The sequence below is a fragment of the Trachypithecus francoisi genome, unplaced genomic scaffold, assembly GCF_009764315.1.
Source record: "Trachypithecus francoisi isolate TF-2019V2 unplaced genomic scaffold, Tfra_2.0 Lachesis_group21, whole genome shotgun sequence".
Classification (NCBI taxonomy): domain Eukaryota; kingdom Metazoa; phylum Chordata; class Mammalia; order Primates; family Cercopithecidae; genus Trachypithecus; species Trachypithecus francoisi.
Genome location: NW_022681467.1, coordinates 33,134,842 through 33,204,860, shown reverse-complemented (window position 1 = coordinate 33,204,860; position 70,019 = coordinate 33,134,842). Strand labels below are relative to the sequence as shown.

The 70,019-nt window shown below is 47.2% G+C and overlaps 3 protein-coding genes across 9 annotated transcripts; 1 reads left to right on the top strand and 2 right to left on the bottom strand.

The window, feature by feature from the left end:
• Positions 1 to 35,934: 35,934 nt before the first annotated feature.
• Positions 35,935 to 38,502, bottom strand: LOC117068750 (peptidyl-prolyl cis-trans isomerase A-like). Its single transcript, XM_033186377.1, has one exon. It carries the CDS (start codon positions 36,641 to 36,643, stop codon positions 36,161 to 36,163), a length of 483 nt encoding a protein of 160 aa, XP_033042268.1. The 5' UTR covers positions 36,644 to 38,502; the 3' UTR covers positions 35,935 to 36,160.
• A 131-nt stretch (positions 38,503 to 38,633) lies between these two features.
• On the top strand, positions 38,634 to 66,503 carry BLCAP (BLCAP apoptosis inducing factor). Of its 5 annotated transcripts, XM_033186383.1 has the most exons (4): positions 38,634 to 38,958; positions 55,979 to 56,106; positions 58,325 to 58,383; positions 66,331 to 66,503. In XM_033186383.1, the coding sequence occupies exons 1-3, from the start codon at positions 38,823 to 38,825 to the stop codon at positions 58,364 to 58,366; spliced, it is 306 nt and encodes a 101-aa protein (XP_033042274.1). In that variant the 5' UTR covers positions 38,634 to 38,822; the 3' UTR covers positions 58,367 to 58,383; positions 66,331 to 66,503. The 5 variants fall into 5 exon arrangements, 4 of the variants coding, with proteins under 4 accessions (XP_033042274.1, XP_033042273.1, XP_033042275.1 ...); XM_033186382.1 differs by lacking the exon at positions 55,979 to 56,106 and having other exon boundaries at positions 38,736 to 38,958; positions 65,070 to 66,503; XR_004431226.1 differs by lacking the exons at positions 38,634 to 38,958; positions 55,979 to 56,106 and adding an exon at positions 57,357 to 58,253 and having other exon boundaries at positions 65,070 to 66,503.
• NNAT (neuronatin) lies at positions 43,058 to 46,354 on the bottom strand. Of its 3 annotated transcripts, none has more exons than XM_033186379.1 (3): positions 45,348 to 46,354; positions 44,312 to 44,392; positions 43,058 to 44,083 (listed from the first exon to the last, which is right to left on the bottom strand). In XM_033186379.1, the coding sequence occupies exons 1-3, from the start codon at positions 45,417 to 45,419 to the stop codon at positions 43,991 to 43,993; spliced, it is 246 nt and encodes an 81-aa protein (XP_033042270.1). In that variant the 5' UTR covers positions 45,420 to 46,354; the 3' UTR covers positions 43,058 to 43,990. The 3 variants fall into 3 exon arrangements, with proteins under 3 accessions (XP_033042270.1, XP_033042269.1, XP_033042272.1); XM_033186378.1 differs by having other exon boundaries at positions 44,317 to 44,392; XM_033186381.1 differs by lacking the exon at positions 44,312 to 44,392.
• Positions 66,504 to 70,019: the final 3,516 nt, after the last annotated feature.

Here is a 70,019-nt window from a genome sequence, read left to right as displayed (position 1 = left end):
GGGGATATGACCCAGTAATGGGGAGCGAGGGAGGCCTTCCCTGGAGAAGTGATGCTTGTGGGGAGACCTACAGGATAACCTCCAGGTGAAGAAGGCTGGTAAGAGAATGTTCCATGAACCTCCCAAGGCTGTCAAGGCAAGGGACACATTTTGGCCATTTGAGCCCCTCTTGTGGGATGGGTTCAGAATGAACTGGACTGCCAGCAGCTGCCTGACTTATCTTAGCGTGATCCCAGGGGCCTGAGGGTCCCTCAGAGTCCCAGCCCTCCCCACCTTTGCCACTGCAAGTATTCCGTGCAAGGACTTCAGCCTCTGGGTCTGGTTTTGCTTGCCAGTTTCTCTTGATGCTCCCCCCAGCCACTTCCCAGGAGGCAAATTAATATATTCCTTGGTAACTGCGATCATTTAGAAATGAGGTCAAAATTAAAAGGTGGCTTGTTTTTCCCTGGCATTTCTCAGCATCTCTGACTCTCCAGCAGCCTCTGCTCATGTGTGTCTCTAGGGGCTCCCTCCAAACTCTCCCGCCACTGCCTCTTCCCTCACCTGGGTCTGGCCACCTAGAAGAGGAGGACAGGGGTCACCACAGTCCTAGTGGGAAAACAACTACTGGGCTCTGGGGCAGAGACTCCCACATAGGGGCCACCTCAGGGCTTCTGCGTCAGAAGATGCAGGACCTGGGAATCATATTGACCAAAACTCCCAGGCAATACTGAGGCTGGGCCAAGTTTGGAAGCCTTAATCCTTGAGTTCAGAACCACAACCCACCTGCAAAGGCAGGGAATACGTAGGGAGGGCTGGACTCCATCCTGGGACCCCTTACAGCCCATCCTGCATTTCACACACCTGTCCCCACCTTGGAAAAGGCCACTTCCAACTACTCAAGGCTTCAAGGCGATTTGATTTGATTTGATTTGATAAATAAAGAAACCCTATTTTTATTTTTATTTTTATTTTTTTTTGAGACACAGTTTCACTCTTGCCCAGGCTGGAGTACAGCGGCACGATCCTGGCTCACTGCAACCTCTGCCTCCTGGGTTCAAGTGATTCTCCTGCCTCAGCCTCCCGAGTAGCTGGGATTACAGATGTGCGCCACGAAGCCTGGATAATTTTTGTGTTTTTAGTAGAGACAGGGTTTCGCCATGTTGGCCAAGCTGATCTCGAATTCCTAACCTCAGCTGATCCACCCACCTCAGCCTCCCAAAGTGCTGGGATTACAGGCATGAGTCACGATGCCCAGCCAATCCTATTTTAAAATACATCCAGAATCCACCACCTCCATGGCCACCACCTTGGCCTGAGCCACCAGCACCTGTCCCCTGATTCATAGCAACAGCATCCTCTCTGGCCTTCTGACTTCCCTTCACGCCCTGCGCCGGCCCACTCTCCACCCAGCAGCCAGAGGATCTTTTAAAAGGAAGAGTCTGATTGTTTTCCTTGCCCTAGTTCACCCTTTCCACTGGCCTCGCCTCTGCATGGCTGACTCCAACTCATCTTTCAGCTCCTGGTTTAAATGCTGCCTCATTAGAGGGACCTCCCCTGACAGTTCCAGCTGAGAGCCGCCTCCCCCTCCTCAGTCATCCTTTCTATCTGCCCTTTCTTGGTTTCCTTCACAGGACTTTGTAATTGTCTGTTGGCTTGTTGTTTACTTGCTTGGCACGCTGCTTCCTCTCTGGATGGTGGAGTCTCTGGAGACAGAGCCTCACTTTCCTGTTTACTGCGGTCTCCCCAGCACCCAGCACAAGGCCAGCATACAATGGGTGTCCGTATACATTTCTAGAAGAACAGCAGGGCAATAACTGATTGGTCCAATTCATCGTTTTGAGTCGGGTTGCTTCGGTAAGGATGCTGTAGGAGCGATGACCATCCCATGGTCCAGTAGGCAGATCTGGGAATGAGCAGGGTCTGGAGGTGGTCGTGTCTGGAGAGCGCAAGGATGGGATCCCCAGGACCCTGGCCCAGCCTCCCCTTAAGCCTCTGACCTGAGCTAGGATGAAGCCGAAAGCAAGGGGGAGAACTGAACGTGCCTGTTCCCTACACGTCCATTTTACAGATGAATAAATGGGTCCTCAGCCTAGGGCTCACAGTAAGCAACTTCCAGAGGGCCAAGTCCCCCCAGCCCTGCCCTCCAGAGCTCATCCCTGAGCTGGCGGACCTCCCCGCAGCTGGCGAGGGTCTCTGAGGGGACTGAGAGGTCATTGAGTCCAATCCCCCACCTCTGAGCCAGCCTGTGCTGCCCAGGTAAAGAACAGCACTCCCACTGCATTTCTGAAGTCTAGAGACAGGCTTGGTGCTGTGGAATTTGGGACTGGAATGTAGGAGGTCTGAGTAGCCTCCCTTCTCCTTCCTGGGCCTCAGTTTCCCTTTCCTGGGGGCTCTGGGCGTCAGGTGGCCCGAGCGTGGTCTCTGGGGCCGCAGCCGCTCTCCGCGGAGCGCCCGCGCCCCCTGCGGGAGCGGGACGGGAAAAGCAGGCCGGGCTCTCGCCGCCGCCGCGATTTTTCTACCATCTCCTCCCAGGCGCCGGGAGGCGGCGGGCGCTGCCTGAAGGCGGAGGGCGGCCTCTTGGGGTCTGCGGCGCCACCGGGCCTGGAACCACAGACGCGACAGATTCACAGACACACAGAGACACAAACACCCACTGACCTCAAAGACTCCAGACCCCTAAACCAGGCACACAGGTCCACCCACCCTTTACCCAGGCAACCCCGGCCCCTTCCCGCGGCCCCAAGAGCCCCGAAGAGCAAGGGGCAGCTGTTGACAGAAGGTGTGGACAGAGCTCGGACACACGGGCCGGGTGTCCACACGCGAGTGCGTCCTGGAGGCCGCTCAGAGGGTAGGAAGGAGAAAGGGAGAGGCTGGGCCTGCGTAAGCCTCCCATACAAGAGACAGCCTGGGTCCCCATGTAACCACTCCGTGGGATCACCTTGCCCGCTGCCCAAATACAGCCAGATTTCTCAGAGCTGGCTGGACACGGGAGTTTTATTTTTACTCAAATCGGCCTCCCTGAAGATTCTGAGGCTAGGGTTTTTCAAGGATAGTTTGGCGGGCCAGGAAATGGGTGCTGCTGTTTGGCTGGGGATGCAATCACAGGGGTGTGGAAAATTGTCCTGGGGTGCTGAGTCCGCTTCCGGGTGGGGCCACAGGACTGGGGTGCCACTCGCACCCCCACGCCCCAGCTATTGGTAGTAAGAAATGCCAAAAAACCTGAAAAATTATCTCAAAAAGTCAATCTTAGACTCTACAAGAGGGATGTTATCTGCAGGAGTAACCGGGGAAGTTGCGAATCTTGTGACCTCCGGAATAGTGGCTGATAACCGGTTACAGCTCCACCTTAGCAGAATTTAGGCTCTTCTCATCCTCCTAACCTAGTGCTCTTTCATTAGCTTTACAAAGGCGGTTTAGTTTGGGAGATGGGCTATTATTGTTTAAACTATAAACTAAACGTCTGCCAAAATTAGCTTGGCCCAAGCCCCGGAATGTCTAAGGGCAGTTTAGAGGTGAAAAGCAAGATAAGGGTTGGTTAGGTGGGTCTCTTTCACTGTCCTAATTTTCTCGCTGTTACAACTTCTGCAAAGGCAGTTTCTTCAAAGCAGAAGAGTGGGGCCGGGGACACAGCTGCCCCATCTCAGCATCACAGGAAGCCCTAAGGGAAATTCCTGGTGTGGGATAAAGACCCCTGGCATGACCGTGGTGACCCCTCTCCTTTGTCAACCTCAATAGGGTTCACAAAAGCATCCAGGCCCCCTCCCCCAACTCCCCTCCCTTCCCAGACCCCACACCTGCCAGGAACTCCAGCAGGAGCCTGTGGACGGGGAGGAGGCAGAACAACAAATTCCTGGGTGTAGCCCTTATGTTTGGAAATCAGGCTGGCCGGCTTTTTATTCATTCAGGTGGACTTGCAGCACTGGCTACGTGCCATGTGTGTGCTGGGCACGATGTACATCCTGTAATGAGCAAAGTCCCTGTCCTCCCGGAGCTTATAATACCTCGTATTATATGGGTAATATAATGCCAGTATAATACCTCGTATTATATGGGTAATATAATGCCAGTTGGTAATCCAGCAATTCCACTGTTAGGTATACCCAAGAGACATGAAAACATCCAGCTATGCCCCTATATGAGCAGTGTGTAAACCAGAGCGACTCCATCTTGAATGGGGCTAAGCAAAATGAGGCTGAGACCTACTGCTCTGCATTCCCAGATGGTTAAGGCACTCTAAGTCATAGGATCACATAGAAGGTCAGCACAAGATTCAGGTCATAAAGACCTTGCTGATAATAGAGGTTGCAGTAAAGAAGCTGGTCAAAACCTACCAAAACCAAGATGGTGACGAGAGTGACCTCTGCTGGTCCTCACTGCTACACTACCACCAGCGCCATGACAGTTTACAAATGCCATGGTAACGTCAGGAAGTTACCCTACCTGGTCTAAAAAGGAGAGGCATGAATAAACCACCCCTTTGTTTAGCATATCAAGAAATAGCCATAAAAATGGGCAACCCGCAGCCCTCAGGGCTGTTCTGTCTATGGAGTAGTCATTCTTTTATTCCTTTACTTTCCTAATAAACTTGCTTTCACTTTACTCTGAGGACTTGCCCTGAATTCTTCCTTGTGCATGATCCAAGAACTTATCTTGGGGTCTGGATGGGGAACCCTTTCCTGGAACACCTATGTTTGCACAAAGACTTGCATGCAAGTGTTGATAGCTGCTTTCTTTCTTTCTTTTTTTTTGTTTAGACGGAGTCTCACTCTGTCACCCAGGCTGGAGTGCAGTGGCGTGATCTCCGCTCACTGAAACCTCCACCTCCCGGGTTCAAGCAATTCTCCTGCTTCAGCCTCCCAAGTAGCTGAGGTTACAGGTGCGTGCCACCTTGCCTGGCTAATTTTTTGTATTTTTGGTAGAGACATGGTTTCACCATGCTGGCCAGGCTGGTCTCGAACTCCTGACTTCATGATCCGCCCACCTCGGCCTCCCAAAGTGCTAGGATTACAGGCATGAGCCACCGCACGCAAAATGCTCCCTTATTTCTAATAGTGGAAAACTGGAAACAGCCCAACAGTCCATCATCAACAGGAGAGTGGATAAGCAATCCGGTGCATTTGGACGATGAGATACAGCTTGGCGATAAAACAGAATGAACCCCTGGTACACGCAACAACATGCATGAACCTCAAAAACACCATGCTGAGCAAAGGAAATCACACACAAAAGAGGACATGCCAAATTATTCCATGGGTGTGAAATTCTAGAAAAGTAAAGCTAAGCTATAGTGACCCAACGCAGAGCAGTGAGTGCCTGTGTTACAGGAAAGGTGTCCCGATCTAGACCCCAAGAGAGGGTTTTTGGATCTTGTGCAAGAAAGAATTTAGGGCTAGTCCACAGTGCAAAGCAAAAATAACTTTATTAAGAAAGTAAAGTGGTGACAGTACAGCTACCCCACAGACAGAGTAAGACGTTCCCGAAAGTAAGAGGAGGAAGCTGGGAGCGGTGGCTCACGCCTGTAATCCCAGCACTTTGGGAGGCTGAGGTGGGCAGATCACGAGGTAAAGAGATTGAGACCATCCTGGTAAACATGGTGAAATCCTGTCTCTACTAAAAATACAAAAATTAGCGGGCATGGTGGCTGTAATCCCAGCTACCCGGGAGGCTGAGGCAGGAGAATCACTTAAACCCGAGAGGCAGAGATTGCAGTGAGCCGAAACCGTGCCACTGCACTCCAGCCTGGGTGACAGAGCAAGACTGTCTCAAAAACAAAACAAAACAAAACAAAAAAGTAAGTGGAAGAACGCATCCACCCTAGGTACAATGGTCATATATATGGGGATATGTGCTCTGCTACAAGGGTTTGTGATAAATAATTTTCTTAATTACTATATTTCTCAATAATCAATATTATCTTTACAGCAAAATTAGAAATGCCTTTGTTCAGCCGGGCGCGGTGCCTCACGCCTGTAAACCCAGCACTTTGGGAGGCTGAGGCAGGCAGATCATGAGGTCAGGAGATCGGGACCATCCTGGCTAACATGGTGAAACCCTGTCTCTACTAAAAACACAAAAAATTAGGCAGGTATGGTGGTGGGCGCCTATAATCCCAGCTACTTGGAGGCTGAGGCGGGAGAATCACTGGAACCCAGAAGGTGGAGGTTGCAGTGAGTCGAGATCACGCCACTGCACTCCAGCCTGGGCAACAGAGCAAGACGCCATCACAAAAAAAAAAAAGAAAAAGAAAAAGAAAAGAAAAAAGAAATGCCTTTGTTCTCCAGATATTGGGATATCTGGACACTCCCAATCTGGGTCTGTTTAGTGAACATTATTAATTTGTTCCCTTAACCATAAACCTGTAGAAGCTAGGAATGCCTGACTTTCTGGGAATGCAGCCCAGCAAGTCTCAGCCTCATTTTCCCAGCCCTCACTCAAAATGGAGTCACTCCGGTTCAAATACCTCTGACACCTGGGGCAGGGAGGGAGCCTTCTAACTGAACCTTTTGGGGTGATGGAAATGTTGATTGGATGGTGGTTACCAGGGCGTACGTATTTGTCAAAACTCCAAACTGTACACTTCAAGTGAATGTATTTTATTGTGTGTGAATTATTCCTCAATGAAGTTGATTTTTACAAAGATATAATGCCGGGAGCTATAACGACAATAGGATGAAAGAGAAAGGGGTATATTTAAGATGATGTGGTCAGAGAGGCCTCTCTGAGGAGATGCTATTTGAGCCCGAATGAAGTGAGGGATCTGGACTTAGGGCTATCTTAGGCGGAAACATTCCAGGCAGCAAAATCAGCAGTTGCAAAGGCCCTGAGGCAGACAGCCTCTTCCTCCATGCCCCAAATAACTGAAACAAAGGTTATGCTGGTGTCCCCAGAAAGGGGTCCCAATCCAGACCCTAAAAAAAGGGTTCTTGGATCTCGTGGTGAATTCATAAAGTGAAAGCAAGTTTCTTAAGAAAGTAAAGGAATAGGACAGACATGGTATGGTGGCTCACGCCTGTAATCCCAGCCCTTTGGGAGGCCAAAGAGGGTGGATCATTTGAGGTCAGAAGTTTAAAACCAGCCTGGGCAACATAGTGAAACCCTGTCTCTACCAAAAATACAAAAAATTAACCTGGCATGGTGGAGCACATCTGTGGTCCCAGCTGCTCTGGAGGCTGAGGCAGGAGGATCACCTGAATCTGGGAGGTGGAGGTTGCAGTGAGCTGAGATTGCACCACTGCACTCCAGCCTGGGCGACAGAGCCAGACCCAAAAAAACAAAGTAAAGGAGGCCGGGCGCGGTGGCTCAAGCCTGTAATCCCAGCACTTTGGGAGGCCGAGACGGGCGGACCACGAGGTCAGGAGATCGAGACCATCCTGGCTAACACGGTGAAACCCTGTCTCTACTAAAAAATACAAAAAACTAGCCGGGCGAGGTGGCGGGCGCCTGTAGTCCCAGCTATTTGGGAGGCTGAGGCAGGAGAATGGCATAAACCCAGGAGGCGGAGCTTGCAGTGAGCTGAGATCTGGCCACTGCACTCCAGCCTGGGCGACAGAGCCAGACTCTGTCTCAAAAAAAAAAAAAAAAAAAAAAAAGTAAAGGAATAAAAGAATGATTACTCCATAAGCAGAACAACCCTGAGAGCTACCGGGTGGTTACTTTTTGGTTATTTCTTCATCATATGCTAAACATGGATTATTCATGAGTGTTCCAGGACAGGGGTGTGCAGTTCCTGGCACTGAGAGTTCCTCCCCCTTTTAGACCATATAGGGTAACTTTTGGACATTGTCATGGCATTTGTAAACTATCATGGCGCTGGTGGGCATGTTGTTTAGCATGCTGATACATTATAATTAGTGTATAATGAGCAGTGAGGACGACCAAAGGGCACTTTCATCGCCATCTTGGTTTTGGTGAATCTGGCCGCCTTCTTTACCGCATCCTGTTTTATCAGCAGGGTCTTTGTGACCTGTATCTTGTGCTGACCTCCTGTCTCATCCTGTGTCTAAGACTGCCTGACCTCCCGAGAATGCAGCCCAGCAGGTCTCAGCCTCATTTCACCGAGCCCCTATTCAAGATGGAGTTGCTCTGGTTCAAACACCTCTGACTCTGGCATGTACCCAAGGGCTGCCAATTGTTGACTTAATTAAAACAATTAAAAAGGGGGCCTGCTCCCCTCTCACCCCGATAGTGGGCCTCAGGTTGTGTCCACAAAGACGGCTGCATGTGGTGGGCTGTGAGGGCCCACATCAGCTGGAAAAATGACACCTGCACCTCCAGAGGAGGCTGGGGAAGTAGGAGTCACCCTAACGTTTCTTGCTTGATTTGCTTTGAGATTCCCATGAGAGCAAACACTGTGGCAAAAATTTGAGTACAGGAGGTTTCTTTAGGAGGTGGTACCAGGAAGCACAATTTGAGTCGCAAAGCCATCCAGGGAAGGGAAGGAAGCCAGTAGAGGGTGATCATGAATGGGTTCCTGCTGTGGACAGCTGGGGCTCAATTTGGCTGCGGTCCCTCTGGGAGACTGTAGACCACACCTCAGAGCTGTGCCACTGAGAGGAGAGGCTGGGCTGTTTACCCAGCTCCCATCTTCTGCTGGACCATGGCGAGTCTAGGACTTGTGTAGGCTGAGCTGGCCCTGGCCAGAGAATGCCTTTGGACAGAGAGACACAGAAAGCTGTTGGTGAGCATGGTATTGTCTGCATGTCAATTCCAAGATGGGTCAAGGGAAGGGTGTGGACAGGGTGCCAACCATGTCTGCTACAGCATTTGACTGGCGACACAGGAAGGAACACTTTTGTCACACAGAGGTCTGCAAATTTTGTTTCATTGCAGTGAGTAAGAATCCAAGTCTTAGAAAAAGAGGTTCTGCAACATGCCCAACTGTGACACCTCCTGTTAGAAGCAGCCTGGTACCTTCGAGCCCCAAACCAGGGCTTCCCTCAACTGCTGGCCCACTTCATTCCCACACCAATCAGTCTCCCAGGCCTGCGGGTTCTCACTTCCTCCCGGTCCCACAGGCCCTGGCCTCATGCCTTCCAGCCTAGTGCATGTTCCCCAGTCCATCCAGTTGGACCTTTAACTCCAACCCCACCACACTCTTCCCTCACTCTGTCCTTGCTGTGGCTCCCACCATCCGCAGCAGCATTTGCCAAATGTCTGACCCAGTTTCACCTGTATTTATTATTTACTTAATATATTTCTTCAAGAATATATTTCTTCAATATATTCTTCAAATATATTTCTTTTCTTCAAAAAGACCTGCCTTTTTGATTTATCTACATTTCTCTTTAAAAGGAAACTGTTAAAATGATTTACTATTTTAAAATCCTTCCAAAATTATGAGTTCGGCTGAGCATGATGGCTCACACCTGTAATCCCAGTACTTCGGGAGGCCAACTTAGGAAGATCACTTGAGCCCAAGAGTGTGAGATCAGCCTGGGCAACAGAGTGAGACCCTGTCTCAAAAGAAAAAAAAGAAAAGAAAGAATGATGAGTTCCACATCGAATCACCCAGATAGGCACCACCTCCCCTCTCCAGTGAAACTGACTTCACACTAAGAAAACTGCTAGAAGTTAGAATCAGTCTTTAGCTGGGTGTTAAAAAATATTTTATTTAATTTTATTTTTATTTATTTATTTATTTTCGAGACAGGGTATCACTCTGTTGCCCAGGCTGGAGTGCAGTGGCACAGTTGCAGCTCACTGCAACCTCAACCTCCCAGGCTCAAGTGATCCTCCTGCCTCAGCCTCCCAAGTAGCTGAGACTACAGGTGCCACCATGCTCAGCTGATTTTTCATTTTTTGGGTAGAAACGGGGTCTCGCCATGTTGCCCAGGCTGGTCTCAAACTCCTGGGCTCAAGTGATCTCCCTGCCTTGGCCTCCCAAAGTGCTGGGATTACAGGCATGAGCCACCATGCCTGGCCTTAAAAACCTTTTGTGTCCAGGGTTCCACCTGCATCTCCAGATTCATATCGTACCACCCTACACACACACACACACACATACACATTCACACTCACGCACATATGCACACACACACACCCACACAGCCAGATGCTGTGGCTCTTATCTATTCCAAACTCTTCTCTATGCTCTTACCTCTGCCTGAGATTCTCTTCCCATGTCCTTATGTACGCAGCGCTCTCCTATTCATCCTTCAAAACCCAATTCACATTGCACTTGCTCTCTAGATTTTCTTCCCTCTCTGAGCTCCCAAAATTAATTCCTGCCTCATTTAGCTTCCTGCACTCCTCTGCTCACCTGCCCATCATAGCACAGACCACCTGGTGCCACAGGTGCCTGCCTCAGTGCCTCCCTCCCCGACTTAGGAGTGCTTGTTTAGGGGAGCAGGGCCAGGGGTGTCTATTCATAAAGCACCTGACAAGCATTTATTGAGCACCACCTATGTGCCAGGCACAGAGAAGGGTATGCTGGATACAGCCACAAACAAAACAGACCCAGTCACTCTCTCCTAAATCTCACTGCCTGGTAGGGAAGACAGACACCAAATACTTAGAAAAACAAATGAGTACACACTTTCCAAATGGAGATAAGTGCTATTAAGAAAATATTCTGGGTGTTATGAGAGAGAATAATGGAGAACATTTTGGGACAGGGCAGGAAGAGAGCCCTCTGTGAGGAGGTGACATTCGAGCTGAGTCCTGAAGGACGGGATCGGAAGCCCGTGGGGACAGTGCTTCAGGGAGGAGAAACAGCCTGTGTGAGGACCCCAGGGTGGGAAAGTGGTGTATTCCTCGAAAGAGAACCAAGGCCAGGAGAAGAAGAGGGAAGAGAGCGGTAGCCAGATGACACCAAATGTGGCAGACACTGACAATGCCACAGACATCACTGGCCACGCAGCCTGATGGCTTCTTGTGTCTTAGCCCAAGGGAGTCACCTGCCCACATTCCTGAGCTTGGATGGATACAGAGGGCAAGGCAGGAGAGTTAAACCCCAGAATCAGAATTTAGAGGATAAATACCCCCATCTCCCTCCAGGGCTAGGACTAGGGTATAGCAGGGAGGTACAAGGGCACAAAACATGAGGCTGTCACCCTCAGGCTCTGCAAGGGCAAAAGCAGCACCTGATGGTGGGGGCCCTCTTAAATGTTTGTTGTTGTTGTTGTGTTTGTTTGTTTTGAGATGAGTCTCACTCTGTCGCCCAGGCTGGAGTGTAGTGGCATGCTCTCGGCTCACTTCAACCTCTGCCTTCTGGGTTCGTGTGATTCTCCTGCCTCAGCCTCCCAAGTAGCTGGGATTACAGGTGTGCACCACCACACCTGGCTAATTTTTGTATTTTTAGTATAGACAGGGCTTTACCATGTTGGCCAGGCTGGTCTTGAGCTCCTGACCTCAAGCGATCCACCCACCTCAGCCTCCCAAAGTGCTGGGATTACAGGCGTGAACCTCTATGCCCCGCTTAAATGTTTTTATAACGACTTTATTGAGATATAATTCACATACCCCAAAGTTCGCCCTTTAAAGTATACAATGCAGTGATTTTGAGTATATTCACAAAGTTTTGACTTTCTATATAAATTTTAGAACAAGCTTGTCTATGTCTACAAAAACCTTTCTGGGGTGTTTACATGAATTGCATTCAATATATAAACCAATTTAGGGAAAACTGACATCTTTACTATATTAAGTGATCCAATCCATGAACACGATGTCTCTCTCTTTATTGATGTCTTCTTTGAATTTGTTCATCAGCATTTTGTAATTTTCAGCATACAGATCCTGTATGTGTTTTGTAAGTTTGTACCTTAGTATTTCATTTTATTTGAAGATACTTTAAATGGTACTGTTGTAATCTGGGGCTTTCATTTTCCATGAAGATACTTTAAATGGTACCATTGTAATTTTGGGCTTTCACGTGTTTGTTGTTAGTATATAGAAACAAAACAAAGTTACTTGATCTTAGAAAAATTGTCATATGAGATTCCATTTCTGCTTAGGATATAGAAAGCTGCAAGAGAAGGCCAGCCACGGTGGCTCATGCCTGCAATCCAGCACTTTGGGAGGCTGAGGTGGGCCGATCACTCGAGATCGGGAGCTCGAGACCAGCCTGGCCAACATGGCAAAACCCATCTCTACTAAATATACAAAAATTAGCCAGGCATGGTGGTGCGTGCCTGTAGCCCCAGCTAGTCCGGAGGCTGAGGCAGGAGAATCACTTGAACCCAGAAGGCAGAGGTTGCAGTGAGACGAGATTGCACCACTGCACTCCAGCCTGGGCAACAGAGCAAGAAACTGTCTCAAAAAAAAAAAAAAAAAAAAAAAGAACTGCAAGAGATGGTCCACTCATCCTAAAAAAGAGAAAAAGACAATTTATTTATAAAATCATAATTTTTCTTAAGCTCATCAGAGAACTGAGGTCACAATGTGAGCGGTGGTGAATCTGTAGGGGTCTGGAGCAACCTCAATTCTTGCCTCCTCAGAGGAAAGAATTAAACTGAGGGCCATAAGACAGAGCGGGAGACCAAGGCAAGTTTTAGAGCAGAAGTAAACGTTTATTAAAAAGCTTTAGAACAGGAACGAAAGGAAGTAAACTACACTTGGAAGAGGGCCAAGCTGGCGACTTGAGAGTCAAGTGCGTGGTTTGACCTTTGACTCGGGGTCTTATACGTTGGCATGCTTCTGGAATGGCATTACTTCTCCCCGATTCTTCCCTTCCGATGGGCTGTCTGCATGCACAGGGGCCTGCCCGCACTTGGGAGGGGCCGCATGCGCAGTGTGTTTACTGGAGTTGTACATTCGAGTGTTCCTAGAAGGCCACAAACCAGTAAACTCCACCATTTTGCCTTTTAGTGCGCATGCTTGAGCGCAGTCGCCCAGCTCCTGAGATCTTATCGGGAAGCTGATCACCCATTTCAGGTGTTTTTATCTGTTGGGAGACTGCCTTTCCCTGGCGCCGGCTGCAACCAATTCTTATTTTAAAGAGACAGTTTTAACAACTGTCTGACCATCACCTGATGGTTGCCTGACATTCCTGGGTTTGGTGGCCCTCTCCTGCCCTGCTTATGTCTGAGTAGCTACCTACTTACCTGCTATAACAACAAGGTGACCAAATGAATTGAGTTCTAAAGAGTAATAATCTCCTTGAGGAAGAGACAGGACCTGCTGTAAAGCAGGTTCACTGTGCACTGGTTACCACCTCAGCACCTTGCATCTTAGTCTGCGCTTTGTTGCTTGCTCAAGACTATTGAGGCAGAATGCTCACACACACAAGTTACATGAAGATTTATTACTTACAGATAGCAGCAAGGAACAGTAGAAGCCTAGGATTCATGATGAGCTGGTCCTCCAAGGTTCAGGAGAGCTGCCCAAGGCAGGTGGAGTCTCACAGCCCAAGCCCAAAACATTTCATCCAACTACTGAAGAATATACATTCTACTCATCTGCACGTGGAACGTTCTTCAGGACAGGCCAATTTTAGACCACAAAACAAGTCTCAACCAATTTTTAAACATTTGAATTATATCAAGCATCTTTTCTGACAATAATGGAATGACACTAGAAATAAATAACAAGAGGAACTTTTGAAATTGTACAAATACATGGAAATTAAACAACATGTCCAGGAATTTGTCCATTTCTTCTAGGTTTTCCAATTTGTTGGTATCCAGCTGTTCATAATACCCTGTAATGATCCTTTGAATTTCTGTGCTATCTGTTGTAAGGACTCCCTTTTCATCTCTGATTTTATTTATGTAGGTCTTCTCTTTATTTTATTGGTTAGTCTAGATAAAGGTTGGTTAATTTTGTTTGTATTTTCAAGAAACCAACTTTTTGTTTCGTTGAGCTTTTGTATTTTTTTCATTTCAACTTCATTTATTTCTGTTTTTATCAGTGTTATTTCTTTCCTTCTAGTAACATTGGGTTTGGTTTGTTCTTGCTTTCCTAGTTCTTTAAGGTACATCATTAAGTTGTTTATTTAAAGTCTTTCTACTTTTTCTTTTTTTTTTTGAGACTGGATCTTGCTTTGTCACCTAGGCTTGAATACAGTAGCACAATCACAGATCACTGCAACCCCAACTTCCTGGGTTCAAGGAACCCTTCCACCTCAGCCTCCCAAGTAACTAGAACCACAGGCACGGGCTACCATACCAAGCTGATTTATTTTTTATTTTTTGTAGAAACAAGGTCTCACTATGTTGCCCAGGCTAGTCTCAAACTCCTGGGCTCAAGTGATCCTCCTGTCTTGGCCTCCCAAAGTACTGGGATTATAGGTGTGAGACAGTGCACCTAGCCCTTTCTACTTTTTTGGATATGGGTGCTTATTGCTATAAACCTCCCTTTTTATACACTATTTTGCTGTATCCCATAGATTTGGGGATGTTGTGTTTCTATTTTCATTTGTTTCAAAACATTTTTAAATTTTCTTCTTAATTTTTTTATTGACACATTGGTTGTTCAGGAGCAACCAATGTTTTATTGGTTTTATTAGTTTAAAAATTGGTTTTGTTATTTTTTAACTAATAAAAAAGAGAGAAGACCCATCTAAATAAAAGCAGAAATGAAAAAGGAGGCCTTACAACTGATACCACAGAAATTCAAAGGCTCATTAGAGAGTATTATGAACAACTGTACACCAACAAATTGGAACACTTAGAAGAAATGGACAAATTCCTGGACGTGTACAATCTACCAGTGTTGAACCATGAAGCAATACAAAACCTCAACAGAACAATAACAAATAGCAAAATCAAATCAGTAACAAATAGTCTCCCATCAAACAAAAGCCTAGGAACTGACTGACTTCACTGCTGAATTCCACAAAACATTTAAAGAATACCACTTCTACTCAAACTATTTCAAAAAATTGAAGAGGGAATACTTCCAAACTTATTCTGTGAGGCCAGAATTACCTTGATACCAAAACCAGACAAGGACAAAACAAGAAAATAAAACCACAGCCAATATCCCTATGAACACAGATGCAAAAATACTCAATGAAATACTAGCAATCAAATCCAACAACACATTAAAGGCATCACTCACCATTATCAAGTGGGATTCATTCCAGGGATACAAGGATGAGTCAACATATGCAAATCGAAAGACACGACACATCACATTAACAGATTCAAGAACAAAAGCCTTGTGATCATTTTAATAGATGCTGAAAAAGCATTTGATAAAATTCAGCATCTCTTTACAATTAAAACTCTCAACAGTTTTTCTAGAAGGAACATACCTCAAAACAATAAAGGCTACATATGACAAACTCAAAGTTAACATCATACTGAACAGGGAAAATGTGAAAATATTTCCGCTAAGATCTGGAACAAGGTAAAGATTCTCACTTGAGGGCTCAGCCAGAGCAGTTAGGCAAGAGAAATGAATTAAGGGTATCCAAATTGGAAAGAAAGAAGTCAAATTTTCCTTGTTTGCAGACAACATGCTCTTATATTTAGAAAATGTAAAGATACCAAAAAATTTTTAGAACTGATAAGGAAATTCAGTAAAGTTGCAGGATACAAAATCAACATGCAAGAATCAGAAGCATTTATATATGCCAACAACAAATAATCTGAAAAAAAAATCAAGAAAGTGATTCTATTTATAATAGCCACAAAAAACACCTAGGAATAAATTTAACCAAAGAAGTAAAAGATTTTTACAATGAAAACTATAAAACACTGATGAAAGAAATTGAAGAGGAAGGGCTCAGTACAATGCCTGTAATCCCAGCATTTGGGGAAGCCAAGGCAGGAGGATCACTGGAGCCCAGGAGATCAAAGTTAGCCTGGGCAACATAGGGAGACACCATCTCTACAAAAAATAAAAAATTAGCTGGGTGTGGTGGTGCATGCCTATAATCCCAGCTACTCAGGAGGCTGAGGCAGGAGAATCACTTGAACCCGGAAGGAGGAGGCTGTGGTGAGCCAAGATCGTCCCATTGCACTCCAGCCCGGGCAACAAGAGCGAAACTCCATGTCAAAAAAAAAAAAAAAAAAGTATAAGGAACCACAAAAGACCCCAAATAACCAAAGAAATCCTGAGCAAATAAAACAGTTGGTAGTATCACACTACCTGACTTCAAAATATACTACAAAGTTAACAAAAATAGCATGGTACTGGCATAAAAACAGACGCTTAGACCAATGGAACAGAATAGAGAACCCACAAATAAATCCATGCCTTTACAGCCAACTCATTTTTGACAAAGGCACCAAAAAATACATTGGAGAAATATTAATAATAGTCTCTTCATTAAATAGTGCTGGGAAAACTGAATATTCATATGCTGAAGAATGAAACTAGACAACTTTATATTTTTTACCATACATAAAAACCAAATTGAAATAGCTTAAAGGCTTAAATAAAAGACCTGAAACTATGAAACTACTAGAAGAAAACATTGGGGAAATTCTTCAGGACATTGGTCTGGGCGAAGATATTTTAAGTAAGACTTCAAAAGCACAGGCAACAAAAGTAAAAGTAGACAAGTGGGATTTCATCAAGCTAAAAAGCTTCTGCACAACAAAGGAACAAAGAATCAACAAAGTTAAGAGAAAACATACAGAATGAGAGGGAATATTTGCAAGCTATCCATCCAACAAGGGACTAATAACCAGAAATAAAAGATATTCAGACAACTTAACAGCAAAAAAAAAATCAAATTATCAGTTTCAAAAATGGATAAAATATCTGAATAGTCATTTCTATGTCTTCAAAAGAAGACATACGAATGGCTAACAGGTATATGAAAAAGCCCTTAACAGCACTAATCATCAGGGGAATCCAAATCAAAACCACAATGAGATATCATCTCACCCCAGTAAAAATGGCTATTACCAAAATGACAGAATAACAGATGCTGGCAAGGAGGCAGAGAAAGGGGAATGCTCATACACTGTTAGTGGGAATTAAAATTAGTACAGACGCTATGGAAAACAGTATGGAGGCTTCTTTAAAAAAACTAAAAATAGGCCAGGCGTGGGGGCACACCTGTAATCCCAGCACTTTGGGAGGCCGAGGCAGGCGGATCACGAGATCAGGAGTTCAAGACCAGCCTGGCCTGCATGGTGAAACCCTGTCTCCACTAAAAATACAAAAAAAAAAAAAAAAAATTAGCAATTAGCTGGGCATGGTGGCATGAACCTGTAGTCCCAGCTACTCCATCTTGGGGACGGAGCCTTCAACCTGTGTGATCTGACACTGTCTCTGTGTAGACAGTGTCGGAACTGAATTAGAGGACACCCAGCTGGTGTCTGCTGCTTGGTGTGTGGGGACAAAACCCTACACATTTGGTCACAGGAGTCTTCTGCGTTGATGACTGTTGCGGTGTGAGAGCAGAGGAAAAACGCAGTCAGAGAGTTTTCCCTTCACAAAATGTCTTGGACATCTTTTGTGAAATTCATTCCTAAATATTTTATTTTTTGATGCCAGTGTAAATGGAAGTTTTAAAAATTCATTTGCAATTATTTGCTGCTAGTAGATAGGAATGTATTTATTTATTCATGTATCTTTTATATAATTTTTTAATTTAAGAGTACAGCATGTGAGTGCATAAGCTTCTCAGTAAGGAGAAAGCAATGTTTATGATCAATCAGAATAAGGCTGTCAGTGCTGCTTAGTTTTGGATGAAGATGAAGTTCTAAGCCAAAGTAATTGGATGATTTTAGTTTTTAGATTTTTTAAAAAATCCAGGAGTAAGAATCCCTCCTCAAATGTATATCCACTCAGAAAGTACTCAGATTCATTCAACAAATACTCACTGAGCACCTACACTATTTCACCAGGTACTATGCGATAAAGAAAGAGTTACATCAGTGAATGCAACAGGCAAACATCCCTGCCCACGTGGAACTTTCATTGCAGGGGAGGAGACAGGTGATAAACACTAACCATAGCCGGGAGCAGTGGCTTACACCTGTAATCCTAGCACTTTGGGAGGCTGAGGCAGGCGGATAACTTGAGGTCAGGAGTTCAAGACCAGCCTAGGCAACATGGTGAAACCCAGTCTCTAACAAAAATACAAAAATTAGCTGGGTGTGGTGGTGTGGGCCTGTGGTCCCAGCTACTCAGGAGGTTGAGGTGGGAGAATCACTTAAGCCTAGGAGGCATAGGCTGCAGTGAGCCACGATCGTGGTACTGCACTCCAGTCTAGGTGACAGAGCGAAGTCCTGTCTCAAAATAAAAACAAAACAATAAGCATACTAAATAAAAATTATGTAATATGTTACCAGGCCATCAGTGCTATGGGGAAAAACATAGAGCAGGGTGAGAGGGATTCGAGGGTGGGGCTAGGTTGCAGTTTCAGAAAGGATGGTCAGGGTCAGCCTCATTATAGGACATACTTTAGTAAAGACTTACAGGACGTGGGCTTGGCACGGTGGCTCATGCCTGTAATCCCAGCACTTTGGGAGGCTGAGGTGGGCAAATCACGAGGTCAGGAGTTCGAGACCAGCCTGGCCAACATGGTGAAACCCCGTCTCTACTAAAAATACAAAAAATTAGCTGGTCGTGGTGACGGGGGCCTGTAATCCCAACTACTCCAGAGGCTGAGGCAGGAGAATCGCTTGAACCCGGGAGGTGGAGGTTGCAGTAAGCCAAGATTGCACCACTGCACTCCAACCCAGGCAACAGTGTAAGACTCCATCTCAACCACAACAAACAAAACCTTACAGGATGTGAAGGAGTGAGTCATGAAAATATCTGGGAAGAGCATTCCAGCAGAGGCAATGGCCAGTGCAAGTTTGTAAGTGGGGAGCATGTCTGCAGTCTTCAAGGAATGACAACGGGGCTGGAGTGGTGTGAAGATGAGGTCAGAGGGACAGCAGAGAGCCAGTTCGCAGAGAGTCTTACAGGATTTAGGATTTAATTCTGGAAGAGATAGAGGGACAGCGAGGATTTTGAGTACAGTATTGACATAATCTGATTTTTGGTTTTGTTTTTGCTTCGAGACAAGGTCTCGCTCTATCACCCAAGCTGGAGCGCAGTAGGTTGATCCTGGCTCAAGCGATCCTCCCACCTTAGCCTCCCGAGCAGCTGGGACTACAGGTGTGTGCCACCACACCTGTCTAGTATTGATATAATCTAATTTATTTTTAACAAAATTACTCTGGCTGCTTTGTCTTGACTATAGCAGAGCAAGGCTAGAAACACGAAGGGCACGAAGGAGGCATTTGCAATAATTCAGGTAAAAGACGATCATACATTGGACCAGGGTATTAGTCATAGAAATGGTGAAATGTAGTTGGATTCTGCAGATATTTCAAAGGTAGAGTCACAGAGATTGACCAGATGTAGAGAAAGAAGAGTAAAGGATCCTTTGAAGGTGTTTCGCCTGAAAAAAATGGAAGGATAGCATTGCCATCAATGAGACAGGACCACAGTTAGAGCAGTTTGGGATCAAAAAACAAGGGTCAAGATTTCTGTTTTGGGCATGTTGGATTTGAGATGCCTGTTAGACATCCAAGTGAAGGTAACCAGTAGACAGTTGAACATACAAACTTGGAATCCAGAAGAATGATATTAACCCCCTTCTCTGATAGAGGTGGACACTGATAATTCATTCCTTATCAAAATGATATAATGACTTTTGTACAACCTTTTGCTTCTGGAAGTCATCTGAAGCAATCTCCAGAGTCTGTCTTTCCATAGAGTGTGTCAAGTTATTCACTGATGTCCACAAAACAATGGGAGAAGGGTTCTTATCTACTCACAGCTGCTTTCCAACTTGGGAAAGTACTTACGAAGACCTTTTAATTCAATCGTTTAAATGTCTCTTCATCATGTTCAAAATACTTTCATCAAGTTCTTCAGCTGAGTTTATAACCTGATCATTGAGACCACAAAAAGGTTTTCAGCATTTGTCTTACGGTTGACAAATGTGTGAGAATAGAGATCTCCTTCACAGGACCCAGAGGGTTGCATGGGGTCCCAGGGGTTGCAAGGGCAGCTGCTACTTCCTGGGTGTTCTCTGTATGCCATGTCCTGTGCCAAGAACTGCATCTGCATAAACGCATTGAACATCACAACCATCCCAGGAGAACAGTGTTATGATTAGACCCGTACAGCTGAGGAATCTGATGCTCCAAGAGGTAAAGTGACTTGCCCAAGGTCACACAGGGCATGAATGTTGCAGGCAGGACTGAAATACTCTGAGGCGTCCTTGAGTTCAAGCTGCTAAGCTCTGATGGCTTAGTGCAGGGGGAGCTGATTCAGGGTCAGAGGTGTTGGAGGCTCTAGCTTCCCTCTCTGAGCCTTGGCTGAGAGAACACCTAGGAGCTGGAGCCATTCTGGCCTCCTGGGCCTGGCCTCAATATCCATGTCCCTGCTAGTCTGTAGTCCCCATGGAGGGGCCGTGGGGACAGGACAACCACTGCTAGGTGTGCGTGGGAAAGCACTAAGGATCAAGAAGAGTCCCTCAGAGCCCCTGCTCTCATTTCCCCTTCTTTTTAGACCTCTTTCCTTGCACCACCTAGAATGCTCCCGCATCTACTTCTTAAAAACAGGTAGGGTGTTGAGGGCAGAGAGGGTTATTAATCACTTTTTCTGAAAAATCAGTTTGTCCCTGATTATCAGCCCGATAATCCTTGAGATCCCCCTCCATCCTCCTCCCATCACCACCAGCCCCATTCCTAGGAGATGGACAGACAGGGAAGGAGGAGGTCAAGGTGATCATGAAATCGGAGCGAGGCCCAGGAAAGCTGGCAGTGGGGAGTGGTGGCAGGGAGGGTGGCATTCTGATGGGGACCTTTCTGTTGAGTGTGAGGTGCCCCTCAGACTTGGGGGATGGGTGATGCAACCAATCATAGTCCTCTTACCTATTTGTGTTTGGGCCTGGAAATCAGTGTCTAGCGTGCCATGGGCAGTTGAGTGGGAAGTATATTGCACAAGCACATTCAGCCAAGGAAGGACAAAAATCTAGCTTTGTTCCCTCACTGTGGAGTTGTATCCAGCCAGAAGAGGGAGTGACTGTTTCTGATTCACACAAAAATTCACACAAACACGCTATATGGGCTGGCAGTCAGGGAATTTTTTTTAAAGTCTTAAAATGCTAGATACAAAGCCTGAGTGTTTTATTTTAACTTAAAACATACAAATGTGTATTCATTCTCCAGTCTTTTGAAATGGGGCTAAGGCTTTTCTCTGAGGAGTCCACTGATCAGAATTCCAGTTCATTATTACATCTATGATTTCCAGTTTTGGCGTCTTTAAAATGGAACAAGAACTCAAGACTTGTAAAGTGACCTGCACGCAGACTTGAAAATTTCTCTCTCACAGTTGCCTTGCTCAGGTCTTACTAGAAAGCAGTATTCTAACAACTCGACAATATTGGGACTTTTGCTTGTTTTTTTCTCCAACATTTTAAATGAAACATTTCAAACTTACAGAAAACATTAAATAATTTTACAGTTAATACCCACGTATATCCCACCTAGATTCGACACGTAACATTTTCTTATATTTGCTTTATCAAATATTGACTTCTCTGTCCATCCATTAATCTTAGTATTATTATTACTATTATTATTTAGACAGGTTATCACTTCGTTGCCCAAGCTGAAGTGCAATGGCACAATCTCAGCTCACTGCAGCCTCAACCTCCTGGGCTCAAGTAATTCTTCTGTCTCTGCCTCTTAAGTAGCTGGGACTACTGGCATACGCTGACATCTGGCTAATTTTTAATTTTTTTTTTTTTTTGAGACGGAGTCTCGCTCTGTCGCCCAGGCTGGAGTGCAGTGGCGCGATCTCGGCTCACTGCAAGCTCCGCCTCCCGGGTTCACGCCATTCTCCTGCCTCAGCCTCCCAAGTAGCTGGAACTACAGGTGCCCGCCACCACGCCCGGCTAATTTTTTTTTTTTTTTTTTGTATTTTAGTAGAGACGGGGTTTCACCATGTTACCCAGGATGGTCTCGATCTCCTGACCTCGTGATCTGCCCATCTCGGCCTCCCAAAGTGCTGGGATTACAGGCGTGAGCCACCGCACCCGGCCTTTTAATTTTTTTTGTAGGTGGGGCCGTCTCACTATGTTGCCCAGACTGGCCTCGAACTTGAACTGCTGGGCTCCTGCTTCTGCCTCCCAAAGTATTGGGATTACAGGCATGAACCTCCATGCCTGGCCATCTTACTTTTTGATACATTTCAAAGCAAGTTGCAAATATCAGTACACTCCTTTCTAAACACTTCAACATCTCTCTCTCTCTCTCTCTCTCTCTCTCTCTATATATATATATATTTTTTTTTTTTTTTTTTTTTTTTTTTTGGAGGCAAAGTCTTTCTCTGTTCCCCAGGCTGGAGTGCAGTGGTGCAATCTTGGCTCACTGCAACTTCTGCCTCCTGGGTTCAAGAAATTCTCCTTTGTCAGCCTCCTGAGTAGCTGGGATTACAGGCAGGCACCACCATGCCCGGCTAATTTTTGTATTTTTAGTAAAGACAGGGTTTCACCATCTTGGCCAGGATGGTCTCAAAATCCTGACCTCAGGTGATCCGCCTGCCTTGGACTCCCAAAGTGCTGGAATTACAGGCATAAGTCACCACACCTGGCCTCAACATCTGTATCATTAACCAGAGTTCAATATTTGCTTATGAAAAAGTTACATGTGGTGGAATACACAAATCTTAAGCAGATCATTCTGAGCTTTGGCAAATTCACACACCTGTGTAACCCGAACGTGTATGAATGTAGAAAAATAGCCTGTTGCATGGCAAGAGGGACGCCATCTTGCAGTGAAACCATGATGACCGATGTTTGACTCCTGCATACCAACGTGTTCCTGTAGCATAGACAATCCCTCATAAACAAACAATGCCTATAGCACAGATCACCCCTCATAAAGATGTTTATCTAACCTCCACAGTGGTCATGAGTTTCAAAAGAAAGTCTGAGACGTGACCAGCTGCACAAGCTTTACTCTAAAAGCTTGCTGTAAAAAGAGTATTTTCAGGAGGGAAGGTGCAGGGAGCCACCATCTTGAGGCTGCCCAAGGCATTGCTTTTGCTTGTAAGTCCCTATTAAATGTTTCTGAGAAACTAGATTTGTCTGCCTGTTTCTTGGGTCTCTCAGCTCCCTTGCCCTTCCTGCTCACAGAGGAACAATGAAGATGTAAAACAAGGCCATCAATCCAGAAAGTTCCCTCATGCCCCTTCCCAGCAATCCCTGACCCCCCAACCATCGTTCTGATGTTCCACCATGGATTCGTTTTGCCTGTTCTAAAACTTCATATGAATGGAATCAGATGGCATGGACTCTTTTCTGTCTAGCTTCTTTCACTCAATATAAATGTTTTTGAGATTCATCTATAATCTATAATTTTGTGGTCTGTTTCTTATATTTTGTCAGTTTGCATTTTATTTATTTATTTATTTATTTATTTATCTATTTATTTATTTATTTTGAGACAGAGTCTTACTCTCTCGCCCAGGCTGGAGTACAGTGGTGCAATCTTGGCTCACTGCAACCTTGGCCTTCCCAGATTCAAGCAATTCTCCTGCCTCAGCCTCCCAAGTAGCTGGGGTTAAGGGCACGCACCATGACGCCTGGCTAATGTTTGTAATTTTAGTAGAGATGGGGTTTCACCACGTTGGCCAGGCTGGTCCCAAACTCCTGACCTCAGGTGATCCACTCGCCTTGGCCTCCCAAAGTGCTGGGATTACAGGCGTGAGCACCATGCCGGGCTTGCATATTAAATTAAATTGGATGGTTACAATGATTCGATCAACAGCCATAAACAGATTTGCAAACAAACACAGCTGACTCTTGGTGAACTTGGAGTTGTCTGGGTGGGGCAGGGGCTCCTGCACATGCCACAGTGCACCAGATGCTCAGAAGGGCACAGTCCCTGTTGCTGTGTTTTACAGGGGACTAGACAGCACGGGGTAAGTAGAAGTTGGTTTAAAGGAGCTTATAGTAGTTTGTTTTTTATCTCTTTGGGGAAGTATAATTGACATACAAGAAACTGTACATATTTAAAAAACAGAGTTTGGTAAGTTTTGACATGTGCATACATATACCTATGAAATTGTCACCACAATCATGATAATTAATGTATTCATTACCCCAAAAGTTTTCTACTAGTTTTTTAGCCAGCATGTTTAAAGCATTTACTATGTGTCAGCTTAATGCTAAAGATTTTTCATGCATTTTGTGATTTGTACTCACAGCCACACTAAGAATTATCAGCCCCATTATACAGATGAGAAAACTGAGGCATAGGGAGGCAAAATGATTTGCCTCACTTTCTGATCACACCCTTTCATGTGTACACAGTTGTTTATTCTTTCTTTCTTTCTTTTTTTTTTTTTTTTTTTTTTGAGACAGAGTCTTGCTCTGTCACCCAGGCAGTAGCGCAACCTCAGCTCACTGCAACCTCTGCCTCCTGGGTTCAAGCCATTCTCCTGCCTCAGCCTCCTGAGTAGCTGGGACTACAGGCATGAACCACCCCACACCTGGCTAATTTTGTTTTCTTTTGTTTTCTGATAGAGATGGGGTTTTGCCACGTGGGCCAGGCTGGTCTCAAATTCCTGACCTCCGCCGGGCGCGGTGGCTCAAGCCTGTAATCCCAGCACTTTGGGAGGCCGAGACGGGCGGATCACGAGGTCAGGAGATCGAGACCATCCTGGCTAACAGGGTGAAAACCCGTCTCTACTAAAAATACAAAAAACTAGCCGGGCGAGGTGGCGGGCGCCTGTAGTCCCAGCTACTCCGGAGGCTGAGGCAGGAGAATGGCGTAAAACCCGGGAGGCGGAGCTTGCAGTGAGCTGAGATCCGGCCACTGCACTCCAGCCCGGGCGAAAGAGCAAGACTCCGTCTCAAAAAAAAAAAAAAATTCCTGACCTCGGGTGATCTGCCCACCTCAGCTTCCCAAAGTGCTGGGATTACAGGACTGAGTCACTGCACCCGGCCATGTGTATTCAGTTCTGACAGTTTTTTTTTTTTTTGACATTGCTAAAATTGGAATCTTGATGAAATATAGACTAGAGAAGCCATGATTTTTTTATTTTAATTTCTTGTTAACCCAAACTGACAGAAACATGATTTTTAAATGTATTGTGGCCGGGCGCGGTGGCTCAAGCCTGTAATCCCAGCACTTGGGAGGCCGAGACGGGCGGATCACAAGGTCAGGAGATCGAGACCATCCTGCTCACACGGTGAAACCCCGTCTCTACTAAAAGATACAAAAAACCTAGCCGGGCGAGGTGGCGGGCGCCTGTAGTCCCAGCTACTCCGGAGGCTGAGGCAGGAGAATGGCGTAAACCCGGGAGGCGGAGCTTGCAGTGAGCTGAGATCCGGCCACTGCACTCCAGTCCGGGCGACAGAGCGAGACTCCGTCTCAAAAAAAAAAAAAAAAAATGTATTGTTTTGTAAGTTTTTAACTTTTTTTCTGAAATAATTTCCAACTTAACACAAACAGTTATGAGAATAGCACAAAGATTTCCCATATACCCTTCACCTCAAATCACATATTGCTAACATTTTGCCACATCTATTTTAAAATTCTGTCTCTCAGATAAATAGATAGTGTAAATGAGAAATAAAATTCTAAGTCCCCCCTCAACCATCTGAATGGATTTCCTCCTCAGCCAGGGCTCTTCAAATTTAACTTGAGAGACTCTTTTGGGACGTGATGGGAAGTGGGAGTCGAACATGCCTCCTTATACCTCCCCAACATTAATATCAACACAGACTTTAAGTCTGATAAGAAACATTTTACAACCTGTTCTCTCTGAAGCCTGCTTCCTGAAGACTTCCTCTGCAAAAACTTTGGTCTCCACAATATCTTAACCCAGACATTCATTTCTATTGATCCCAGGTCTTTAGATAAACTCAACCAATTGCCAACCAGAAAATGTTTAAATCTACCTATAAGCTGGAACACCCCCCTCCCCCGACCTCTGTTTCAAGTTGTTCCGCGTTTCTGGACCAAACCAATGTATTTTTTTTTCTTTTTCTTTTTTTTTTTTTTTTGAGAGGGAGTCTCGCTCTGTCCCCCAGGCTGCAGTGCAGTGGCGCCATCTCAGCTCACTGCAAGCTCCGCCTCTCGGGTTCACGCCATTCTCCTGCCTCAGCCTCCCGAGTAGCTGGGACTACAGGCACCTGCCACCTCGCCCGGCTAGTTTTTTGTATTTTTTTTAGTAGAGACAGGGTTTCACCGGATTAACCAGGATGGTCTTGATCTCCTGACCTCGTGAACCGCCCATCTCGGCCTCCCAAAGTGCTGGGATTACAGGCTTGAGCCACCGCGCCCGGCCTGTATTTCTTAAATGTATTTGATTGAAGTCTCATGCCTCCCTAAAATGTACAAAACCAAGCTGTACCCTGACCACCTGGGGCACATGTTCTCAGGACCTCCTGAGGGCTGTGTCATGGGCCCTGGTCACTCATATTTGGCTCAGAATAAATTTCTTCAAATATTTTACAGTGTGACTCTTTTCATCCACGACAGATAGATAGATAGATAGATAGATAGATAGATAGATAGATAGATAGATAGATAGATCTGAATCATTTGAAAATAAGTTGCAGGCATCGTGCCTCTATTTTTCTAAAGATTTCAGATGAACAAGGATCTAGTCTTTTGTAACTGTAGTATAATTATTAAAATCAGGAAATAAATAATATACTATTATCTAGTTTATCATCCATGTTCAAGTTTTGCCAACTTTTCCAATAATGTCCTTATAGCAAATCTTTTCCAGTGCAGTATTTAGTTCAAAATTACATGTTTCATTTAGTTATTATATATCTTTTGTCTCCTTTAAACTGGAATAGCTCTTTTCTTTTTCTATCTTAAAAAAGGCATTTTTAAAGAGACAGGCCAGTTATTTTGTAGACTGTCCCCAAACTTCAATTTGTCTAATTGTTTTCGCATGGCTAGATTATGTACTTTTGGGGGGAATACCAGAGAAGTGTGGTTTGTCCTGTTATTCGTGATGTTAACTTTGATCACTCAGTTAAGGTGCAGTGTGTCAGGTTTCTCCACTATATTGTCATTTTTTTTCCTTTGTAATTGATAAGCTGTTTGGCATTCAACTTGTAAGGAAGAGCTCTCCTTTGCTCCCATTTATTTCTTTATTAACAGCATAGACTCATGGATTCTTATTTTATTCAGTGTATAATAATGTATTACTATCATTATGCTGATGTTTCAGTGTCACAAAGAGGCAGGATTTGAACCCAGGTATTTCTGATTCCAAAGCCTATGTTCTTAATGTCTGTATTAGTCCGTTTTCACACTGCTATAAAGAACTACCTGAGACTGGGTAATTTATGAAGCAAACAGGCTTAATTGACTCACAGTTCTACAGGCTTAACGGGAAACCTGACTGGGAGGCCTCAGGAAACTTACAAGTAATGGAGGAAGGTGAAGGGGAAGCAAGGACCTTCTTTACATGGTAGCAAGAAAGAGAGAAAGAGTGCAGAAGTGCCACACCCTTTTAAACCATCAGATCTCAAGAGAACTCACTCACTATCACAAGAAAAGCAAGGGGGAGATCTGCCCCCATGATCCAATCACCTCCCACCAGGTACCCCCACAACACTGAGAATTACAATTCGATGTGACATTTATGTAGGGACACAGACCAAATCATATTAATATCTGTGCTACTTGCAGCTGTATTACCTTGAGCAAATCACTTAACCTCTCTAAAACTCAGCTTTATTGGAAGAGGCTTGTGTGATGGATGACAAAGATCCTCAGGGGAAAGTCTGTGTCTTTCACACTCAGCTGTTCTAGGACTAACTCCCTCTTCCCTGCCAGGACCTCAGCACAATTCTGCTCAACCAACTTCACGCTGCACCAGTCTCTGCCTTGTCCATTGATAGAGGCTTGCCACACACCAGTAAGTCATACCCAATCCTTGCCAGATCTGAGGCTACTCCATCAGACTGGGTTCCAGAGTAAAACAACATGCAGCAGACACTGCTGAGCTGCAATGCACATGGAGCATGACCGATAAAGAAACATCTGTCATCATCAGCCACTGAGGTTTTGGAGTTGTTTGTCCCTATAGCATAATCTCATCTACCATTCCCTGTGCTAGGTTCTGGAAGTACAACAGGAACCAAGACAAACAGCCCCTGCCCTCATGGAGTTTACAGTCTACTTGGGAAGACAGATGTTAATCAAATGAATAATTACTAAGTCACATGATATTAAGGGCTACAAAAGCAAAGGACCTGGTACCCGGATAGCATCTGCCAGGGATACCAGCTTCATCGGGAAAACCAGGTAGGGATTTTAAGGAAGCAACATTAAAGTTAAGGCCTTAAAAGTGAGCTGGAGTCAGCCAGGTGAAGGGCAGGCAAGATCCTCCAGCAGCGGGAACAGCATGTGCAAAGGCCCAGTGGCAGGAAGAGAGCCTGCTGAGTTCCCAAGCTTTTCAAGTTTGCTTCTTCAATTGCCTCTCAATTCCATGAGCCCCAAGGTCCTGCTGCTACATTTCCTTTGTACTTAAATTAGTTGTTTTCCACCAAAGGAATAAAATGGGTACACTTAATATTTTAGGTAGGAATACGGAGCCACAGTTCCTACACACTTGTGTGGGAATCACATTAACCTGAGTCTTTCCAATAAATTTCCACCTCAATGGACTCATTTGCCAGAAAGAAGTTCCTATTCTAACGCATCTGTGGGCCCATCTGGCTTCTCCAAGAAATGATCAAAAGCATCCTCTTGAGCAATAAGTATTGACAAGCACTTTGATTTCCATTATCCTTTTGTTGACTCTTCAGAAAGAGTCATTGGCACTATCCTATACTATGGTCAGGGCAGCAGAAGCCCAGGGGTCTCTTTGAGCAACACTGACACCTATTACCACCTCCCATTCCTGTGTCAGGGGTAATCTCCTGGGATAATCTGAGACAAACAGAACAAAAAAGATTCTCCATCCTCTGGGCAACTGAACTCAAGAGAGTCTGCCTAAATCTGCTCTTCCCTAGGTTTTACGCATTTCAGTAAATCCATGTATTTTTCAAGCCAAAATTCCAAGAATGACCCTTGAGTCCTCTCCTCAACCCATCAAAGATAAAGGAATCTGGGGGAGCACAGAGGTAAGCCATCATGGCTGTTGCAGAGAACAAAACAGCAGTTCAGTGTGACTGAACCTCTGAGAATGAGAAGGGAGCAACTTGAGTCATGGTCATATCACACAGGGTCTTACAGGCCAAGGAGAGGAGCAATGGATTGATTTTGTTACTGGTGGTGAATCCATATGGGTCTGCAGCAACCTCAGTTCTTCCCTCCTCAGAAGACAGAACTCGATCCAGGTGGCATAAGTGAGAAACCGAAGCAGGTTTCCAGAGCAGGAGTGAAAGTGTTGTAACCGCTCAAGGGGTTCACCTTGCCTGCTGCCTAGACAGAGCCAATATCAAGATAGAGGAATTGCGATTGAGAAAGTAATTCACGCAGAGCCAGCTGTGCGGGAGACTGAAGTTTTATTATTACTCAAATCAGTCTCCCCGAGCATTTGGGGAGCAGAGTTTTTAAGGATAGCTTGATGGGTGGGGGAAAGCCAGTGAGCCAAGAGTGCTGATTGGTCAGAGATGAAATCATAGGGAGTCGGAGCTGTCTCCTTGCATTCAGTCAGTTCCTGGGTGGGGGCCACAAAATCAGATGAGCCAGTTTATTGATTTGAGTCGGGCCGGCTGATCCATCAAGTGCAGGGTCTGCAAAATATCTCAAGCATTGATCTCAGGAGCAGTTCAGGGAGGGTCAGAATCTTGTAGCTTTCAGCTGCATGATTCTTAAACCATAATTTCTAATCTTGTGGCCAATGTTAGTTCTACGAAGGAAATCTAGTCTCTGGGCAAGAAGGAAGTCTGCTTTGGGAAAGGGCTGTTACAGTCTTTGTTTAAACTATAAACCGGCCGGGCGCGGTGGCTCAAGCCTGTAATCCCAGCACTTTGGGAGGCCGAGACGGGCGGATCACGAGGTCAGGAGATCGAGACCATCCTGGCTAATATGGTGAAACCCCGTCTCTACTAAAAAATACAAAAAACTAGCCGGGCGACGAGGCGGGCGCCTGTAGTCCCAGCTACTCGGGAGGCTGAGACAGGAGAATGGCGTGAACCCGGGAGGCGGAGCTTGCAGTGAGCTGAGAGCCGGCCACTGCACTCCAGCCTGGGTGGCAGAGCAAGACTCCGTCTCAAAAAAAATAAATAAATAAAATAAAATAAAATAAACTATAAACCATAACATAAGTTTCTCCTAAAGTTAGTTCGTCCTACGCCCAGGAATGAACAAGGACAGCTTGGAGGTTAGAAGCAAGTGTCTGTTAAGTTGGATCTCTTTTACTGTCTCAGTCATAATTTTGCAAAGGTGGTTTCAGTTTATTAAAAAGCTTTAGAGCAGGAATGAAAGGAAGTAAAGTACACTTGGAAGGGGGCCAAGCTGACAACTTGAGAGAGTCAAGTGTGTGGTTTGACCTTTGACTTGGGGTCTTAGACGCTGGCATGCTTCCAGGGTTGCCTTACTTCTCCCCTGATTCTTCCCTTGAGGTGGGCTGTCTGCATGCACAGGGGCCTGCCCACAGTTGGGAGGGGCCGCATGCGCAGTGTGTTTACTGCAGTTTACACATGCTCACTTGAGGCATTCTTCCCTTACCATTCGAGTGTTCCTAGAAGGCCACATACCACTTAAACCCCACCACTTTGCCTCGTAGTGCGCATGCTTGAGCCCACTCACCCAACTCCTGTGATTTTATCAGGAAGCTGCTAATCACCAGTTTCAGGTGTTTCTGTCTACAGCCTTTCCTGATGCCAGCTGCAGCCAATTATTATTTTAGAGAGACAGTTTTAACAACTGCCTGACCACCACCTGATGGTCACCTGACAATCCTGGTGGATGGGGAGGCAGGGGGAAGAGCTCTCCTGCCCTGACCATGTCCGACTAACTACCTACTGAATAACCCATCAGCAAGTCCTGACAGCCCTGCCTCCAAAGAAAGTCACAAACTAGCCTACTTTCCTATATCACCACTGCCTCCATGCTTAACCAGGCCATCACCACCCAGACCTGCCTCCACCTCCCCACCACCTCCCCACTTCCTCTCTTGCTCTCCAATTCATTTACGTCAGCTACAGTGATATTTTAAAAATGCAAGTCATGGCCGGGAGCAGTGGCTCATGCCTGTAATCCCAGTACTTTGGGAGGCCGAGGCGGGTGGATCACCTGAGGTCAGGAGTTTGAGACCAGCCTGGAGTCTGACCAACATGGTGAAACCCTGTCTCTACAAAAAAATACAAAAACTTAGCTGGGCATGGTGGCAGGTGCCTATAATCCCAGCTACTCAGGAGGTTGGGGAAGTAGAATCGCTTGAACCCGGGAGGCGGAGGTTGCAGTGAGCTGAGATTGCACCATTGCACTCCAGCCTGGGCAACAAGAGCAAGACTTGGTCTCAAAAAAAAAAAAGCAAGTCAGATCAGATCACTTTCCACTTTAAAACCTCCCACTGACCCTCCCATTTCTTTAGGAGGATTTAGATGGACTGGAGAGCAAGAGAAGAAGTGGGAAGAGATGGTGGGGAGGTGGAGACAGGTGTCAGTGTGGTGGTGGCTTGGTCAAGCATGGAGGCAGTGGTGATACAAGAAGATGGGCTAGGTTGTGACTTATTTTGGAGGCAGGGCTGCCATGACTTGCTGATTGGGTAAATCAATGAGCCTAAGCTGTGAACTAAGACAGTTCACACAGCTTTCAGTGTCTGGCACATGGTAAGAGCGTGATATATAGTTATCGCTTGTACCACTGATAGGTGGATGAAAGTTTAGTAAGATGTAAGATTAGGTAGTTCCCCATTTGACCATCAGGTGTCACCAAAGACCTGGCTAAAACAGCACGCTTGCTTCCCAGATGAGAAAGCCCTGAGAAGCGTGGAACAAAAGGGCCTTAGAGTTGGGAAAACTTCCCAAGGTCAGGAAAGTAGGTCAGGGATTTAAACCCAGTTGTCCTGACACCTTAAAAGCCATGGTGGGGAGAGGCCCTCCCTGCCAGGGCTCCCACAGTGCCTCCAGTTCCTGGGATAATTTTACATACTTGTAATAATAGGTGACTAAGGGTGCTAGCTATGTAAATTGTGCTAGTCTTTTTTTTTTTTTTTTTTTTTTTTGAGATGGAGTTTTGTTCTTGTCACCCAGGCTGGAATGCAATGACGGGATCTCTGCTCACTGTAACCTTTGTCTCCTGGATTCAAGTGATTCTCCTGCCTCAGCCTCCCTAGTAGCTGGGATTACAGGTGTGCACCACCACACCTGACTAATTTTTGTATTTTTAGTAGAGATGGGATTTCACCATGTTGGCCAGGCTGGTCTCGAACTCCTGACCTTAGGTAATCCATATGCTTTGGCCTTCCAAAGTGCTGGGATTACAGGTGTGAGCCACTGTGCCCGGCCAACCAGTGTTATTCTAAGCATTTTATAATACAAATTCATTGAATTGCCACAAATGATCACATGAGGTAGAGTCAAATGTGTCCCCATTTCACAGATGGAGAAACTGAGGGACACAGAGGTTTATTAACTTGCTCAACAACATACAGCCGGTAAATGTAGAATGGAAATGAACCCTTCATTCTCGCTGCAGTCTGCACCATCCTGGAGCTTACTCCATTCTCTGGTCACCCTGGCAATAATGTTTTTTATCCCTTTTAAAATCTTTTGATATCACATAGCTTCCTTAGTGCTTTAACATTTAACTATTGTTCCATTACAGGTTGAATTTCCTGAATAGGTAAGTACTGGTAACGAGATAATGTTGATTTTTTTTAAAAAGTAATTGTCAAGCAGAGTGATGCATAGGAAAGTAAGTATTGTGATTTCACAAAACATTGTTCTATTCATAACATAACCATTTCCTGATGCTTTATCATTTAGCCCCAAATTTGCCATCCAGTCCCAACTGAATTCCGTGGACCTGGTTAACAGCTGAATCAGAGACTAGGAGGATTACATGACAAAGGCAGGAGCTCGGTCTGGCCTTTCAATTGTTCCCTTATTCATTCAACAGTTACCGCCTCTTCCTTCCTACCAGACCCAAAATGAGTCCTGCCCTCCAAGAGCTCACGGTCTCATGGGGATTAACAGACAGGAAATGCACATGCATTGGCATTGCATAATTGCCCATCTCTCCAGACTGTCTGTAGAGCCTTTTTAGGCAACATCTCTCTCTCTCTCTCTTTCTTTCTCTCTCTCTCTCTCTCTATATATATATTTTTTTGAGATAGGGTCTTGCTCTGTCACCCAGGTTAGAGTGCAGTAGCATGATCAAGGCTCACTTGCAGCCTCAACTTCCTGGACTCAAGCGATCCCCCCACCTCAGCCTTCCAAGTAGCTAGGACCACAAGTGCGCACCACCACGCCCAGCTAATTTTTTATTTTTATTTTTTATAGAGACAAGATTTCACCATCTTGCCCAGGCTGGTCTCAAACTCCTGAGCTCAAGTGATTCACCTGCCTCGGCCTCCCAAAGTGTTGGGATTATAGGCATGAGCCACTGTGCCCAGCTCTTATCCTCTTTTCTATCTTCCATGCCTAGCACAGTGCCTGGCACATTTTAGGTAACCAAAACATATTTGATGAATGAATGCAAAGGCTTCATGGAGGAGGTGGCATTTGATCTGGGCCTTTAAAGACTGGGGAAGATCTCGACAGATGAGGACAGGGGAGAGGGGACACCCCCTCAAGAAGAGTGACACGGTCATTTTAGAAAGATCATCCTGGGCCAGGCATGGTAGCTCATTCCTGTAATCCCAACACTTTGGGAGGCCAGGCAGGCAGATCACCTGAGGTTAGGAGTTTGAGACCAGCCTGGCCAACATGGTGAAACCCATCTCTACTAAAAATACAAAAATTAGCTGGGCATGGTGGTACGCACCTGAACTCCCAGCTACTTGGGGAGGCTGAGGCGGAAGGATCACTCGAACCTGGGAGGCAGAGGTCACAGTGAGCTGAGATTGCACCACTGCACTCCAGCCTGGGCAACAGAATAAGACTTCATCTCAAAAAAAAAAAAAAAAAATTCATCCTGGGTGGAAGATGAAGGTTTTGGGTGAGACAGGCAGCAGAGAGACCAGTGAGGAGGTTGCTGCAGGGTTCAGGGGAGAAGGGATGGTGGTCTGGACCAAACTTTGGTGGCAGTGAGGACAGAAAAGGCCTAAAGAAAATTCAGGTGCAATGGGCAACAGTTGAGGTGTACGGAGCAAGAGGGAGCAGGAGTCATGGGTGACTCCAGGTGTCTGGTGGGTGGGAGCAAGTTGGGGAAGTCTTGGTAGGAAGTTGAGTTCGGCTCAGCAAAATTTTAGGGCAGAATGACCTTCCAGGTCCCTCAAGTCAGAGCTGGTATCGGTGGTGTTTCCACAGCCTGGAACTGAGCTGGGAAGGTGGAGCAATCTTGAGGGTAGAGGGGAAAGGGTTCAGCTGAGCAGGAGCAAATTCCATATGCATTAGAAACCCTGCCTCAGCTTCCCCAGTTTTCTGAGCCCCAGGGAGAAAGGGTTGGCCTCTGAGGCCTTGTACACACTAACACTCAGCCTGAAGTTACTGGAAGGTGGTGTCCCCGCAAAACAGACCTGATCCTTGTTTAGCAGCATGCCACATTCCATGGGATGGCAGCGCCCCTTCCTTTCTTCTATTTTTCTTGTTTTTGTTTTTGAGATGGAATCTCGCTCTGTTGCCCAGGCTGGAGTGCAGTGGTGCGATCTCGGCTCACTGCAACCTCCACCTCCCAGGTTCAAGCGATTCTCATCCTCCCGGGTAGCTGAGATTACAGGCACGTGCCATCACACCCAGCTATTTTTAATATTTTTAGTAGAGCGCGGTGGCTCAAGCCTGTAATCCCAGCACTTTGGGAGGCCGAGACGGGCGGATCACGAGGTCAGGAGATCGAGACCATCCTGGCTAACATGGTGAACCCCGTCTCTACTAAAAATACAAAAAACTAGCCGGGCGACGTGGCGGGCGCCTGTAGTCCCAGCTGCTTGGGAGGCTGAGGCAGGAGAATGGCGTAAACCCAGGAGGCGGAGCTTGCAGTGAGCTGAGACCCGGCCACTGCACTCCAGCCTGGGCGGGGCAGAGCGAGACTCCGTCTCAAAAAAAAAAAAAAAAAAAAAAAAAAAAAAAAAAAAAAAAAATTTTTAGTAGAGATGGGGTTTCACCATGTTGGCCAGGCTGGTCTCAAACTCCTGACCTCATGATCGCCTGCCTTGGCCTCCTAAAGTGCTGGGATTACAGGAGTGAGCCACCACTCCTGGCCCCTTTCTTCTATTTTTCTTGAGTTATAACATACATAAAGTACATAAAGCCCCCAATCTTTTTTCTTTCTTCCCTGCACCCGCCCCCTATTCTCCCCACAAGACAGGGTCTCATTCTGTCGCCCAGGCTGGAGAGCAGTGGCACGATCTCGGCTCACTGCAGCCTCCGCCTCCCCTAGTCTTATGGTGAATTTTTACTTGAATTTTCACTTATGTAATCACCAGCCAGAAGAAGATATAATCCTTCCAGCACACCAGAAAAGCTCCTCTTGCTCCTTTCCCATCCCTACTCGCGACCTGACCCAGATAACTGCCATTTTGATTTCTAACCCTATAGATTAGTTGAGCTTTACATGAACGGATTAATATGGCATGTACTGTTTTGTATCTGCCTTCTTTTAGTCCACATACTATATGTGAGATTAATTGGTGTTATTACATGTAACAGTAGTTTGCTCTTTTATACGTAAAACACAGTATTCCATTGCATGAACATGCCACAATTTATCCATTCTCTGGTGATGGACATTGAACCATTTCCAATTTGAGCTATGAATAAGTCTGCTATGAACATTCTTGCACAAGTCTCCATGTAGACATAGGCACTCATTTCTCTCGGGTATATACCTAGGAGTGGAAATCCTAGATCACAGCATAGGTGTATGTTTAGATTTTGTAGATACTATCAGTTTTCCAAAGTAGCTGTACCATTTTCCTCTGCCGTCAGCACCGTGCAAGAATTTGTTGCTCCATAGCCTCTCAACATTCAGCTCTCTTTGTTGTTATTTAGCTTTTATTTCATAATCAAAAACTCTGCAATCCACCTAGGCATGGAAGGGAACAAGGAAAACATGAAACCCAAAGAGAACTGCAGTGAGAGCACTAAGATTCTAGCATACTGCGAGCAAATAGGGTGGAGGGTGCTCTCCTGAGCTACAGAAGGAATGGTCTGGTGGTGAAGATAAAACACAAGTCAAACTTATTGGAGTTGTCCACAGTCAGCAATGGTGATCTTCTTGCTGGTCTTGCCATTCCTGGACCCAAAGTGCTCCATGGCCTCCATAATCTTCATGCCTTCTTTCACCTTGCCAAAGACCACATGCTTGCCATCCAACCACTCAGTCTTGGCAGTGCAGATGATAAACTGGGAACCGTTTGTGTTGGGTCCAGAATTTGCCATGGACAAGAGGCCAGGACCTGTGCGCTTTAGGATGAAGTTCTCATCATCAAATTTCTCCCTGTAGATGGACTTGCCACCAGTGCCATTATGGCATGTGAAGTCACTACCCTGACATATGAACCCTGGAATAATTCTGTGACAGCAGGAAGCCTTATAACCAAATCCTTTCTCTCCAGTGCTCAGAGCATGTAAGCTTTCCGCTGTCTTTGGAATTTCGTCTGCAAACAGCTTGAAGGAGAAGCAGCCCAAGGGCTCGCCGTTGACAGTGATGTCGAACAACATAACATGGTGGACATAGCTAATAGTATGGGGATCCCGGCGGCATCTGCAAAGCCAGCTTTCTCTTTTTCTGAACAAGGGCTTCCACTACAAGACTCCTCTTGTCATTCAGTGTTGGATACTGGGTGTGGCTGCCATGGATGCATTGATCCTTTAGCCTGTAAGCAGCAGGATGGTGGAAGGCCACATTCAGGCCTGTTGGAGTCTCAGCTAGAGGATAAATGGACATCTCCTTGCTTTGGATGTGACCCCAGGAACCAGATAGCCATCTTGTGACCATGAGCGTGAAACCAGCACAAGGACAGAAGATAAAATGAACCTCGGTCCTTGATGACACTGCCTAGCCACTGAGTGGCAGACTACTTTTTAAAGCCAATTGGTATAGTTGTGTGTTTAACTTCCAACATAAAAGATACAGTTCACCAACCTTTATTCCCAAACCCCTACGGCTCCATTTCTGTCCTCTACAGCATCAGCCCCACTGAGCACTCCCTCCTTCCTGAAACCTCCTCTCTAGGACCCACACTCACTTGGTCCTCTTTCTACCCTACTGGCCACTGCTTCTCAGTCTCCTTTCCTGGATCCTCCTCTTCTGCCCACTTTTCTCTCCACCTTCTTTCCCTTGAGTTCTAACCCAGCACTATGACCTTCGTGTTGATGGCCCCCAAATATGTATTTCCAGCCCCAGACTCCGTTCGGAGCTCCTGTGTCACATAAACCTGCCTACTCACCCTCTCTGCCTGCATGTTGCCCAGGCATTTCAAACCTAACTTCTCAAAGCCGAACGTGATCTTCCCCCTCAGTCTATTCCTCTTTCAGGCTTCATTGTCTTGGTCAAGGACTCTTTTACCCTTTCATTTACTCAAGGCTAAAACCCAGTGAGGAGTTATTGCCAATGCCTCCACATCCACCCACGTCCAGTCTTCCATCCTTTCCTTCACCTCCCCAAGCCACCACCCTGTCTGAGTCAGCATTAGCTTTTGTCTGGAAAGCTGCAACCACCTCCTAACTGGTCTGCCTACACCCACTCCTGAGTGCTTTCCAAGCCATGCGGCCTGGGTGGCCTTTCAGAAATCCAAATTTGCTATCCTTTTCCTGATGAAAATGGCTTCCCCTGACTCTCAAGAGAAAAGCCAAATATAGTATGCAGCTGACCTGTCTTCTTTGGTGCTCACCTCACCCTAACCCTGCCCCTTCCCAGCTCCACATCTGGGACAAATGTTCTTTCTGTCTAGAACATTTCCCTCTCACTCTTGCCCTAATCGTCCTTGGTTTCTCAACCTAAATGCCATCTTCCCCTCTCACTCTTGCCCTAATTGTCCTTGGTTTCTCAACCTAAATGCCATCTTCCCAAGGAGGTTCCATCCTCTCCCTACATTACGACTCCATTAATTTCTCCTAACATTCTCTACTTCTTCTCACAGCACTTCCCATGATGTGTAATTATGTATTGATTCAAGTCACTAATATACAGTGACTATATGACTGTCTCCCCGCCTACCCGCCATCAGACTGGCAGCGCCTTGAGGTCAGGAACAGACCCAGGACACCCACTCTACTTGCCCTTAGCACTGAGCCTGGGTACAGTAAGCGCCCAAGGAATACGCTTAATTAGCTAATAAATGACTACACGAACTCATTCAAGCCCCATAAAAGCCGTAAGGTGGGTATTTCATCAGAAGCCGGGTCGGGGCGGGGAAGGGGCTCCCTCGCCCAAGGTACCGGGCAAGTGGGGGAGCCTGGGCCTGACCCAAGGCAGTCCCAAGTTCTGAGCCCGCATCTTTCAGCTCCTGAGCCCTGGCTGCATGATGAAACGCTAGTAAGGGGGTGGACTTTGAGCCACGAGAAGGTTTTCCCCGAGTCCCCGGACCGTCCGCGCGCAGAAGAACTAAGCGGGTTCACCCAGAGGAACACAACCCAGCCCGCCCCGCGCTCCCGGAGTAAAGATCACAATCTGCTGCATATGCATAAGGGGACCCGGCCGCGCTTTGGGGCTGTCCACACTGCGCCTAATAAAAATTATTGGGGTCTGAGGACCTCGGCGCTCCCAGAATTTTGTAAAAGTGCGTACAAAGGAGTCAAAGGTGGCCTGTGGCTGATATTTAGGGGAGATGGGGCGAGGGTGAGCTCCCCTCTTCGGGCCGTGTGATCAGGCGTCTGTGGTAGGCAGCCCGACTCCAGGATGGGTCCTCGGCCGGCTCCACTAGAAGACGAAGGGGGCGTCTCCCCGGCTTCCTGCGGCGTCCGTGGCGAGCTGAGGTGGAGGCAGGCTGCGGCAGACGGCGACAGTGGCGGCGGCGCCATGGCAGGGCTTGCAGGTACCGTGGCGTCAACCTGCTTGGGGCGGGATGAGAGGCCCTCCATGCGGCCGCGCCGCCATATTGTCCCTTCTGGGTCACCTTAGGCGTCGCCCGGTCCCCGTCACTGGGGTTTTCCTTCCGCATACCCCGGGAAGGGAGGGCCCCCCTGTCCGGCTTCAAGTGATTGCTGTGATTGGACCTAGCCTGGGCCTTGGGGGTCCCTTTCCAGCCCGGGGGTGGTCACAGTACTCCTGGGTGCTCGCTCCGGCCTTGTCCAAGGTCAGTGTCCTTGCAGGGTGAGGCAGGCAGAGCCGGGGGCACGGGGCTGGGGAGCGCGACCACCATCTCTGCGGCCCCGGGTTCCACGCAGGGTGCCCAGCTTGTGAGAGGCCTGTCACTCTGTCCCCATCAGTGTAGTTGCTTTAGTTCCTTTTTTTTGGCCGGGGCGGGGGCATGGGGGTGAGGGGAGAGAGGGTCTCTCGCTCGAGGCCCTGCTTCGGTGTCTGGGGTGATAGGCTGACGCTCTGCTAAGAGTCGCGGGCGCTTCTTACTCCCTCCAACTTTACATCAAGGGTGGACACCCCTTCCCTTTCCTTCTATAGACGTGGGGAGTGGCCCTCAAGGGCAGCTGAAAGAACGGAATGCCTGGCACACTAATGTCCTGGAAAGGAAGCATGGGGGATGGGGGACAGTTGCTTTTTCCTTCCCCTTTCCAAATCTCCTTTAGTTTCCTTCCAGGTCTTCGTGTCCCATTTCAGCGCTAAATGTTGGGAGACTGGGGTCTGTCCTCGGAAAGAAACAGCCTTTCTGTTTATAGGTTTGGATCGTCTTTATCCCTTTCAGGGAACTGGTGTGTTGGGGACGGCTTCTCTGCCCTGCCTGACATGGTCCAGTCATCCCGTCAGCCTTCTGGACGGCAACACCAAAGCTGGGACCAAAAAAAAGTTCCAGCTTAAGTGCTAATGCCAAGTGTTAGATCTTGTTTGCTTGTTTGTTTTAAATCAGAGACTAATTAATGTCAAGCAAATCTGTTAAAAGATTTGATCACGGGAAGCCTGGTCGGTTTCCAGTGACCAGGTCAATTCCATATCTGAAATTGGTCTTGTTAGAGTTACTGCCAAAACCAGTTTAACCTTTAATCTGTAATATGTTGTTTCAAAGAGGAATCTGGGTTAGGCTGTCTTTTTTTGCTGTTGTTCTCCTATCTTTGAAACACATGCATTCCATTTCAAGCCTGTCCCTGTGCGATATACCAAGAACCGTGCGTTGCCTGCCTCTCTGACTTCCTGCTCTGGAAATGCTCAGGAATCTGGATCCTGCTGGGGCATGGGCCCTGTGGGAGGGCAAGTGGGGGAGGGGAGGATAAACAGGATCATTCCCAGGGAAGATGGTAACAACATGTCTCTGGGGCATATAGAGGAAGTCAGAGGTCACCAGGGGAAAAGAGATTGTTGTTTGACTAGTGTTTTGTGTATGTGCATGAGTGCACACGTTTAAATCTCTGGTGGAGGAGGGGGCCGGGGAGGAGGAGTTAACTGCAAATTCAGAATCTCCCTTTGGGGTGTTGGCTCCTGAGGAGATACACATTTCAAAATAGTTATCTAGTAAATGACTCACAGTGGACCTGCTCCCCGATCCAACAGTTATCTGTTGCCCAAGCTCAAGGAACTTACCCCTGCCCTTCCCTGACAGCAGACATCCCTTCCTTCACTGACAATTCAAATATTCCACAGATAAAGGTAACAGTGTCACATAGCACCCTGCACCCCTAAAAGTCATGGTACCTAAACCTGCCACCTCTGGACTTCAGCTGGTTAGGCTAAGAAACTTAACATCCTGGAGCATTGATCTCAAGGGTCTCTCACCTGTTGCTGGAGTCCCACAGAGCCATTCCCAACTCCTTCCCAACTGATCTGCTCTGTCCTTGGCCTTGTGGGGACAAAGTCTTCTGGGAGCAATGACAGTTTAGGCAAAGGGGACATTCAGCACTGTGACTAGGGGCTGTGCAGTAAAGCACTAGGCATTTTCAATTCTTCCCATTGCTCTCTATCAGAATAAAATGTTTAATGATATAGTTTGTGGAAAAAAATTTTATAAACAAGGTGTGTTTGGACCATCTAAGCATTGCTTGGCATTGCACTGGATGGAAAGTGAATGCATTGTCTTCTCTGGTGGGTTGTTTGCTGCCAGAACATGAGGTTTTGTGGGTGGAGGATGCAAGTGGGGAGTGGACATTGCACACTGAAGCCCACACATGCAGGTGCAGGCCACCAGGGCAGCCCTTGCCTGGAAATCTGTCATCTCACCTTGTCACACTCACAGCCCTGCTGATGGATGGATGGAGGAAAAGGGCTTTGCCAAGATAATATGGAAAACTCTGGGGCTACCAGCAGCCTCTTGTCTTCTAAGTGGGGGCACAGGAGGTGCTGTGTCCAGAGCAGCCAGCTCTTACCATGCTGCTTTCGTCCACCTCCCTGAAATCTACCTTGTCACTTGGGCTGAGGTTAGAGCATCAAGGGCAGTGGGGCTATGGGCATACCCCTCAAAAGCTCCAAAGGGAGGGTCAGCCTTCATTGAGAACACATGTTGGTATGTTCATGATTCTGTGGGTTTAGTGTGGAAAACCACAGAAACTCCCAGTTTTGAGGCCTGCCAAGATAGGGGTTCAGAAGGGAGGAGGTGTGGGCATTGCCTGCTGATGAGTCACACTGGGGCGAGAGGAGACCTGCCTCACCTTCAGGCTATGGTAGCAGCTATAGCCACCCGGCCTAAGAAAGATGAAGTCTCAGATTGCGCATCCTCTCCGAGTCCTGATGAGTCCTGATTGCCACTGCAATGACAGTTTCTAGCATGTTAGGGTTCACTGGCATCTCAGAGGCCCTCTTAGAGAGGGAAACTGAAGATGAAGGGTATAAGGTGACATGTCCAGGTTCCCTAGGCTGATTGATGGCAAAGCCAAGACCAGAACTGGGATCTGCACCTCCCCACCCCTATAATTCTCTGATACCGAATGAAGTTTTAGATGCCTTTAGAGGTGCTGGTGACTGGGGGGCTTGCTTAGGGGAAGGAAACATGGTCAGGCTTAAGGGGGCAAGGTACTTTGTGCTCCACAAGTATTTGTGACAGCTGTGACTAAGGGATTCGAAGAAGTGGCAGGAAGAGAGATTTATGGCCCTCCAACTCCCTCCCTTGGTGTTGACCCAGCAACAGGTGTATAGTGACAGGGACATATAAAGCCGGAGACAAGGCTGAACAGGCGGCAGGGCCATTTGGTGAGACAGTCAGCTGACCCTGTGTAGAAAGAGCCCTGACTCACTGGGGAGTGGGAGAGGAAGACAAGTCCGAGGCCGAGCAGCCAGCCCACTGCCTACCCTGACATGATGGCAGGGGAGAGCCCAGGGCCAGGGACCTGGTAAGCATCCCTAAGAATAAGGAGGCTGGTGCTGGGAAAAGCAGAAATCCAGTATTGGGGAGAGAGGTTTCTGGGGTGAGGTGGGGCCAGGAGACCCTGCAGAGTAGCAGGGCCAGGCAAATTGTCCTTGTGGTGGTCCTGGTGGATATGGGGCCTGCAGCATTAAGCTGGGTGGAGAAGGTGCCACACTGCACCTCTTATCCCATACTCATTGTCTAAGCCAATGTCCACCCTGCCCAGTACTCATTTCCTTAGGGCTCCTAGATGGAGACCTGGAGTAAGGCTTTGTGTTCTGAAATCACCCCCTTGGTTCCTAGTGCCTCTTTGGAGGGCTACTGCCACCTTTTTCCCCTCCTCTCATCTTTCCCAAAGTGATTACTTGCTTTGGCCCCTTCTGCTAAGACCACAAGTAAAGCACCTATCCCTTTGGGGAGGGGGAAGTGGTCCCTTATTCCCAGACCACAAGTGAAGATGTCAGCCTTTCCCATTGGGGCGGGGGCGGGGGGGGGGAGAGGGGGGAAATGGTCCTTTATCACAGGACAGCATTGAGATGAGGTTGGGTGTGTGAGGGGCCCAGCTTATTGCAATTTTGATGGCCCTCCTTTTCCTCCCTCCCCCAAGCAGAGTGCCTGTTCCACAATGGGCACATCAGCTGAGTCTTAGAAGTGTGTGTTGATGCCGCTAAAGAAATCACAAGAGACAAAGTTTTGGCGCGCCTCCACTGCCCCGCAGGGTCCTGGGACACTGTGCGAGACAGGGGAGGTACTTTTTTTTATTTTTTGTAGAGGTGGTCCCTGTCCTCCAGGAGCTTACAATCTAGCTGGGGAGACACAACTAATGCACACTTAAACATTCAGTACAATTAGCGATTACCACAATATTGACCACAACTGCGTGAGACCAGGGAAAAGCAAGATCAGTGAGGGGCAAGGGGGATTCAGAGAAAGTGTTTTAGTAAAGGTGGGATTCATTTCCTTTTACTGCTTGAATAGTTCCAAATCAAGTGACACATTATTTTGGAGTAGGGTGGGCTTGGGAGGCAGTGAGGAGGAAAGGGGAATCGAGGGAGCAAATGCAGCGAGGCTGGAATGTAAGTGCCCTAGGCAAGGGACAGCGAGAGGGCCCCACTGTATTTCTTAACCACCCTCCTTCCTCAACTGTGCCCTCCAGTCCCGCCACACAGGCACGCGGTTGGTGCTGCACCAAGATTCAGGGCTTCGGCTGTCGATGACAGAACGTCCATTCTGCTGGCTGGTGTGGTGTTTGGATCTCCATGGTGGGGCCTGCTGGCATGGCCCTGACTTCAGGGCTGGGATGGCGCTGACCCAACTTTGTCCAGATCAGAATGTGGTGCCTATGCCCAAATCTCAGGGGTCTGCTCCCCCTATCCCCCCTCCTCTCCCGACCCCTGCCCCTTGGTGGGACCGGTGCAAAGGGGTTGGGAAGGGATCTGGTATCTTCGTCATTGTCGGTACTGCTTCTCCAGGGGTCTACTGGCCCCTCACTGACCTTGCCAAGTGCTCCTCTGGCGAGGGAGCACAGGGGACCCCCCATTCCTGCGCGGCACTGGCTCCCATGCTGGTTGAGATGCACAGGAGCACCTGATGATACGGCCGCCCAGGGCTGGGAGCTGGGGCCTCAGTTGGGGGCTCGCTGCCTGCGCTCCCCCAACACCTGCCGCCCGGTCCGCGACACCGTGTACGCCAGCTTCTGCAGGGAGTACCTGAACACCTGCGGCGAGAAACCCAGGACCCACCCTTAGTGGAGAGCACCCACAGCATGTCTGTGGTGCTGCCGTGCCCACCCCCGCCCCACCCCCTGCCCCGCCCGCCCGTCCAGCGTAGGCTGGAGAGGCGGGCGCGGGAGCAGCTTGTCCACGAGTCAGGGCAGCTGGAGCTTTTCCAACTGTGCTGAGAGCTGCATGGCGGCAAGCTGATTGGACCCACAACTTAGGTATACCTCACTTCTCGCAATGGGCTGTGTCCCTGGAGGATTTCGAAAAGCGAATCCTACCCAGTAAATGCAGCATTCCAGGAACACCTTGAAGGAAATATGCGATTCCTTTGGCAAAGGATTCCTTTAGCAGGGAATTCTTCCTGCAAAGGGAGCTTTTAGGGTAAATGGTTTTATGGGCAAAGCGCTTTCTTTTGATTTATCTCTTTTTACACAAAGCGCTTTTGCCTCTTTTTGATTTTTTTTTTTCGTAAAGCAATTATCCTTTTTTGGAAGCGCCTTTTTCCCCTTCTATTTTTCTCTCAAGGGGCTTTTTTCTCTAATTTTTTTCTTGAAAGCGTTTTTGCCTAATTCATTTATTTCTGTTAGCTCCCTTGTCTAATTTTTTTCTGCAGTGCGTTTTTAATCTAATGTATTTTTTTTTCTGCCAAGTGCTTTTCTCCGATTTATTTTTCCTGCAATGCGCGTCTTTCTCTTTTCCTGTGAACTACTTTTTCTCTAATTCGTTGTAGGGTTTTTTTTGTTTTGTTTTGGGTTTTTTTGCGAAGTAATTTTTATTTTTTCTGAGAAGTGCCTTTTTCTAACTTATTTTTTGTTTCACCCCCGCAAGCGCTATATGTTTTTTTAAATAAAATTTCTCCGCAATGCGCAATTTTCTAAGGTGGAAAATTTTCACTCTGCGAGCTGTAAAGTCTTGCAACACAGTAGTGCCCCGCCTCCCTCCTGGGGTCGAGTCCGGGTGTAGCGGGTTTTTCTTACCGCGTAGGTTGCTAAAAGCCTGGGTGATCGTCCGCAGCGGTCGCCCGCCGCGCCCCGAGTCTTTGTTCCCGGGCAGGCGCGGGCGCACTAGGGAGGGTCAGCGCGAGGAGGACGGCGCAGGGAATGGGCAGGGGCGCGCGGTGCCGGCAGCGGCACTTTGGCGGGCAGGGATCGCGGCAATCGGAATAGGACGGTCCGGGAGGCGGCAATCGCGACGCGGTCTTGCGGGTTCTGGGGGCGCGAGTTGGGAACCCTCTCCCACCCGAAACCCTGGCACACTTACCTGCAGCAGCACGCGGAAGATGTACCAGCCGATGATGAGCAGTTCAGCCGAGGCTGCCGCCACTGCCGCCATGGTTCCGAGAGTGGTAGGTGGGTGGTCAAGAGAGAGGGTTTGCCGAGATCGGCTGGTCTCGGAGTCCGCTGTTGGGCGCACTGCCGCAGCCGCGGTGGCCGCGCCTTAAGTACCCGCCCGCCACTTAAGTGCGCATGCGCGCCTTGGGGGGGTGTTTATGAGGAGGGGTGGCTGGGGGCGCTCCTCATTCGCCAGGAGAGGAAAAAAATAATCCATCTGCTCTTTCCATACCGACCCCCGCCTCCTGAGTTCCATCTTAGCCCCCTTCCAGAAGATTCCGCCGTGCTTGCTTTTGGATTTTGCTTTAAAATGGAGGGAGGGGTACCACGACTCTGGATAGAGTACAAGGCGAGGATGGGGGTGCAGGTCTCTTAGTGTGGCGCCCTTCTCCCCAGTCCCTGGCCTGCAAATTTGAGCTCAGACCCTGGTGCCACTCCAGAGCCCACCTTGGGATGGATGGAAAACAGAAATTAGGGAGGGGTCATCTGCCCCATAGAGCAAAAAAAATGGTGCCCCTTTCAGAAGCCTCGGCATAACAGAACCATGCTCGGCGCTCTTTTCCTAATACTGAATGAGTTTTAAGCCCAGGTCCTCTGCCTTATGAGTGTCCCTAAGCGCGTAACCCGTCTGATTCTTTACATCTCTCTTACGTTAGCGGGGAGATGAGGATCTGCGGTGGAGGTCACTACCGTAGGGAGCTGAGCCAGGGCACTGCGCTTTGGGCGCAAAAGCAGTAGTCACCTTGTTTCTGTGGGAGGGATACAGGAAGGATTGGCGCCCTTCGTATGCGCGGAAGGAATGAGCTTTCTACCGAGAAGTGGTTGGAATATGCTCGGGGATAGTTTTCTGCTGGACAGGTCGTTTCGACCTCTGTCTTCCGCTCCCCTCCCCCAAGCCCTGGTAGGTCGGCCTCAGCCAGCGGGGTTCTTTGTACCCGTTGCGCTGGGCGGCTGGATCACCGAACAGGGTTTCGCTACCGCTACCGGAGAGTTGTGGCTACCGCAGCCCCATTTCCAAGTGAGGTGGGTCCCTTTCAGACCGCTCGTCTTGTGGGTCCCTCGCACAGCGCAGATTTTGCGGACGGGAAGACCGGAATGCGGTTTGTGAGTGTGGTCCCCGCGCATCGGTGGCCAGCCGAAAGCACCTCTTTACAGCAAGCTGCCTTTTGCCCAGGGGCCAACTGGCATTTGCCCCTATGTGGATAGAAAATTAATTTTCGGCCGGGCGCGGTGGCTCAAGCCTGTAATCCCAGCACTTTGGGAGGCCGAGACGGGCGGATCACGAGGTCAGGAGATCGAGACCATCCTGGCGAACACTGTGAAACCCCGTCTCTACTAAAAAATACAAAAAACTAGCCGGGCGAGGTGGCGGGCGTCTGTAGTCCCAGCTACTCGGGAGGCTGAGGCAGGAGAATGGCGTGAACCCGGGAGTCGGAGCTTGCAGTGAGCTGAGATCCGGCCACTGCACTCCAGCCCCGGCGACAGAGCAAGACTCCGTCTCAAAAAAAAAAAAAGAAAATTAATTTTCGTTAAAAGCTCCTAGAGGTCAGATTCTATACAGTGCCAGCAGCAGATGGAGGTGTAATGATCCAAGCGACTTCAGTTTGGACAAAGTAGCATAGTGACTTTTTTTCTACATTGACTTTCGGAGAAGTTGGCAGGTTCTGGCAAAGTGACGCCGGGCTATTTGAAAAAGGCAAGCTTAGCCTAGGCTGCCATCTTAAAATATTTCGAGGCTGCAGCTGCCTCAGGATCCTTTGCCTGTGGTCTGGTGCCTGGCAGTGTGCCGCTAACAGCTTTAACTCTGCACTCAGTGCCTGAGCACCTATGGCTGTGAGAGATGCTAGATACAGAACCCTGTCCTTACCACGTGGGGGCACAGCAGGGAGCCCTTGGTCGTCCTTTGGCAACCACTGGGCGGTATTGTGAGGTCTGGGCCCCTTGAGGACGGGCTGCAGCCCCAGGAGGCGATACATGATCTCTGCTGGGCAGGGCCCAGGCGAAGCCAGTCCACTGTATGAAACCGTGCCAAAGAGCCCTCTCCCTGATCCCCCAGGAGAAGCCCCGGGGAGACATCCCAGGAAGCTTCCCGAATTAGTGACTTGGAGAGGAGTAGAGCTTTCACGGGTGGGCAGGGAGGAAAGGGCATTTCACATTTGCTGTTGTTAACCATGATCCATTTTCCCAAATAAGTATACATTCTGTTCCTGTTTTTTTTTTTTTTTGTATGTGTGTTTGTCTGTCTGTCTGTTCTTTGTCTGTTTGTCTGTTGTGTTGACTTTTCTCTTCAGGATCCCTGCTGCCTTGGTGATCCCGGGCTGACAGCCAGAGAGCACAGCGGCTCAGCTCCTGGAGAGTGAGGGTTGAAGAAAGCAGAGGGCAGCCGCCTGCGCCCGCTGGCTCCCATTAGGTCGGTTCCTGCAGCGGTGCCCGGCAGCCTTGGTGAAGGCCCTGCCCGGCAGAGATCATGTATTGCCTCCAGTGGCTGCTGCCCGTCCTCCTCATCCCCAAGCCCCTCAACCCCGCCCTGTGGTTCAGCCACTCCATGTTCATGGGCTTCTACCTGCTCAGCTTCCTCCTGGAACGGAAGCCTTGCACAATTTGTGCCTTGGTTTTCCTGGCAGCCCTTTTCCTTATCTGCTATAGCTGCTGGGGAAACTGTTTCCTGTACCACTGCTCCGATTCACCGCTTCCAGAATCGGCGCATGATCCCGGCGTTGTGGGCACCTAACGGCCTGCCCTGTTAGCTTTCCAAGGAAGCAGAAGACGGGAGGGGAGGCATTGACATAGGTCATAAAGCATTGGAGTTTCAAATCCCGCAGCCTCGCGGGTGTCACATTCCTGACGGCGCCTTTTTGGCCTGTGATATTTTATCCTTATAATGTGAATAATGGCACTGACCGGTGCTTTTATTGTAAAGTCCTATAGTCGTGGGTGGTCTTGTGGTTGTGTGTGTTCTGTCCCCATCTAGGTCCTGGCTGGCCGCATGACCACCCCCCTCGCCTCATTACTGCGAGGAGTCTGGGCCCATCCTGGTCAACCGCCCCAATGTGACCTGGGGCAGATAAAATGCCAGTCTCATTGTCACCTCTGTGACTCCTCCTTGTCAGGGTCTCCTTCCTTCCCAGAATGTTACTGACTCAGTCCCTCTCCTGGTTTCCCTTTACTTCTCTTCTACCCTTTTCCTTTTTTGGGGAGTACCTGTCCAAGACAGGGCTCATTTTTGCACTTATCTCAAATTTGAAGAGATTGCTGACGCCCGAGAGCCTCGCTTTTTCATCCTTCTTTCCTTGTTCAGCAGGCTAGACAGAAACATGTCTTGACTGTTTGTTGTCCACAAATCTTCAGTATTTTCTCTGCTTCATTTTTAAGAAAGGAAGCAACAGATAGATGTTGCTCTTTCACCTGGGTGTCTGGGCTCATGCTTTCCTGCCCAGCCTCACTTCCTTTGCCCTTCCTCCTGCCTTTCTCAACTGTTCCAAGGAGGGGGGCCTCATTGTGTCTCCCGTGCATGCTCTGCAGCATTGAAGTATGGTGTGTTCACATAGTTCTAGCAGTCCCCAGCTGAGTGAGTGGGAGAGCACCTGTGTGTTTCACAACAGCCACGATCCCCCTGATAGATGTTTGGATATTTTTTGGTGTGCCCTGTGCGTGTGTGTGTGTACAAATACATGTGTATATTCCTTTTAAAGAAGCTTTATCGAACATGTTCTGATTTTGAGGTTTAGCAATAGCTAGCTATATATGGTAGGTGCCGCTACAGTTTTTATTTAGCATGGGGATTGCAGAGTGACCAGCACACTGGACTCCGAGGTGATTCAGACAAGACAGGGGAGCAGTGGCCATCATCCTCCTGCCAGGGGCTTCTCCGTTCCTGCGCATATAGACTATACGTTATGAAGAATACCCAGGAAGACTGTGTGACTGTCACTTGCTGCTTTTTCTGCGCTTCAGTAACAAGTGTTGGCAAACGAGACTTTCTCCTGGCCCCTGCCTACTGGAGATCAGCATGCCTGTCCTTTCAGTCTGATCCATCCATCTCTCTCTTGCCTGAGGAGAGAGATGGGCCAGGCAGAGAACAGAACTGGAGGCAGTTCATCTAGGGAATGGGACTGTGAGGCCATACTTGTGAAACGTTTGGACTGCTATTCTAGAGCTTTTATTTGGTGTGTTCGTTGCACAGCTGTTTGAAATGTTTAATAAAGCTTTATAAACTTTACTTTGTGGTTTTATGTGGCTGCAGTCCATTTGGGTCGTGGTGTTGGATTTCGGAGTTGGTGGGGGGCAGGGGGAAGCATGGAGGGGCTGAGTCCTTGGCGCCAGAGTACCTTAGCCCGAAAATTTGATCTGCTTTCTGGAGAGCAGATGGTGGGGATGGGGGAGGGGGAGTAGAGGGCAGGACAGGCGGTGAACAGGAGGGAGTCTGAAAGTTTTCAGAGATGAGACATTTGCGTTTCTCAGCTCCCATGGCTTCTCGCCTGAAATTGTTTCCCTCCATAGGAGATTTGAGTAACCGATCCCTTGACAAACAACTTAAGACAGCTGGAGCTCTAATCATCAAGGATTTTTATGGTGCTGCTTTTGAAGTAAAAATAGTGAAACCCCTTATGGCATTTCAAGTGGAAAAATAAATAAGATTGGCTGTCCAATCAGCCAGACGTAAGGTGATGGCTAGAAGTGCCGAGAGTGGTGTGGTTCCATGTTGTAGATAGGCACGTGCTCCCATGGCCATGACCTTTGAGGCAATGTAGGCTAGTTTGTCAGGTCCTGTGTTGGGTATTCACCTCTGAATCTCCTTCTAGAAAGCATAGTAGGAGTACTGCCTGTCCAAGGCACAGGGCTGTCATGAGGTTTTATTTAGTCACAGTCGTGAAGGGCTTTGGTAATTTCATAGAAGATCACCTGTTTTACCTAGGCTTTCAATTTATTGCCATAAAATTGAGTATGGTTTTCTCCTGTTCACTTAAGTCCGCCCATTGTTACTTTATTCCTTTCTTCATTCAAAACTTGCCAAAGATTTGTCTATTTTAGAGGTATTTTCAAAGAACCAAACTTTTGTTGATCATATCTGTTGGGTAATTTTCTTTTCTGATTCTTTTGTGCTTTTATCTCTGAATTCTTCTTTTCTGTGTTTCTGGATAGATTTCGTGGTTCTGCAAAGTCTTGACAAGCTGAGGAGTCATACCTGGAAAGGATGGTTTGTTCAACAAACACTGAGACCCTGTACTCGGCTTACTGGGGATTTCAGGGGCAAGACTCAGGCCTGACTCTCCAGGAGCTCATGAGTGTAGCCTAGTGGGAAAACTTAATAAAATAGACAACTGCAAATTCCAAAAACAAAGCAAACAAAAAAAGGCTTTTGTGTCCCTTCTCTCCTGTGGCGACACCTGGATGATAAATGAAGCCAAGATTATTGCTTATTTTGCTCTCCCTCAGAAAGCAGCTTTCTGTTTCAGGTCAAGCCTGCTTAAGAGTCACAAACAGGCCTCGCTCTGAAAGATTTGTGGCCCTTTCCAGCAGGGAGCCTGCAGCCCACCCCTTCCCAAAGTGACTGCCAAATCAGCATTCTGTCACCCCACAATGCTTCCTACCTTGCCAGGCCACCACCCCCTCTTCCTGAACTGCCTTTTAGGAAAATGAAAAGTAGATACCTTTTCTGTAAAAGAGTAGGGGCAGCAGGCCTTAGAAACACATGCAATTCCATTGGTCACTGTGGCTCCTGGTATGAAATGGTTGCCCACATGGTACCTAGTGACCACAAGACCCCACGAGCAACCCCCTGGGCTGCTTTAGGAACTGGTCCTTGTCCTGCTGTGGGCCCCAGTTTCCAGATAGGTAAAATGTGATCTTTGGAGCAGACAGTTTTTCTAGTCCTAATATCCTGGGAGTTCTTTCTCCCAAGATCTAGGATCTTCCTGGACCCATTTGAGGATGTTAGCTGGGCTCTGAGTAGGTGGCAGTGCACTTTCAGGATAGCATGTGCTTTATGCTTTAGTCAGTGTACCATGTGAGCCCAGGTACTTCCTCTGTCAGGAAACTTCCCTGGATTTCTTCTCCCTGGAGATCTGCTTGACTGGAGCATTTCACTCAGCCTTCTGTGGAGTGCTACTGCTAGTGTTAGGCAGACTTCCCCTTCTGTAGCGACTGAGTTTCTACAGGGCACGGCCCATGAGGGCTCCTCTTGTCTCCCAAGGGGGCCTGCATTGTCAGTCATTTGGCTGGTATTTGGCAGAATCCCATGCAGGAATAGGCCTTGGGACTATAGGGTGGACCATTCCTGCCATCAGGGAGCCCTCCAGGCTAATGGGAAAGGACACAACATTGAGCAGATAATGCCAGCGATACGCAGCCATGGACTGTGTCAGCTGCTACAAGAGAGGGTCTAAGAGGGGGCCCAATATGGGCCTGGAAGGATTAACTTTCAGGTGGAGCCCTGAAGAACAAATATAAAGGTTTGAGCAGTGAAGTAATAAATGAGATGTTATTATTTTACCATCTAATCAAGCATCTCTGCTTTACAGATAAAGAGACTGGGATGAAAGTAAAATGAAGGACCACCACTATGTGGCTACCCTAGAATCAGAACCCAAAAAGGCTTTTTGGGATAAAGAGGTCAGTCTAGCTAAAGCTAGCGAATTGTTGGGAGATACTAAGGGAATCTAAGGCTGAAATGCTATTGGCAGACCTCAAAACTCAGCCCTCAGAACTCTTCATTTCCATCCAACTGGGAACCATCACAAACGAGGATCTGATGGGAGGTGGGGAGTAACCCAGTCAGAACAGCCTTTGAGATGGGATTCTGTCAGCAAGAAACAGGACAGCATTTGAGTGGTGAAAGTAGCAGGGCATGGAGAAGGCTACTGGCTTCTCTAGATCACTGGGAATGGGGAGAAGTAGTCATAAGGAGTGAGTGTGAATGAGGTAGAGACACAGGAGAAAGGATAGGCTGGGGAGAAGGAAGCAGTAAAAGATGATAGAAAGAAAGCCAACTCCTGTTGAACAGCTGCAGGAAAGGAGGCCAGAGAAGGGCTGTCACATGTGTCCATTCAGTGGGCAGAACCAGAACCCTGTCTCCTAGCATCCAATGCAAAGCTCACTCCCCAATGCACCAAATTGTGTGAAAGGGCCACTGTTCGGAAAGGAGGAATGACGGAAGAAGTGCTCTCCTTGATGGAAGATGGTCCTGCCTGGGGAGCTTGGCCTGTCTCAGCCCAGCAACCCTCCCTCCCCAGTATCTTCCTGAGAGTCCCAGGAAGAACAGAGTTTAATCTGCCAGGCTTCAGGGGGAGAATGAAGTATGTTGAGAAAAAATTCTATTGTTAGGCAGGCTTGAGGTAAAAAAGAGAACCTGGCTAAGCAGCAACTGAAGGCTTCAGACAGAAGCCCTTGGTCTCCCTTTGGGGTACTAGAAAAGGGACTCAGAAGCTGGGCAGAGATGGACTTGAAGGACTGAAGAACCTTGATGCAAGGCTTCAGGGAGCCCCAGCCCTTATGCCCTGCCTTTGTGACTGTACCTCACCTGTCACATAGAGAACACACCACCACCACAGCATCTGCCCCAAGACACAGTCTCCATAAATGTTATTTCCTCTGTTTTATGGCTCCCTGCCACTGGCCCTTACTAAGCTCCAGCCTGTTAGGGATGTGATCTGATCCCCCAGCTCTCCCACTTATTCATTCATATGAGGAGCATTTGCCAGGCTCTTTTCCAAGCTCTGAGAAGCTGGTGCAGAATGACTATGCCCTCCTTGAGGAGCTCAGATCAGCAGGAAGGAGGACAGAGTCATTCTTGTGGGTAGATAATACCATGTCATTAGGGCTTTAGTGGTGTTAGGTAGAGATTATTTGGGAGACCATATCTCAGTACCTCTGTGTGAAGTCAATTATTTTTTACCTTCTCTGCAAAGGCAGTATCCTAAAAAGGAAAACACCAAGGTGTAGCTTGCTTTCTGGGAGACCAAAGTTCTCAGTTTGAGCCCCTACTTAGCCACCAGCTTGCCCAGCAACCCTCCATGCATTTCCCTCTCTTGGACAGTAACCCCTGTCTGTCCATCCTCCTCCCAGTGAGGAACCAGAGGAGGCATATGTTTGAGAATGCTTTGTCAAATATCCCAAAGGGTCAGATATGACTCTTCTCCGAAGACTAATCTGGGTGGTTCTGGCTCTCACTACTTTTCTGGGCAGCTTGTGTGGAGCGTGTACTTGGACAGCTCAACACCTTTTCCAAAGCCAAACCCTCTGACAGCCTCCTGCCCCACACTGGTAGTAGTGAACCTCCAAGGAGGGGGCAGAGAGGCAGGTGCTGAGGCCCTGGGGCTGATTCCCATCTACTTTCCATGTGGCTTTGCTCTCTTTACTCTTCTCTAGGCCTCTGTTTCCCCATTTATAAGTCAAGGAGGGGGCTGGACCAAGAAGTCTTTAACATTTCCAAAGCTGTCTTCTGTGAAACATCAGTGACATTTATCTCCTTGTTATTTTAGTCTTAGAGATAGTGGTTGAAAGAAAGTGTATTAAGACAATCAAGTGTTTAATCAAAGGATCTTTTGCATTAAAAAATAAACTTGAAATCTCTTGGGTGCAGAACTGTCAAGGATCTTTTTTTTTTTTTTTTTTTTTTTTTTTTGAGATGGAGTCTTGCTCTGTCGCCCAGGCTGGAGTGCAGTGGCCGGATTTCAGCTCACTGCAAGCTCCACCTCCAGGGTTTACGCCATTCGCCCGCCTCAGCCTCCCGCGTAGCTGGGACTACAGGCGCCCGCCACCTTGCCCGGCTAGTTTTTTGTATTTTTTTAGTAGAGACGGGGTTTCACCGTGTTAGCCAGGATGGTCTCGATCTCCTGACCTCGTGATCCGCCCGTCTCGGCCTCCCAAAGTGCTGGGATTACAGGCTTGAGCCACCGCGCCCGGCCTCAAGGATCTTAACTTAGAGCCAAAGAAGACATGGAAGTGTCTATGAGGCAGGAAAGGCAGACAAAGCCCTTCAGTAATTCCATATTGTTTATGGGCCCAATCCTTTGGCTTGGTCATCAAGGCCCTGCACAACCCTTGAAGATAAGGGGCTTAGTCTTTGTTCCTTGACCAAGCACAGAACCTACCTGACCAGGCCTGGCATAGTACCTGCTGGTTGGCTGACCTGGTGGCTAGATGGATAGGTGGTTCAATCAATTGCTAAGAGTCCCTAAGTAATTGGGTGGCCCAGTCTTTCCTAGAAGGAAAGGAACTCAGTTTGCCTCCCAAATCTCTTGGCAACTCTGAAGTGACAGAGATTATCTTCCAGCCTCCAGACTAGTATTTTGAACAAAGATATGTGAGAAGAACCTTATAAAAGACTGCCCAGCCTGGCATCCTCACTGTGGCAATAGCCCACATGTGGTTTAGGAGTAGCCCCACCAGGTGGTAAACACCCTGTAAGATCTGGATGTAGGTGGACTCCTGAGTCACTTGTAAGCCAAGGGGATTCCCTCTTCTTCCCTCCCTCTACCTTTCCCATACCCTAACTCTGCATGTGGGACTTCCCCAGCTTTCCCGCTTTTATGAGTTCCTCCCCATAGGCCGACAGGCAGGTGAGCGTGCAGGAGTGCAGATCGTGGACCACTGTTTCACAGAGAGTTGACCGAAGCTCTGCTGAGAGGTTTCTCGACTTGCCCAAGAGTTCACAGCTAGGGCAGGCTGTCCTTGATTCCTGAACTCTGATCACATCTTAGGTGGTCCTCTGCGTTGCTCATTTTCCCATTTCCATCTTCTCCTCCCCTCCTAGATCATGAGTGTCATCTTTAGAGTAACAATCTGAGAACTCCTGCAGCCATGCCCTACTGCCACACACACCCATGTGAGCCCATCACCAAGATTTAAGCTCTTTGGTCCTATTCCGTCAGACCATTCTGGGGAAAAACCTGTCCTCAGTCCAACCCCCAGACTCCAGCTGCAATGCTATGGGGTTTAGACTACTATTCACAGATGAGGTGGGCCAATTGGGGGGCTGCTTTTTGGTGGTTGGCTTTTGGTTTTGTTTGTTTTTACTTACTGGCCAAATAGGATCCAGTTCTTATTTCTACCCTCAGAGCCATTTTTATAAATGCCATATGGTTCCATTTTGTACTGACATGAACTAGGGACCACAGGCACATAGCACACACCACAGCTACTGTGACTAATAGCCCTGGCAGCTGTGCCCTCCTTACAGTCTGGGTATGCAGTATGAGTGATGTCCAGAACCAGTAAGATTGGATTGGGCCTCCCGATCCCTGGTCGTGATGACACCACTGCACCTCTAGTCCCGTCTCTCCGGTCCCTTGAGCTTTCCTATATCCATCTCCTTCTTTTAATTCAGATCACTCTTGCAGGACAGTTGCACCAGATGTCTCTCTGCTTTCAGTCTTGTCTCTTTTAACCCATCAACCAAATGGCCACCACTGGCCATCTTTACCAGCTTAGGTCATGTTCTGTGGCTCTTGGCCTAACTTTGTCCATCCGTATTGCCTAGAGGATGGCATTCTGTTAATGGAGCAGAGCATTTCACAGTCTGGTTCCCTACCCCTAGGTGTTCCTGCTCTGCTTCTGCAGGTGCCCAGCCAGAGGAGCCCACCTGTCCTCCCGGAAGAGATGTCCCCTTTCACTTGGGAGTCCAGGAGATCGCCCAGGGAGAAGGTGTGGAGGGAGGGGTTTTGAGAAGGAATATGAAGTCTCCCGTGGTAAGCAACACCAGCAAGACAACCAAGAAGAGGCAGTTGGGTTGGTCAGTTAGGAGGTCTTGTCATCCATCTTGGGGTTAGCAGAGCAATAGAGACAGATATCACATCACTATGGGAAGAGAAGAGAATAAGAGGAAGAAGTGGAGACGAGAGGAACAGATCACCTCTTCCAACTATAAAGGGAAAGAGATGGATAAGTGGAAGTGACCCGTTTGGACTGTTCTTTTCTGATTTAGCTAATATTTGGCCTGTGCTTTTCTGAATCAGGCCCTGATAAGCATTTTGTCAACAGTACCTCCCTGAAACCTTAAGAGAACATCCTAGGGTTGACATGGTTTTACCCACTATACAGAGCTTCAAAAGATGAAGGCACTTGCCCGAGATGGGGGCAGAGCTAGGATTTGTGTCCCATTCTGTTGCCCTTCAGAGCCACACTTTCACTACTGTCCTTGTCTTCCCTGTAGTCATGAGGGGAGGGAGGCGGAGGGCTGCCTGAGGTTAGGGAGCTGGGGCAAAGGCACCAGGGAGGCTCCCGGTGCTCAGATAGGACTGGAAGTCTGGGACATAACACTTTTCAGAGGGGGAAGGGGCCAGGGAAGAGAGAGGCTATTTTTAATAGCCAAATAGGACATATAAGCTCATTAAAAACCAGAAGGAAAGGAATAAAATGTTTAACAAGTGTCTGAGTGGAGAACCTCCTTCAAGTTGAAAAGCAATGAAATGACATCAAGAAGACAAAGGCCAATAGCGAACAGGGATAAGTGATGGCCTGTGTCCCAAGTGGCCTGGAGTGGACGGCACTAGATGGACAGGTAGGGGCTTAGCCTTGGATAGCAAGCATGCAACGACCCACCCACCCAAACCTGGGAGGCTTAGCACTCAGCAGGTGACCTCATCTATCCTCAAGCCATCACTGGGAGGTGCTCAATAAATATTTGTTGGGGTGAAATAACTGAAATGGGAAATTAGATCAAAGAGGAAAAATACCAGTGTTAAGCTATTGATGATAGAAGAAAGGGCTGGGTGTGGGGCTCACACCTATAATCTCAGCACTTTGGGAAGCCAAGGCGGGTGGATCACCTAAGGCCAGGAGTTCGAGACTAGCCTGACCAACATGGAAAAACCCCATCTCTACTAAAAATACAAAAAATTAGCTGGGCGTGGTGGCATGCACCTGCAACCCCAGCTACTCGGGTGACTGAGGCATGAGAATTGCTTAAACCCAGGAGGCAGAGCTGCAGTGAGCTGAGATCATGCTGCTGCGCTCCAGCCTTGGTGACAGAGCGAGACCCTGTCGCAAAAAAAAAAAAAAGAAAAAAAAAAAAAAACAATAGAAGAAGGCCAGGATCCACCCTTGGCTCGTTAATTCGGGCTGCCTGGAGTGTTGAGAATTGATACCCACATTGTGGTCAGTACTAGGACGACCAGACTCTCCTATGGGCACAGTTCTGTACAGTTTACAAGGGTTTTTTTTTTTTTTTTTTTTTTTAGGGGGAGTCTCACATACTCATGATATTCCCCATTTAGGGTCTTGAGGTTTGAGGACCCTGTTAGACTTACCCTCAGTCTGTTGGGTAAGTTTGCTTCTATCATCTTGGATTCTTGATTATCCCTATTTTTTAGAGGAGGGAACAAACTTCAGGTCTTCCAGAAAGAACTGGCAAAAAGAGGCCTGTATTCCTCTGACTTGACTGTCTTCTTTACACACCATGCCACTTTCCTGAACAATATACAAGTTCATCATGTAATTATTTTAGAACCCAGGGTCCAAATATTTTTATGGTCAAGATTCGATGGGCAAAGTCCTCACACTGAGTTCTCCCAGCAAGGATGCTTTCCACTCACTTGCTGGGCGGCTGCGGGTCACCTCCCCCACTGGGCCTTGGGTTCCCCATCTGTGAAATGAGGTAGTTGGATTAGATAATTCCACAGTTCCCTTCCAGCTCTAGCATTACCCTCAGATATCCTCATGCCTAAAGCAGTAATTGAATAAGGGGCATGGTGACCCCAGGTTCTGGGTCAGGTCTTCATCTTGCGGCACGGAGGAATCGTGATGATGGCTGCAGCCCCCAGAAGATGAACTTGGCAGGAGCTGGCTGAGATGATTTTTCTGCTGATGGTGAAATGTGTTGGCAGTGTCTATACAGGTAGGTTGGCGCAGGTGAGGAGTGGGGTGGGCACTTTGCCTCTTGTGACCCCGAATAATGTTTCCTTGCAGAATTGGAAGCCTCCAGGACAGGTGGATGCCAGTTGGATTTAGCCGTTCACATTGGCAAAGTAGGTGATCCATCTTTCCACACACTCTTCTGTCAGGGCTTCCAGAAAGGCTTTCTGCTCCCATCCCTTAAACACCTCCCTGTCTTTCACTGTCACTGTGCCTGGAATCATAGCCTCCTGTAGCCTTTCAGTTCCTGTTCAGGTGGTATGTGCTCTGAGAAGGCTGTGACCATAAATGCTGTAATCAGCCAGGAATAGCTGAGCTCAGAGCCAGAGCCAAGAATGGAAGGGTTACCCAAAATTGAGGCATGGACTGTTGATTGACTAAAAAGAGAAAAAGTCCATTCCAACTTCACCTCAGAGCACACACCCAAATTCGAAAATTATTTTCAAAGGTCAAAAGGAAAAATGAGCCCATTAAAAACCAGAGGGAAAAGGAATATTAACAAGTGACTGAATGGGGAGCCCATTTAAGCTAAAAAGCAACAAAATGACATCAAGAAGGCAAAGGCCAACCAATTTGACTACATTAAAACTAATATTTTCAAAGTCAAGTAATATCACAAACAACCAAAAAGCAGAGTGGTTGCAGATTCTTAATGTATTAAAAAACACACCCAAAACCCAATAGTAAAAGCAAAACAGGTGTGTGTAAGTCACCTAAATTGAGTTTACAGGAAAAGAAATGGAATTGATTGAAAAACTTTTTGAAAAAACATTCATCTTCACTGATAACCAAAGATCAACAATAAAAGCAACAAGGAAGTACAAATTTTCCCTAACAAATTAGGGGGAAAAACTGAAGAATACCCAGTGTTGCTGAGGATAGTGGAAGAGGCACTGTTTCACACCACTGGGGGGAGTGTGAATTGGTGTACACTTCTTGGAAAGTTGGAAGAAGAGAGAAATTTTCAGAGAGAGTAAGTGGCCTGTAACTTGACTCAACATTTATTGAGTGTCTACTTTGTGTCAGGCATGATGATAAGTTTTAAAATATTGGCCAGGCACAGTGGCTCACGTTTGTAATCTCAGCATTTTAGGAGGCCAAGGCAGGAGGATTGCTTGAGCTCAGAAGTTCAAGACCAGCCTGGGCCACATAGCAAGACTCTGTATCTATAAAAGTATACCCCACACACACACACACACATACACAAAGATAAATATGATCCTTGCCCTTGGGAGTTCAAAGAGTTAAGAAAGACACACAGACAGACACTAAAATGATACCTAGGAAGGAGAAGGCCAGAGAGATGCCTGGGACATGGGAGCATGGGCAGCTGGGGTTGGTGGTGCAGATTTCATGGGAATATCCAAGGAGGTTCCTAGAAGAGGTGACTGGATAGGTAGAAGTTATTCAAGTAGAAGGCAGAGGTAGAGGTGAGAGGCATCATGGATGAACTCATAGACAGCTAGGGGTTGCTGAAGTGTGAAATGAGAGGCTAGGGGTGGAGAAAGCAGAACCAGCTTACATAGTGCTAATATGTCTAATTCAAGACTTGGGTGTTCAATTGCAACAGGGAGCCCCTGAAGCGTTTTGTGCAAGTAGGTGCCATGGTAGGATTTCTCTTTTGGGGTGATTACTCTGGTTGCTTAGAGAAATTTGGAGGCATGTGGGCCAGAGAGGAGATGATTGCCTTGGTCCAGGTGGGGTCCAGGAGGGATAAGGGTAGGGGCCAAGAGGATGGGAGGAAGTGGTCAGATCCAGGAGGTGAAATTGGGAGAATCTGCTGACTGGTTGGTTGCTGGTGTTAAAGAAAGAGAGTAAAGGATACCTTTCCTATTTTCTGTCATGAGTGACTGGGTGAAAGGAAGAACACCCAGGAGAAAGAGCAGGTTTGGGGGCTGAGAGAAAATTGTTGAGTTCAGTTTTGGACAGGTTGAGTCAGAGGTGAGCATCCAGCAGGAGGTGGCCTGCAAGAAGCTAGATAGAGGGTCTAGATCCCAGCAGCAGATTTAAACAAGAGATTTGGATTGAGACTTTGGTGCTTGTAGCCATGGGCTTTGGTGAACCGGCTCTAGGAGAACGCACCAGCTGAGAAAAGAGAGGGGGTCCAAGAATAAGAGCCTTGCCCCCATTTAAGGGGTGGGCAGAGAGAGGGAAGCCCACAAAGGCAAAAAAGAAGTCAGACATAGAAAAAGCACATGCAGCCTATGTTGGCATGGAAACCTGGGATGTGGAGCACTTTCAAAAGAGAGCCACCAACAGACGAAAGAGAAAGGCCAGCTAGACAGGGACCGAGAGCCCACTGGATGTAGTAATTAGGGGCCACTAGACCCTCATCAAGAGCAGTTTCCTGTGAGAGACGGGACAGAGGAAAATGAAAGGGTAAGGAAAGCAGGCAGCATGGCCATCTCTCAGGGAAAGCTGCTAGAGTAACAGTTTGGGCCAGGGGACAATTTCTGAGCTGGCTCTGGACTGAGATGACATAAGGATAGATGTGATAGGAGCAGTCCAGAAGGCTATCACCTAGAGTCCTCCCGCCTGTCTGAGTCAGAGGCAGGAGCAAAGGGCGACGGTGGGCAACGAAGGAAAATGTGCATAGCTGGCATCAAGTAGGAAAGTATATGTGCCAGTTGGGAGCTCACCAAAGAAGTGTGGGCATCTCAACAGGGATAGATGAAGAACCAGAGATGCACTCAAAGACGAAGGACAAGGCCAGAAATGAGTTCGTGACATTTTAGGAATAGGTACAGGAAGAGAGTTCTGCTGAGGAGACAGAAAAGGAGGGGCCAGAGGAGAAGACCAAAAACATGGGGTTCCTAGAACCCAGAGGAGAGTTTCCAAAAGGGCAGAGTGGGCACTGGTGGGCCATATGCACAGAGGTCAGCAGAGGCTCAGGCATCTCCCAGACCTGGCCTTTGGGGGCTTTTGTCACAGCAACTTTGGGGCAAGGGGCAGAAGCTCCTCTTGGTGTGGGGGGAATGAACTGAGTCTGGCTGAGAAAGGAGGGAGGGGGAGCTGGAGCAGGCAGCGGGTCCAGGAAGGACCTGATTCTTCCAGGAGACACGGGAAGGAGGAAGCAGTGCAAGCCCAGTCGGAAGAGCAGGGCAGGGCAGTGAGAGGGGCCCTGGAGCTCTGGGATTAAGTGTAGAGGTGAAGGGATTAGTCATATTGGTGGAAAGGGACAAAAGTAAATGATGTATATTTTAGCAAGTAACCTGATCTCCATGTTCTTTGGGAGGCCTTTTCTCTGCCCTCTGGTTACTGACTCCAGCTCTAATTAGCGCGGTTTCGTCTGCCTCGTGGCTGGGGCTATGTCTTTTTCATTTTTTTGTACCTTTCGGCACCTAGCAACAGGCAGCCAGCTAGGCAGGGGCAGAATAATTATTTTCTGCTTGAAACCCAGTGTCTGAAATGGAGATTCAGAAGTTTCTCTTTGTATCAAAAAGACTTTGTGACAACCTCCAGGGAGCAGTGAAGTAGGTAAGGCCCAGGCCACAGGCTTAAATGGGACACTCAGGGTCTCAGCAGTAGTTCTATTTGTTGATATTGCCTAGACATCAAAGAATTCTATTTCTTCCCTATCTGGACAGAAGTCAAAGTCCAGAGAGAGGCTTGGTTTAGCTGGCTGGGCTTGGGCCTTGTGCCACCCTCTGATAGGACCTGGGTGGTAAGAGTCAGGACCTGGAGGAGGGGCCTCCATGGCTTCCATGTGAGAGAACAGCCCAGGTCCCACCACAGCCACATAAGATGGAAAATTTCCCAAAAAGTAATAAGGGGCTTCAGGGAAGAGTAAGTCATGCTAAAAAGCCAAAACTCCCAGATATCCATTAGAAGAAGTAGCCAGCTCAGAGGCAGGAGACTTCCAGGTAAGAGAGGGAAAGGCCTGGACTAGACCAGTGGGGATGGAGAGAGATCAGAACTTGTGGTAGATAAAACCCAGAAATAATTAGTGGGTGCTTATCTGTGAGAGTGAGAGAGAAGGTCAAGCCAAAGGTAATTCCCATGTGTCTTGGTTTTGTTTGTTTGTAGGGACAGGGTCTCACCATGTTGCCCAGGCTGGTCTCCATCTCCAGGGCTCAAGCAATCTTCCCACTTTGGCCTCCCAAAGTGCTGCAGTTACAGGCATGAGCCACCGTGCCCAACCCCATGTATCTTGAGTGGAGTCCTGGGTGGATGGTGGGGAGGCCCCTGGGGTGGGGAACACAGCATGGAGAGCCAGTTTGAGCAACAGGATAGTGGACTCAGACACAGCCAAGTGGGACCTAGCAGACACTTGGATCCTGGTGTCCAGGGCTCAGGAAGAGATTCAGTTGGAAGCCCTAGCCCAGGGCTGTCACCACTCAGAGTAATGGGGACCCACAGCATAAGTGAGATCACCAGGGAGAAAGTGTAGAGAAAAATGGGAGAGGGCCCAGGGCAGAATAATGAGTCATAGTGACATTTGAGGAGCCAGGTGTGGGCAGGCAAAAAAGGAGAAAGAGAAGGAAGGGCCTGAGAGATGCGACAACCAACCAGGAGAGGGGGTTGCCATGACAACCAAGGTAGGGAAGCGTTTCAAGGAGAAAGTAATCAACACTGTCAAATGCAGCAGAGAATTCCAATAAGACAGAGAATTTTTCCTTTGGATTTCATGATTAGTAAGTTTTGATGGCCTTAAGAGCATGCTGAGGGAGTGATGGCCTTGGCTAGAATAATGGTGAGATGTGAGAGGACATGGATCTGGCACTAAGAGTCCTCTAAGGAGTCTGGAAGGAAGACTTGGAGATGTGAAGGGTAGGGGCTGGGAGGCTGAGGCTAGGAAAGATGAGCAGGTGTATAGGCTGAGCTCCCAAAGTGTTCAGCATCCAGTGTTTAATACGAAAGTTGATACATTCCACGTAATTCTCTTGTAGCACCTAATTGTGTGCCCAGCCCAGCAGTGTGCCTAGCCCTGTGGATACTTGGGTGAATGAATTAAAATAGAATCCCTGTTCTCATGGAGCGTGCATGGTAGTAGGGGAGAAAGTCATAGTCAGATAATCACATATGTAAATGTACAATTTCCAACACTGATAGGCACTCTGAAGGAAAGGTACTGAGTACTGAAGGGTGTGCGACCAGGGGACCTGCCCTCATCTGACTCTGGGAGGCTTCCCTGAGGAGGTGATCCTCCAAACCAAGATAGGGAGAAGAGAACAAAGTTAACAACAAAGCAAATTGGAAAGCATTCTGAGCAAAAGGCCTGACTAGGGAGGAAGGAGAGGTGAGACCAGAGAGGCAAGCAGTTCTGGCTATGCAGTGCTTTGGAGACCAGGGCTGAGCTCCTGCCAACATCCTGAGAGCGAGGGAAGCAGGGGATGTGACCTGCCCTGGTATGTTGCTGTAATCTGCCTGAGACTCTGGCTGTTCTGTGGAGAAATCATTACAGCAGCATGGGTAGACAGGGAGGCAAGTTTGGAAGCTTTGTTGTAGTGGACAGGATTTGGACACGATCTGCATATTCTGGTTAGTTTTGATGCTAGATGGAATGAAGAGGGACTGGAAGAGGGCAGCATTGAGGATGACTCCTGAGCTTCTGGTTTGCCTTACTGGTGAGATGGCAATGCCATTTTCAGAGCTGAGGAGTACTGGAAAGGGGCCAGGTCTATAAGGTAGACCCCAAGTCCAGTGGTAACAGCTGAGACATCCCAATGGAGATGGGAAAGAAATGGCTGAAGGCACAGCTCCAGAGCACAAGGTGAGAAATTGCAGAGACCAGTCCAGGGCTTCGGGGGGCTCCCAAATAGAAATATGGATCCAGATGTTGACAGGCTTCTGGGGCATTTTTAGGCCCAACAAAGAAATCAAGCCCAAGGAGCACCAACATTTGGAGATTAGAAAAGAGAAGAAGAATCCTCTGAGAGCACTGAAAAGAAAGAGCCGGGAGGTGTCTCAGCAGAAAGATGGAGTGGTCAGCAAGTGGGTGTGTGCAGAGAGGTCAGGAGGACCAGGGCGGTCCTGAGCTCCTCCAGTGTGCACACGCACAACTTCCATGGTGCCTCTGGAATTGGGCAGCTTGCTGGCCCTGCTGATTGGCACCCCAAAGGGCCATTGGGGGACCTCTGAGAATCTCTGTCAGAGCAGTTTGGGTGGGAGTCGATTAAGGAAAGAAGCAGCAAGATCCAGGACTTTTAATCTTTTTTTTTTTTTTTTTTTTTTTTGAGACGGAGTCTCGTTCTGATGCCCAGGCTGGAATGCAGTGGCTGGATCTCAGCTCACTGCAAGCTCCGCCTCCTGGGTTCACGCCATTCTCCTGCCTCAGCCTCCCGAGTAGCTGGGACTACAGGCGCCCGCCACCTCGCCCGGCTAGTTTTTTGTATTTTTTAGTAGAGACGGGGTTTCACCGTGTTAGCCAGGATGGTCTCGATCTCCTGACCTCGTGATCCGCCCGCCTCGGCCTCCCAAAGTGCTGGGATTACAGGCTTGAGCCACCGCGCCCAGCCAGGACTTTTAATCTTAAAGGAGAGAGCAATGCTGGCAGATGAACATTCTGAGGATAAGGAGCCTGAGTAATTGAGCGATTGGGGATGGAGACAATTAGTGAGATGAGCTCCCGAAGGGGCTGGGATCAACTGTGGAGGTGGATAAATTCATTTGGAGGCAATAATGTGTATTTGACTGAATGGGGCAAAATTAAATTATGTACCTTTTAGGGAGTAACTTGATCTCCATGTTCTTTTGGGAGCTTTTATCCGACCTGTGTACCAACTGTAGTTCTAATTAGCACCAGTTTTATCCTGTCTTTTGGCTGGGATTATGTCTTATTATTTTGTGTGTTTCTCAGCACCTAGCAACAGGTAGTAAGCTCCTTTGGTGCCGAATCAGTATTTTCTGCCTTGGAATTAAATGTCGGAAGTCAGCACTCCAACTTCTTTTGACCAAAAAGATTCTACAATTATCCAGAAGTTACAATGCAAGAAAGAAGAATTGGATGTTAAGTCTTGTGTAGCAGGGATTATGGGGAGTGGATCAAGACAAAGTAGAGGTATCTGCTCCCCTCATCCTTGTAAGCTCCATGCCATTTATCCATGCTTACATTCATCATCTCATATGAGCTTCGCATTTCCCCACAAGAAGTGGAGCGTTACCCTATTACCTACTCATAGAGGAGGAACTGGAAGCCAGAGAGGGAGATACCTTATTGACACAGAATACAGGTGTCAGGAGCTGGCTTCAGACCTCAGTCCATTCGGTATGGCAGTCCCTCTTCCCAGGACCAGGTGGAGCTGGAGAGAAAGAGGGAGAGGAGTCTGTGACGTCCAGATGGAGATGCTCAGCTGGCCCTTTCCAAAGGTGGGAGGTGAGGTCGGCCTGGAACCCTATCGGATGCTAAAGTGTCCTGCCACACTGTGCTGATGAAAGCAGGTCCCCACCACAGTGTATATACATTGTGTGTTTGCATCTAAAACGTCTGTAGTTGTTTGAAATGTTTGAATCTTTAACCCATCTGAGATGTATTTTCATGTATGGTGTGACACAGAGCTCTAATTTGCTCTTTTTCCAAATAGATATCCAGTTTGCTAAGCATGTATTGTTCCAACACCATTTTTTCTCTCAATTCCCTGTCTAGACTCCAGTTCTGTTGATCTATTTGTCTATTTCTGAGCTAATAGTACATATTAATGAGCAAAGCTTAATAAAGTGTCTTATGGCCTGATAAGATAAGCACTCCGCCCTTCCCCCAAGGCCTTTATTCCTTTTTTTCTTTTTGAGACGGAGTCTTGCTCTGCCGCCCAGGCTGGGGTACAGTGGTACAGTCTCTGCTCACTGCAACCTCTGCCTCCCGGGTTCAAGTGATTCTTCTGCTTCAGCCTACTGAGTAGCTGGGACTACAGGCACGTGCCACCATGCCTGGCTAATTTTTGTATTTTTTGGTAGACATAGGGTTTCATCATGTTGGCCAGGCTAGTCTCGAACTCCTGACCTCAAGTGATCCACCCACCTCGGCCTCCCAAGGTGCTGGGATTATAGGTGTGAGCCACCGTGCCCAGCCCCTTATTCTTTTTTAAAATGGTCTTGGTCATATTGCACATTTACTTTTTCAGGTACATTTTATCATCAGCTTGTCAAAGTTCTGTGTACAAAATATCTGTTGGAAGTCTGAGAAGAATTGCATTGAAGGGGAAATTAACAACTTTAGAGTATCAGTTCTTCCCATCTATGGACATGGTGTCTATCTCCTTTTAATCAGAATTGTATTTGTTTTGTTTTGTTTTTAATGCCTTTTGAAGGGGAAATTAACAACTTTAGAGTATCAGTTCTTCCCATCTATGGACATGGTGTCTATCTCCTTTTAATCAGAATTGTATTTGTTTTGTTTTGTTTTTAATGCCTTTTAGTAAAGGTTGGTTGCTTTTGTCATAAAGATTTTTTACAGTTCTTAATGGGTTTATTCCTGAGTACCTTGTTAGTTTTGTTGTTTTTGCGAGTGGAAAAACTTTTCCTTTTTTCATTTTGCTTTCCAAATTTTAATCAGTTTACTAATCACTGTGCTTCATTCACAGACACATACACAGCAAATGTGCTTTGTCCCTGGGCACACAAATGAAAACACAGCACACATGTAAATCAGAGCTAATTGGCTGAAAATGAGTTAGAATTTTTGAATTAAATTTTAATTATACAAGTAATACATGAATATATTTTCCTTTAAATAAAATTAGAGCATTTCAGGTAAAGAAGTCTCTACTGGCCTCCCCAACCTGTCCTCAGGCCCCTTCCCCACTTTAGAGGTAGCTGCTGTTAGGCATTTGCTATTGATCCAAAATGTTTTCCTATGCGCATGGAAACATGTCCTGTGTTCTATTGTTGTTTTTGTTGTGCTTGCATAGATGTGGTGGTGTACACGCTGGAGGTGCTGCTCCTGAGCTCAGGGAGCCTTGTGACTCTCCTCGTGTCGCGTGTCACCTGCCGCAGCTGGCTCCACTGCCCCTTTCAGCTGGCCGCCGGCAACCAGAACCAATTGTGCTATGATTTATTTAGTTGTTGCTTATTGATCGACTATTAAAAGGCTTCCAGTCTTGTTTCAGTAGGACAAACCTGTAACAGCATTCTTGTATATGCCTCTTTTGCTCATGTACAAGTGTTTCGCTGGGGCAGATACTTAGAAACAGAATTGGTGGGTCATAGAGTCTACACTTCTTAAATTCTCATAGTAACTGCTAACATGTTCTTCAAAGTGCCTTTCTGATTTAATTTCATGCCAGCAGTATGTGTGTCCATTTCTCCAGACCATCGCCAAGTTTTACATTTTAACGAATCTGGTGGGTGAAAAATAGTATCTTGTTTTAGTTAGTATTTTTCTGAATTACCAGGATGGCTGAAGTCTGTGTGTTTCCTATCCATTTATATTTCCTTCTCTGCATTACTTGTCCAAATTTTTTGCCCATTTCTTTTTTTTAGGGTATGCTATCTTTTCCTTATTGATTTTTTAGAAGTTCTTTATGCATTTTATATACTTTATGTGTATTGCAAATATTTTCTGTATTGCGATTCTTGTCATTTAATTGTATTGTGTCTTTGGAGAAATCTTAAATTTTGATACAGTCAAATCGATCTATTTTAATTGTATGACTTTTTTGCAATTTTATTTAAGAAAGCCTTCCCTGCATTGAGGTCATATGCATTTTTCCTGTATTTCTTCTCTGACATTTATCATTTACATATATGTGTGTGTATGTGTGTATATGTATATATGCCTTGTTACCACATGCAAAAAATAAATTCCATATGCATGCATGAATCTTAGGATCTAACTTTAGTTCCCCCTCATCCCCCCAACAATGGTTAAACAATTGTCCCAATACTACTTGTGGAATTCTATATCATTTCCCCACTAATTTAAAATTGCTACCTTTGTCCGATACTAAATCCCAATAGGGTCCTTTCTGGTCCACTGATCTATTTGTCTGCTCCTGAGCTTGATAATATGCTTTGCTAACTGGCAGGACAAATCTCATCCTCTTTGTTGTTTTTGCAAAATTACCTTGGTCATTCTTGCATATTGGTCCTACCAGTGAATTTTAAAATAAGCCTTTCAAGTTTCGGGAAAATTTCTGCTGGGATTTTATTGGGGTTACATTGAGTTTATGGATAACTTTTTTCTTCTTCTTTTTTTTTTTTGTTTAGATGGAGTCTCGCGCTGTTGCCCAGGCTGGAGTGCAGTGGCATGATCTCGGCTCATTGCAACCTCCACTTCCTTGGTTCAAGCGATTCTCCTGCCTCAGCCTCCCAAGTAGCTGGGACTACAGGCATGCGCCACCATGCCTGGCTAATATTTGTATTCTTAGTCGAGACAGGGTTTCACCATGCTGGCCATGCTGGTCTTGAACTCCTGGCCTCGTGATCTACTTGCTTCAGCCTCCCAAAGTGCTGGGATTACAGGTGTGAGCCACTGCACCTGGCCTGAGTTTATGAATAAATTTAAGGAAAACTGACATCTTTATCATATAGAGTCTTCCTACCACGGCACATTGCTCTACTCTCAACTCAGGTCATCTTTTACATCTTTCAGGACAGTTTTATGGTTTTCTCTGGTTAAAGCCTGGCATATTTCTTGTTGAATTCATTCCTAGGTATATTATAGGTTTTGCTATTAACTGTGAATAGGTTGCCCTCTGCTCTTGTTTGTTTGGCCCTTGTTTTTTCATATCCCATTTCAACCTGTTTACTAATCACTGTGCTTGATTCACAGACACACAAAGTAAATGTTCTTCCTCCCTGGACACAAACATTTGAGCACAGCCAAACACACAGAAGCAGCATAATTGACTGAAAACAAATTAGAATCTTTTCAAATTATACTTTAATTAAACAAGTAAAGTGTGCATACATTCTCCTTTTTAAAAGTAGGACAATATGAATATAACTGTAGTCCCCTTTGACCACCCTCTGGAGTCCTCATTTCCCACCCCCTCCACAGTTTTATGTGTCTCCATCCACAGTAACACATAGTCCTGATGTATTTTCAATGAGTCATACCACATTATAGGGATTTTACTATAAGCTGCAGGTTTTTTTCACTCAGTCTTACATTTTTACAATATACTCCTATTGCTACACATAGCTTTCACCTTTAATAGCTATATTGTATTCATTCCCATGACTGTACCACATTTTATCTTCTAGAAGCTCCATGGACATTTAACTGTTTCTTTTTCTTTCCTCCATCATGAGCAGTGCTGCAGAAACCACATTGCATGTTCCTCTGTGGTAGGGTATCTCTGGGAGTGATTGAGAAATGGAATGCTGGGTCTCAAGATGTCCACAGGTTTAGTTTTAGCAGACACTACCAGTGTCCTCCATGATTTCTGTGCCATTTAAGCTTCCAGCCAGAGGGTATGAGAGGGCTATAATCCCCACACCCATAGGCGGTTGTTTTAAATATTTGCCAATCTCATGGGTGAAAAATTGAATCCTTTTTAAAATTTGTATTTTCCTGTTTGCTTGTGAGATTTTCATATGTATATTGAGCATTTGTATTTTCTCTTTTCTGAACTGCCTGTTATTTTTTCTCATTTTAAACATTAGGTTGTCTTTATCCCACTGGCTTGTGGAGTTTTCTAATATAATCTGGATATTGATCTTTTGTAGATATGTGACAAATATTTTCTTCCAGCTTGTCATTGCCTTTAACTCTTTGTAGAATCTTTTGTTAGAAGTTATCAGTTTTGACATAATCCACTTTGTCAGTCTTTTCCTTGGATCCTTTTTTATACGGATACCATGTTTAGTC

Bases quoted from the DNA above. Each gene is read 5' to 3' on its own strand.
- LOC117068750 (XM_033186377.1), bottom strand. From the start codon at position 36,643: ATGTTGTTCGACATCACTGTCAACGGCGAGCCCTTGGGCTGCTTCTCC.
- BLCAP (XM_033186382.1), top strand. From the start codon at position 38,823: ATGGGTCCTCGGCCGGCTCCACTAGAAGACGAAGGGGGCGTCTCCCCG. The intron at 38,959-58,324 runs GTACCGTGGCGT...GTTTCCTTGCAG, and splicing joins CGCCATGGCAGGGCTTGCAG to AATTGGAAGCCTCCAGGACA. The intron at 58,384-65,069 runs GTAGGTGATCCA...TGTGTTTCTCAG, and splicing joins TAGCCGTTCACATTGGCAAA to CACCTAGCAACAGGTAGTAA.
- NNAT (XM_033186378.1), bottom strand. From the start codon at position 45,419: ATGGCGGCAGTGGCGGCAGCCTCGGCTGAACTGCTCATCATCGGCTGG. The intron at 44,393-45,347 runs GTAAGTGTGCCA...ATTTCCTTCAAG, and splicing joins TCTTCCGCGTGCTGCTGCAG to GTGTTCCTGGAATGCTGCAT. The intron at 44,084-44,316 runs GTGAGGTATACC...TTCTCGCCGCAG, and splicing joins GACACAGCCCATTGCGAGAA to GTGTTCAGGTACTCCCTGCA.